At 41.0% G+C, this 72089-nt stretch overlaps 1 protein-coding gene across 2 annotated transcripts; it reads left to right on the top strand.

Annotated features, from left to right (window-relative positions):
- The first annotated feature begins 34851 nt into the window (after window positions 1-34851).
- LOC124865034 (TLC domain-containing protein 4-B-like) lies at window positions 34852-71269 on the top strand. Of its 2 annotated transcripts, XM_047360027.1 has the most exons (7): window positions 34852-35538; window positions 41923-42075; window positions 54087-54176; window positions 62933-62991; window positions 64047-64141; window positions 64219-64292; window positions 65105-71269. In XM_047360027.1, the coding sequence occupies exons 2-7, from the start codon at window positions 41930-41932 to the stop codon at window positions 65451-65453; spliced, it is 813 nt and encodes a 270-aa protein (XP_047215983.1). In that variant the 5' UTR covers window positions 34852-35538; window positions 41923-41929; the 3' UTR covers window positions 65454-71269. The 2 variants fall into 2 exon arrangements, with proteins under 2 accessions (XP_047215983.1, XP_047215984.1); XM_047360028.1 differs by lacking the exon at window positions 41923-42075.
- Window positions 71270-72089: the final 820 nt, after the last annotated feature.

The following is a 72089-nucleotide window of genomic DNA, read 5'->3' as shown; positions in this document are numbered from 1 at the left end:
CTCACTGGCTATTTTCCAAACTTATCCCACCTTTATACATGACTAAAACAAGACTTTACTGGCCTTTAACCCCCTTCAACATTTAGTCTCACTTTTACTAGTTGAAATTTTCATTTTATCATAGTTTTAGTCATTCAGAATTTTTTGTTACTTTTAGTGTATTTGTCAGCAGGAAAAAATGGTTGTGGATGAAAGGCACCATGAAAATCCATTGTTGACAAAGCTAACATTGGGACTGTGTGATGTTGTGAGGATACACCAAAATTGAGCAACAAGCACTTCAGGTGGGTTTGGGATGAAACAAATGAAGAATGTTTAGATAAGCAGACATGCCCAATGTGAAGTATGTGTGATGCTGTGGGTCTGTTTCTCTTCCAAAGGTTCTGGTAACTTTGGATGTATTCACATTGCTGGTCCAATCCAGGGATCATTCCAGGCATCGGTGAAGTGAGAAAGTTCACACCTTCATTTGGCACAGTGCGCCATTACACAGAGATTTTTAGATTGGACTAATTAATGTCGTGCAGTTGCAACAAAATTGTTTGTGGGCGGCATCACTCCAGTATTGCACTGATCGAGAAGAAAAAAAGTACGAAGATGAAAGTCCGTCTCATCAGGGTTTCTGTTGTTACTTCTGTGCTTAAATGTAGATATGTGCCTGCACTACTGTACTACTCTACGTAGCCCCACGAGACATTTACAAACCCTTACATCTTCAGATTCCCGCTCTCATTATGTTTTTGTTCTTCTAGTCAAATAAGTTGTTCTTACATCACATCGCATGGTACACTGGGAACACCACAGGTTTACACTACAAGCGAACCATGCCGAGACTGGCAGTTGTAACAGTGCCCGGGTACGTTCTCTGGTCAGTTCCAGGGTCCGGGATCGGTTCGCACCGGCATCTAGAAACCAGACTCTGGCATGGTACAAGTGTTTCACAGATTTGGTGTGAATATTCTGTTTTTTACAATCGATGGCATCATGAAGTCTACACATTATTAATAAAAATCTGGTCCACTCTACCAGAGAACTTAAAATGGGTCATCATTGGTTCTATCAATAGGATAATGTTCAAAAGTAAGTTAAATATACACCTAAAGGGTTTGAAGAGAAGACCCAGAACTGTGGATGATCTAGAGAGTTTGTGCAAAGAGAAAAGATCCCTCTCTGTGTAAGCTTCAAACTTGTGAAATGAAATGAGAAACATGACTTCTGTCGTATTTACAGAAGATAGTTTTACAAAGCATTAAAAGCAGGGGTAGTAATATTTGTGCCACCAGTGACTTTTTTAAATTATTATTTTCAAACATGGGATTGTGTTACCATTGAATAAATTACTCAATTTAAATGTTCGATTTCTTTTTTTGTGTGTGTCTAACTGTGTTGCTTCAACAAAATAGTTTATTTGTACACATCTTTACCTGGTAGCCAACATATATGTGGAACTTTACATACAGTAAATCCGGGTGCTTTAAAGCTGCAAAGCTTTTGTATTTGGTGCAAATGGTGACAGGTGGAAATTTCATGACGACATAAATTTATATAAACTTAACTTTATATAAACTTTTATAAGCCTGACTCAAATTCCCATCAGTGAAAAGGGTTAATGAAATTTAAATATCTTTGCAGTGGTACAGTGTGGGGTTGTCTCATTGTCAAATTTCCCTCATTTCAGTCTTCTTTGCAAAGCACTGGATCATATTAGTGTTATTGTAATGGGGGTGTAACAAGATTATTCAAATCCCTCTATTTCACAGTGGGTGAATGTGATGCTGGGGCTCATCCAAAAAGGCCCTTTGACAGAAACTGTGTCTGTGTGCTAAACCCTGGAAATTCCCATCCTAGAGGATTCTCCAGGCCACTCCCCGGAGACTCCGCTCACATCAGCGCCGTTTCCTGCCTGTCGCCGTGCATGTGTCAGCCTGTGCATGAGTGTGAGAGCAATGTCTCTGCCGCTTCTTCCACGCAGCAATTAAAGGTCCCATTGATTTCTCTGCCTACACCGATTACCTGCTTCACTAGTCTGGTTTTCCTGCAGTATCTGATTAATACTGAGAATATACACAGGAAGCTGGGAAAACGACACAAACACTTTATACTTTCAACTGTTTCCAGAGGGAACATACTGAAAATACTGGAGTGTGCCAAACTATTTGTTTTTGAGCTCCTAATATTTGATGGCCTACAGAAATATCTGAGCTATTAAATTATAGTTAATGTACATTTTAATAAAAAATTTTATTAGTCTGGAAAAAATACAGTGATTTAAAACATAATTTCTACTCACTGAACCTTTTCATATTCTGTCACATTACAACCCCATACATCAATGCATATTGTATGTGATAGAGCAACACAAAACAGAGTAGAGGTATGAAGTGGAATAATAATAATACATGATTTAAATATTTTTTATAGTGAAAAACCTGAAAATTTGGAGTGCATTTGTATTCGGCCCCCTTGAGTCAATACTTTGGGAACCACATTTTGCTCCAATTACAATTGCAGGTTTATTGTGGTATGTACCTTCTAGAGATTGACGTTTTTGTCCATTCTTTATTGTGAAATGGCTCAAGCTTGCATGGTTGGAGGGCAGCTGTAAACATCAATCTTCAAGTCTACAGAACAGTAACTGATTTAGGTTGGGACTTCCACTAAAACATTTTAACACATGAATAATCTTCATTCATAACCAAGCAGTTGTAGCTCTGGCTTTATGCTCAGGAGTGTTGTACTGCTGGAAGCTGAACCTCTACTCCAGTTTCAAATCTTTTACAGCCTCCAACAAGTTTTCTTTAAAATGGTCATGTATTTAGCTCTATCCATCTCCCCATCTACTCCAGCTTCCCTTCTGAAGACGGCATTCCCACTAATGTACTCAAGTTCAGTTTTGTCCTCCTTTGACCAGAGCACATTCTTTCTCATGTTTGCTGTGTCCCTACATGTTTTTAGCACATATCAAATTGGACTTCATATGAGTTTGTACAATGACTTTCTTTTTGCCACTCTTGCATAAAGGCCTGATTTGTGGAGCGCATGACTTACAGGTTTTCCGTCAGCAGAGTCTCCCACATGAGCTGTGGTTCTCTGCAGCTCCTTCAAAGTAACCATTGCCATCTTGGCTGCTACTGTGATTGGTGCTCCTCTTGACCGTCCTGTCAGTTTAGGTGGATGTCCACATATTCGTTAATAGGTTTGTAGTTGTCCCATACTGATTCTATTTTCAGATGTTCTATAATCTAACCCTGCTGTAAAATTCTCCATAACTTTGTCCCTGACCTGTCAGCTGTGTTCCATGAACAGATTAATTTATCTTGACATCAGATTAGACAAAGGTGGACTCTGTTTACTAAATAGGAGATTAGCTATATTGGGTTTTATTAATAGGAATCGGAGAGAAGGGGGTTGAATATAAATACCTGCAACACTTTTCATTCTTTTTTGTTAAACAAACATGACATATGTATTGTTTTCCTTCCACTTAACAGCAAGGCCCCGTATTAGTGTATCACATCAAGTTCCAACAAAATACATTGATGTTTGTGCTGTAATTTCACAAAATGTGTTTCAAGAGGTGTGGATACTTTTGCAAGACTGAGTTTAAGTGTCGGTAGGAGAATTTGGTACTACCAGAATGAATTCGTTTTGCAAAAGTGAGGTGGTTGTATTTTCTATTGATCAAGAGTTTTCAGATTTCTTATTAAATATCAAAGTAAGCCTTTATCCACAGAAAAACTATACCATATAAGCTTGCATCAAATTTCACCTTTATCCTATGAACAGATCTAATCAAGTTCACCCAGAGTTTTAAATTTTATGGTGGCAAAACAGATAAAATCAACAGAGCTCAATCCTTGTGGGAGTTATTGTGTGAAAACCACACAATGGGTTGAATGGCTCTCATTTCATTCAGATAAATATTTACATTATACAAAATACGCTTGCTGACAAAAATAGTTATTCAAAATGAATACCTTCAGTTGAATGTGATTTGATACACATGCAGATCAGCAAAGGATTATTTGATTTGCAAGCAACTGGCCTAGAAAAGGCACCAGAAGGCAGGAGTGATTGTATCATGAGTCGAGCAATAGTGTTATTTGCAGTTTCTGGAGCATCTGACAGCCAGTCAAAATAGCGAGAATATATTCGCAGACACTGAGGATGCCTTGTAGATACATTTGGCAGCAATACCAGCATTTTAACAGAGTCTAATAGAAGTTGGATTGTTGATTTGTACGAGGCTGGGCTGCAATTGCAACTGTGGGGTTTATAGTTTTCACAGTGGTACAATGCTGTTCCTCAACATGTTATAAGGAGCAAGCCCCACATGCCAGGCAATGGCAGTGGTGGCATTACTCGACTTGTGATGTCATCACTAATGCCATCTGGTGACTGTGCTAAAAATGCTGAAGACAGTGGACCCCTTACTACCTATTTACCTCCAATGCCGATATGTTGCCCTAATTTAGGACACATAAAAACAGGTTGCTCGTGAGGTATGTAAAAAAAAAAAGCTGTTTCTGTCCAACCATTATACATGTCAGTGTGTATAGTTTGTTAATCTCTGGGACTTAAGTGGAACCATGTGCTTTGGTCAGATAAGACAAAAATGTAAAAGCATTTCATCCCTAGTGTGAAGTACGATGGAAGATCAATTGTGCTATGGGTCTTTGGAACCCACAGCACCATGGGTTTGAAATACCAGGAGATTTTGAGTAAAAAGCTGGTGAAATCAACCAGTAAAGTAAAAATCGGTTGCCACTGGGTCTTTCAATGGGACAGTGATCTAAAATAATGTCCAAATCAGCATTGATATGGTTAAATTTCACCAGATGCATGGGGCATGAAACAAAGGATGGATACATGGAAAAGCACCTCCTCCGCATTGTTAAATATTCAGATAGATATCTGATGTTTTTCCTCCAAGGGTTTAGGGAATGCATTTATTCATTCAAATGTGTGAATATTGTAGTGACCTTTTTGATCAGTGAGAGCAGTAAAGCGCCATATAAGGGCTGTCCGTTTACCGTGAATGCTAGCTCCTTGCAAATCGATTCCTTCTCAAACCATCTTAAGGAAAATATTGGATTCAGCCAAAGATGTGTCATACAATGAGCAGCATGAGTAAAACTATCTGGGCATTCCAGAAACGTCTTTAGGTTGCTGATCCTGCATTGCTCAAGATGAATAAATTTGGGAAGCCAAAATGAAATGAATTCATCTCCTTGATAAAAATGATTTTTTAAATTTCAATCAAACAGCATGCTGTACCTCATGCTGACTGTTAGTACGAGGCTGCTTCTGCTGCTTCCTTCTTGCCACCCCTCAGTGGAATGTAGCAACCTACACTCCAAAATTGGCATCTATTCATGAAGACTATCACACATTCTTACAGTAACAAGATCTCTATTGGCAACCAATGCTACCTACAAAGAGTCTTCTCGTATGTTCGGCACAGAGGTGCGTGGAGATAAGAACCAAACGTTAGGAAAACTCACCACTCCAATCCATAAATTGATTGTTGTAATAGGTGGACTATTCCGAATCTAAATCTGCCTCTCATTTATTTTAACTCTGCGTCCACACACACAGATTCTGTTTTAAGTGAACAGCCTACACTGTATATATAAAGTGCTGTATAATCAGTAAGACTGCCTACACCCCCAACACTCAAATCAACTTTACTTCTTCATTTTTAATTCCCATAGGGCTGATGATGGTGAGCGTGATTAATCTTTTGCTTCAACCCTCTAACAGAGCGCCACCTGTCAACAGGAAAGCAATGAAATGACCAACGGCATGTTTCCTACACGATTGAGCTAAAAACAGTGTGACCCTGGTCAGCTAATGCCACATTTTGTCACATTACAGCCACAACCTTCAAGGTATTTTTTTGGGATTGTATGTGACACACTAAAAGAAAATAAAACCTAATGGGGAAGCTGAAAACAAATGATACATAGTTTTAGAAATTGTTTACAAATCATAATTGGAAAGATGTGAAGTGCTTTGTTCAGTTTTATTAATCTAAATAAAATGCAGCACAGCTTAATACCTTCAGAAATAGAATTAGCTTTTGAGTCATTTAATATCAGCATACATGCAGTTGTTCTTTGAAGACCTCAGAGGTTTGTTAGAGAACATTAGTGAACAAGCAGAATCATGAAAACCAAGGAACAAAACCAAAAACCAGAAATAAACCCACCAAAACATATCTGTCCACCTGAAATGATTGGCATTAATAAGAGAAGGAGCCAAGAGATCCATGGTAACTCTAGAGGAGCTACAAAAACCAAAGCTCAGGTGTGAGAATCTGTTAGTGATCAATAATTCAACAGAAGAGTGGAAAAAAATGAAGAAATTGTTGAAAAAAAAGCCACATAAAGTTGTTTTATCAGTTTGGCACAAACCACAGTAAATATGTGGACAAAGGTTCTCTGGTCAGATAAGACCAAAATTGAAAAATGTTATGTGTGAACTCCCCTTCCTCATTGTGAAACATGGTGGTGGCAGCATCATGCTGTGAGGACGTTGTTTTAAGCAGGGGCCTAAATCCAATAAAGAATCTTTGGCAAACAAGATTGCTGTTGACATTAAATCCGTATATCATTTTCCTTCTGCAGCATAACTTTGCATTACTTTGTGCTGGTCTATCACATAAAATCCCAAAAAGTTTGTGGTTGTGACAACCTGTGAAAAGGGGGTCTGAATACTTTTGCAAGGCACTGCATGTTCCCCTTCTCTACCAACCACAACAGCGAAGCAAACAGAGACAACAGATTCTGAATAAATAAGAGTGTTTTGGATGTGGCCACGCAGTGATAGCGGTAATTTCCTCCTCGATGGGTCACTCCATTACAATTACCCTGTAGTATTTATTCAGACAAACAAAGAGTCCTGGTTCGTGCAGGAGGGGGGTCAGGCTGCGGGCCATTGACAGATAGATGGAAGTAGACAGAGGAGATATTGTGGATAAATTAGGATGGGAGGGAGAGCAGGGGACCGAGGGACAGAGGGAGGAAATAACAGTGCAATAAGAGCCCTCTCATTAGGGCCTGTCTTTATCACCGTACAGCTCCTATGAGATGTGGCAGATGAGAGGAGGGAACAGAAGGCCAGGAGGAGAGCACAGCTCAGATTAGGATCCTTATTGCTATGATAATCACTGTTTGTCATCCGCCGCGCACGTTTCACACCTCTGGTAAATGCAGATGGTCTACTTAGTTAGCGCCCATGTCGTGTCAGACATGTGTGTGTGCGAGCTTAAAACGGTAACAGTGTGTGCGCACGACGGAGCTGGAGAAAGTGTGTGTGAAGCAGTAATAACTCAGAGCGTGCTTGCAGATGTGTGTGTGCTTCAAGTGCGCACGTGAAGGCAAGGCATGGACACATTTAGAATGAACAAATAGATAAAGATAGAATTAAATAAATAAGTAACAATCACATGCATTGCTCAGGGTGCCTGGCAACCGGATCTCTCCGTTGCCTTGGAAACAGTTGCTACAGAATGTGAGGTGATTGGCAACCGTGACAACAAGGAGGGAATAACATTTGACCCCGCTCGCTGACAACAAGGAGGTGTGTTGGAGGGGTGGGGGGGCAAGAGAGTCGGAGTGAATAGATGGAGGTTAGGATCAGATAGGACTGCACTGAAGCTGCTTAGCTCTTACTCCTTCCTTAACACACACGTACAGACACACACACACAAAACCTCTTCCCCCTGGCTCACAAACACACACTCAATGACACTGTAACACCCTGAATTCATGCACACACACACACACACACACACCGTGCCAACCCTAACTCACACTCTGCCACCCACCATCATAGCACACAGTTGTCTTCAGGACTTAACACATTACATTTTAAGTCTACACTTCCCCTGTCACATGTAGAATCTGAGCAGGGTGTGTTTGACTTGGCGCGACGGCATTCACAAAGACGGCTCAGCTATGTGAATGTTGTTCAACACCTTCCATACATTTCAAGCATAAATATAACCCTCCCACATAATACAGTTCAGACACGTATTGGACTTTGTTTTGCTCCTGAAGCTACACAGAAGGCAGTGTGAAACCACATCGCCAAAAGGAAAACCTCTCTCCTCCCTGTTGTGTATCTCCACTTCCTCCTCCTCTTCCTTCTATTCCACTGCGCTTTCCATCTTTCCATCCCGCTCTTTGCCTGGCTAAACTAATAAGGGTGTGATTAATGGTCTGCTAATTGCTGTAATCTCAGTTAATTAGAGTGGAGATTCTTCAGTGGTGGAGTGCTTTGGGAGAGATGCATGTTGCACTGATCTGGAGGTTCAGAACTGGCAACACTCCACAGCTCAGACAAAGAGACGCAATCGCATGCTCAGGAAACACCGTAGTACTATCACACTCCATGGGCTTTTTACCCATTGAGGCATGCAAAGAAGTGATGGATTTTGAAGCGGATAACATCAGGGATAAAGGTGTTACACATGAATAAACAACAGCACTCAATCTCTACTTATGTTTTGGCAACAAATCCTCAGACAAAGCCATTCCCACCACAAATATTCTAAATAGAAAGTGTTCCCTTAAAGATATTAAAAACAACTGTTATAAAATGTAGAGAACTGATTGTGAATATTAACACACTAAAGCTTTCACACAATGCATTTGTAGAACAGAATGCATGAAAAAGTATTTCATTAAATAAAATTCATAACAACACACAAACATGACATCTAACTACCCCTGATGAAGATGGAGATTAAAGGCTCAGGTATTCTCTGTTGCTGATTAAGATTTAGCATTATGAAATTGTCTGTTACTCCAGAAAGGCCAAAAATGGTTGATGAACATAATTTGGATTTTTGGGTTGGAGGTCTGGAGAGAGGAAGTCCTGAGGATCGGGTGCCAGAACACCCTTATCATAGCCAAGTAGAGACACTGTTTACTTTCCCAGAACCAGGATGGGCTTCAGTCAGCTCTCTCAGGTCATCAACCTCTGCTCACGCAGTTGCTGTCTGCCCAGGGGAGGTTTCTCTGAGGCTGGAAGGCTGTTGGATAGGTGATAGTTCCTCTCATTGGAATTCAGAGCCAAATTATAAGCAAATTTCTTGCAATTCAACCAAATCTTACACAAGTGAATCAGTTTTGTTTGTTGACTTGATAGGGCATGGCTTTTTGGAACCAAGTGTCTCAGCTGGTCAGAGGTACAGCTTTGTGTCCGTCTCTCTGCCTCTCTCAACCGTTTCTTCCCATCTCTTCCTTATAACTATTGACTGAGCTCTCGCCAGCACACAGAAGGCAGTGGTTTTGACATGTCTACACTGATATACATGTTATCAGCCAAGGCCAAAAAAAATTGTTATCCTTTTAAAGCTATTTGTCTACACCTTTTAGAGGGAGAGAATCTAAGCTTCTGAATCTTTCTTGGAAGAGCAGCGTGCTGAGGGTCTGACACTTGCGCTACAAAGGGAGAAAGACAAGATTACATTTCATTCAATGAGTTTTAACTTGACACAAAAAGATCATTACCTTTAAGAACATTTCAATTTAAAAACATTTTAACATACATATAAACACTGTGTTGCATTGCAATTTCAAGAGGACAATCTGTGGAATTAAAAAATAGTTTTAATCTAATATCTGGAATAGGCAATTTCAATAGTCTTGGTCAAAATAATGAAAAATATACACTCACTGGCCACTTTATTAGTTACACCTTGCTAGTACCGGGTTGGACCCCTTTTGCCTTCAGAACTGTCTTAATCCTTCGTGGCATAGATTCAACAAGGTACTGGAAACATTCCTCAGAGAGTTTGGTCCATATTGACATGATAGCATCACACAGATGCTGCAGATTTGTCGGCTGTACATCCATGATGTTAATCTCCTGTTCCACCACATCCCAAAGGTGCTCTATTGGACTGAGATCTGGTGACTGTGGAGGCCATTTGAGTTCAGTGAACTCATTGTCATGTTCAAGAAACCAGTCTGAGAGGATTTGTGCTTTATGACATGCTGCATTATCCTGCTGGAAGTAACCATCAGAAGATGGGTACACTGTGGTCATAAAGGGATGGACATGGTCAGCAACAATACTCAGGTAGGCTGTGGCTTTGACACGATGCTCAGTTGGTACTAAGAGGCCCAAAGTGTGCCAAGAAAACATCCCCCACACCATTACACCACCACCACCAGCCTGAACCGTTGATACAAGGCAGGATGGATCCATGCTTTCATGTTGTTGATGCCAAATTCTGACCCTACCATCCGAATGTTGCAGCAAACGTCGAGACTCATCAGATCAGGCAAAGTTTTTCCAATGTTCTATTGTCCAATTTTGGTGAGACTGTGCGAATTGTAGCCTCAGTTTCCTGTTCTTAGCTAACAGGAGTGGCACCCAATGTGGTCTTCTGCTGCTGTAGCCCATCTGCCTCAAGATTCGATGTGTTGTTCAGATTCATTTGAATAGTCTCATTAATATGAACAAATATACTGCTCAAAAAAAATAAAGGGAACACTTAAGCAACACAATATAACTCCAAGTAAATCTAACTTCTGTGAAATCAAACCACTTAGGAAGCAACACTAATTGACAATTCATTTCACAGCTGTTGTACAAATAAAATAGACAACAGGAGGAAATCTTTGGTGATTAGCAAGACACACTCAATAAAGGAGTGGTTCTGCAGGTGGGGACCACAGACCACTTCTCAGTACCTATGCTTTCTGGCTGATGTTTTGGTCACTTTTGAATGATGATGGCACTTTCACACTCGTGGTAGCATGAGACGGACTCTACAGCCCACACAAGTGGCTCAGGTAGTGCAGCTCATCCAGGATGGCACATCAATGCGAGCTGTGGCAAGAAGGTTTGCTGTGTCTGTCAGCATAGTCTCCATAGCCTGAAGGTGCTACCAGGAGACAGGCCAGTACACCAGGAGACGTGGAGGAGGCCGTAGGAGGGCAATAACCCAGCATTAGAACCGCTACCTCCGCCTTTGTGCAAGGAGGAACAGGAGGAGCACTGCCAGAGCCCTGAAAAATGACCTCCAGCAGGCCACAAATGTGCATGTGTCACAAACTGTTAGAAACTGACTCCATGAGGATGGTATGAGGGCCCGACGTCCACAAATGGGGGTTGTGCACACAGCCCAAGACCGTGCAGGACGCTTGGCATTTGCCAGAGAACACCAGGATTGACACTGGCATCCTGTGCTCTTCACAGATGAAAGCAGGTTCACACTGAGCACATGTGACAGACATGATGGAGTCTGGAGACACCGTGGAGAGCGATCTGCTGCCTGCAACATCCTTCAGCATGACCGGTTTGGCAGTGGGTCAGTAATGGTGTGGGGTGGCATTTCTTTGGAGGTGGCCCTCCATGTGCTCGCCAGAGGTAGCTTGACTGCCATTAGGTACCGAGATGAGATCCTCAGACCCCTTGTGAGACCATATGCTGGTGCGGTTGGCCCTGGGTTCCTCCTAATGCAGGACAATGCTAGACCTCATGTGGCTTGAGTGTGTCAGCAGTTCCTGCAAGATGAAGACATTGAAGCTATGGACTGGCCCGCCCGTTCTCCAGACCTGAATCTGATTGAGCACATCTGGGACATCATGTCTTGCTCCACCAATGTCACATTGCACCACAGACTGTCCAGGAGTAGGCGGATACTTTGGTCCAGGTCTGGGAGGACCATCCGCCATCTCATCAGGAGCATGTCCAGGTGTTGTAGGGAGGTCATACAGACACATGGAGGCCACACACAATACTGAGCCTCATTTTGACTTGTTTTAAGGACATTACATCAAAGTTGGATCAGCATGTAGTGCGTTTTTCCACTTTACTTTTGTGTGTGACTCCAAATCCAGGCCTCCATTGGTTAATAAATTTGATTTCCATTGATGATTTTTGTGTGATTTTATTGTCAGCACATTCAACTTTGAGAATATTTCATTCATTCAGATCTAGGATGTATTTGAGTGTTCCCTTTATTTTTTTGAGCAGTGTAGCTTGATATAACATGCAGTCTTCTTACTCAACTGGTTGAGTATGCGCAGCAGCATATTCTGTCCTACGGCTTCCTCTGTGTAAGGAAACACATCCTGTCGCTTTAGAAAAAAGAAGAATAACCCAACTTATAAAAGCCTGGATCACAGCATTCACTGATTCACTGAATCAGAGCTGAAATCAGCTGTTTGTACTATATCTGGCAGCTATCAGAACCTTAGCTAAAGAACTGGATGCTCCCCCAGACAATTTATTCACAAACAATTGCATTTGTGTGGTTTGGTAAATCAGCCCCTTGGATGACTTTGATGCAAAAGTCAACTGACTATGCAAACAACTCCATCTCACAACAGTGTGTTTCATAGACAGAAACATTAATCAAAACTGTGCAGTTTCTCAATTAAATAAAACAAACAATAATTCAGACACATTAAGCTTCCTTTTGGTCTTGGTTTCTCCTTTGTCTGAAAACTCAGTGATGAAATAGACATTCAATGTGTCAGAATCAAATGTGCTCTTTCCGAGTCTCACTGTACGGCAATTAACTTTTTTGTCAGGTTTGTGGTTTGTTGAGGACCCAAGTGGCAACAGGACAGAGGCAGATTCATGATAGAGATCATATTTTAATGAAACTGAAGGACGTACAAAACTGGAGGTGAGCACAGAGAAAACAGGGAGACAGCAACAATAGAATCCAGCAGTAAACAATGACCAAAAGTGAACTTAAACATTGAGGGAAGGGTGGAGAATTACATTGAATAATAGTGTTGCCCTGCGATGGACTGGCGACCTGCCCAGGATGTACCCCGCCTCTCGCCCATAGACTGCTGGAGATAGGCACCAGCTCCCCCGTGACCCACTATGGAATAAGCGGTAGAAAATGACTGACTGAATAGCGTTTTAATCAGCAGGCAATATGGAGCAGCGGAGGCAGAAGGTAAGCAGGGGACTAACTAACAGAGATCTGACAGAAATAAATCCATTAGCAAAAGAACAGCACACACTACGAAATGAGACACAAAGGATTGAACTAATATTGAAACAACAATAATGAAGATAGAGAAATTAACTTAAATAAACTATGAGAAAACACAGACACAAATGAAAACCAAAACCCAAATGCCAAACAGATCATAGCGGTTTACAACACCGATCTGGCCAAACTCCTTATAACTCAAGAGTTTTTAGGAGTCAAAAACACATGGTTAGAATGAAAACCACAAGGATTGTAAGCTTTATATATTGTAATATTCATAGGAGGACATTCCTGTTATGGCACCTGGAATGTGCTCTGTACAAAAAAATAACCTAGTAACCCATATGTTGCCTTCAACAATGTGGATGTGAATTACTGGGTGTATAAATGTCTTATATGTTAGAGTAATATGGAGGGGTGGGAGCGTTTTCAAAAGTTTTGGGAACACTTTAGCTGTTTGTTGCAGTGCCTTTGATAAATATTCACACCCCATGAGCTTTTTGTGACATTCCAATCACACACTTTAATGTTTTTAGAAGGATTATATGCAATAGAGCAACACAAGGTGGTGCATAAATGTATGATGCAGGAAATTCATACCAGGGGTTTTAAAAAAATGTTTTACAAATAAAAATCTGAAATGTGTGGAGACTATTTATATTTGCTACCTATTACTACCCTCTTCGCTCAGACCAAAAGTATTATTCTTTTGGCCTCCATAACTACAAGGGTTGGACAATGAAACTGAAACATCTGGTTTTAGACCACAATCATTTATTAGTATGGTGTAGGGCCTCCTTTTGCAGCCAATACAGCATCAATTCGTCTTGGGAATGACATATGCAAGTCCTGCACAGTGGTCAGAAGGATTTTAAGCCATTCTTCTTGCAGGATAGTGGCCAGGTCACTATGTGATACTGGTGGAGGAAAACGTTTCCTGACTCGCTCCTCCAAAACACCCCAAAGTGGCTCAATAATATTTAGATCTGGTGACTGTGCAGACCATGGGAGATGTTCAACTTCACTTTCATGTTCATCAAACCAATCTTTCACCAGTCTTGCTGTGTGTATTGGTGCATTGTCATCCTGATACACGGCACCGCCTTCAGGATACAATGTTTGAACCATTGGATGCACATGGTCCTCAAGAATGGTTCGGTAGCCCTTGGCAGTGACTTGCCCATCTAGTACAAGTATTGGGCCAAGGGAATGCCATGATATGGCAGCCCAAACCATCACTGATCCACCCCATGCTTCACTCTGGACATGCAACAGTCTGGGTGGTACGCTTCTTTGGGGCTTCTCCACACCGTAACTCTGCCGGATGTGGGGAAAACAGTAAAGGTGGACTCATCAGAGAACAATACATGTTTCACATTGTCCACAGCCCAAGATTTGTGCTCCTTGCACCATTGAAACCAACGTTTGGCATTGGCATGAGTGACCAAAGGTTTGGCTATAGCTGCCTGGCCGTGTATATTGACCCTGTGGAGCTCCCGACGGACAGTTCTGGTGGAAACAGGAGAGTTGAGGTGCACATTTAATTTTTTTTTTGGATACAATCCAGGTTAGCACCTGAACATCCCTTTCAGACAGCTTCCTCTTGCATCCACAGTTAATCCTGTTGGGTGTGGTTCATCCTTCTTGGTGGTATGCTGACATTACCCTGGATACATCACAAAGACTTGCTGACTTGGTCACAGATGCACCAGCAAGACGTGCACCAACAATTTGTCCTCTTTTGAACTCTGGTATGTCACCTATAATGTGTGCATTTCAATATTTTGAGCAAAACTGTGCTCTTACCCTGCTAATTGAACCTTCACACTCTGCTCTTACTGGTGCAATGTGCAATCAATGAAGACTGGCTACCAGGCTGGTCCAATTTAGCCATGAAACCTCCCACACTAAAATGACAGGTGTTTCAGTTTCATTGTCCAACCCCTGTATGTGTAGCAGAAAACTACAACTGCAGATGACCCTGAACACATCATTGCCACGGATAAACCTCTGGACGGGTGGGAGGGACGTTGTTTTTCCTTTAGCATGGACAGGGAAGCTGTTCTTGCTAAAGTTAATGCAAAGATGGATGTAGCAAAATACTCTGCTTTCCTAGAAGAAATTCTGTTAGGGTCATAATGTTTCGAACAGATTTGACCCACATGCAGAAAGCAATTCAGGAGACAGAGTTTAATGGTAAGGAGTTTATTTACCGTATGTTGAAATGTGCAGGAAACTGGAACCAGGATACCAACTGTAAAATAAACAGAACAGTAAGCAAGGGGAAACTCTGGACCTATATTCTTAAATGATAATTCTGTCTTAATGATTTGAACGAGAGATCCGCCAGAGAGGGGTGGAGAGACCAGGAAGTTGTTTACCCGTGGGACTGGACACTGTGAATACAGGTGTGCCAGGATGATAGATGGTCCAAGAGTTTCTGTAGTTGGTGCAATGGAAGAAGGAGGGTGGACAGGGTTCGCAGAAGGAGATCCACGGAACGAAGGAATCAGGAGACTGCCAGCTGGTTTGATCCAATGAGGTAACAGGAGGCTTGAGTCTTGGTTCATGGAGCTGGATAGTTTCTTTCCAGAAGACAGTAATCCAGGCAGAGTTCAATGCTGAAGGCAAAGTCAGGTTCAGGTAACCTGCAAGGCAACAAATCCAAAATTGCAAGGTCAAGGCAAAGGTAATGTGGCTTGAGCTGTACCACAAAGGGCAACACTCTGGCAGTGAGTTGCTGGCAGCCTCCTCCTTAAATAGTCCTCAGCAGATCATCAAGAAGATAGAGAACACCTGTCACCTCTCCTCCGGTTCCAACACCATCTAGAGGCTAAGAACAGTAACAGCACCAAACAGACAGACATGGCACAGATCCTTAATTGTAAAAAGCTTCACTTTCCTTTTCACAATTATGCACTAATTTGTGTCTTTCTATTAAATAATATGTCCAGTAAAACGTGTTTTTACGTGGCAAAGTGTGAAATATGAATCCTCTTCTGCAAACCTTCTTCACAGCTAACCAAGAAACAGCTGTGTAATATTCAATATGCAGTTGCTTATCTCAGGTTGTATTTTGCATGCTTTGATATAATTGCTTGACATCTTAAACTGAATAAGATTTCTGTACAACAACAATATTTTGAAAAAGCGGTCTAAAATGTGAGCAGGTTTACTAAATTTCAGCAGGGTCATGCTTAAAATGCCCCCACATGAGGCAAAGTCTTTGACCTGTAAAAAGTATCTGGCTGCAGAGCCTGGTGTGTCTTTCTGGGTGTTTTTAACTAAGAGGTGTGAAGACTGGAGCCTCTGCCCCAAGGACATACATGTGCCCAGTGTCACATATGCCCACCACTGCTGACACTCAGATACTCACTTTGCATGCAGACACAAACGCGTACACGCTCGGCAGAGAAGACCCGGGGCTCACACATCCATGGGTAAGCGGCGACATTGCACATGCAGTCAACGTCTCGGCTCCAACTATGAGGTGGGCCTCAGGTAAGCCAGAGTGACAGCTAGGTGTCTGCATGACGCTGTCCAGACGCGTGAGGGGAGCCGGACGGCTGAACCGCCTCGCAGATGTGGCAGGGGCCTTAAAGAAGCACACACACACACACACACACATAGACACACACTCATACACCAGATGTGGCAGCAGGAGTCATAACACAGAAGGACCCAGCTGTTCCCGTGTCAAGAAGAAGGACCAGCTCTTCTCGGCTGATGGCGCTCGTCAAATTTCCGGGGACGGGGAACAAGTGGGGTTAACGCATCCTGACAATAGCTGCCAGTGAAGGTACAGAATGACAGGTGAAGCTTAGCGTGTGTGTGGTCCAGCCTTTCTGAGCATCTTGTTTACTCTTAAGAAGCCTTTCTCCTGCATTTTTCTTCCATCTTGCTGTAGTTGGTTTCATTGTGTGGGTGTGGAAAGGAATGAATTGCACATGGCACCACACTAACTTATGGCACCCCCCTCCCCTTCCCCCCTTTCTGACGCCTCCACACACACCCCCACACACATACAGGGACCTGGTACATTCTGTTCAGCTTCGTTTCAGGCCTAATGCTTTACATTAGTACCACGACAAATACACAATCTACCACAAAGCTTACTAAGGAGACGGCTACTGTTCTGCAGGATTTAAAGTTCTCTGTCGTCGTTGTTGTTTCCTCCTGGTAATAAATGCCGGCCATTGCTTTGAGTATTGCCGTGATGTAACAGCTACTGAATGAAAAAGAAAGCTACCTCGCTCTGGGCCCTCTTAAGTGCAGTAACTTGAAGATTGCATCTTGTCCGCCATCTTGTGTTCATTATTAGCATAACAAAAAGCTGCAGCAGTTGTGGATAAATTATTTATTTCATTTGTGGCCTTTTGTTGGTATTTTAAAAGCCAAATGCTTTTAAGTCATTACAAGTTGTGTTTATTTACACATAGTGAAAACTTTGCACACCATTTTGTTTATTTTGAATAATTTAGTGGGTCTTGTGATTTTATTTGATCAAACCAATATGTGTTTTTTGGAAACTAAGGTTATTAATAGCATATAGTAAGTAGCAAGTGCAGAAAGTGCCTGAAATGCACTGCCTTGCAAAAGTATTTCCACCTCTATAACGCTACAGCCAGGAAACTGTAGTTTCATTGTATTTTATTGTTTTTTATGTTAGACAAAAATGGTAGCTTTATTTTGGAAGCAGAAGGAAAATTTATGGATTTTCAAAGCTTTTGTGAAATATTCTAAAGAAGCGTGAGACGCATTTAGAAACATCTGCTGCAATTACAATTGCAATTCTTTTGTGTTTTGTTTCTACCAACATTTCCAGGTGCTGCCACAGGTTCTCAATTGGATTTAGGTCTAGACTTGGATTGGGCCATTCTGACTCATGAATATGCTCTGATTTAAACAGCCGTAGCTCTGGCTGTATGTTTATAGTTGTTTTCCTTCCAGAAGATGAATCTTCACCCCAGTCTCAAGTCTTTTGCAGCCTCAACAGGGTTTGGGCTATGCCTTGTATTTAGCCCAACACATCTTCCAATAAATTGAGTAACTTCAGTGTCCTTGCTGAACAAATGCATCCCTACAGCATGATGCTGCCATTATTTTGTTTCACCATGGGGTGATGTATTGAGGGTTGTGTGCAGTGTTGATTTATAGTCACACATTCCAATTTTCATAAAGACCAAAGTGATCTATTTTGGGCTCATCAGACCAGCTCAACTTCTTCGACATGTTTGCTGTGTTCCCTACATGGTTTGTGACAAACTACAAAGAAGACTTATTTTCTTTTGCTGATTTTCTGTAAACGTTGTGGAGTAGGTGACTAACACTTGTCCTGTTGACAGATCCTTCCTGTTGAGTTGGTGGGTTGGTTACACTGTATAGCACACACATGGCAGACATTTCAGATTTGTTTTTGAAAAAAACATCATTCCACTTTACAATTATGGACAATTTTGGTTGGTCAGTATCATAAAATCTTATCAAAACACATTGAGGTTTACGGCTGTTATGTGGCAAAATTCTGAAACATTTAAGAAATTTAAACATTTTAACAGGATACAGTATATTTAGAAAGATGTGGTTATCATTAACCTCAAAAAAGAAACTGTTTGGTGTAGTATCTGTTCTCTGTCCATTATGCTTCTGCTAATCCACAGAGGTAACCTTTCCGCGAGGGATGCCCAGACATCCATACATCTCCACAGTGACACCATCCAGCTCCTCATGGGGCATCCCATAGTGTTTCCATGTCAGAAAGGATTAATCTCTCCACTGGGTTCTGGGTCTGCAGTGGAAATTATCCCAACAGCCTGAGGGAGCGTATCCCAAATCAGATGTCCACAGCTCCACCCGCTAATTAATTTCTATGTGGAGGAACAGAGACTGCACTCTGGGCTTTACCTGGACAAGGAGCTCTTCAACTCATCTCCAAGGCAGAGGTATCCACTCATAACTGGGATCTTAACCTTTTCATAATGTCCCAGATTTTATGAGAATTCCTGAGGGTTGCAATGTAGATGGAGCTGTAAATAGTCTTCACAACAGACCAAAGCAATGCATCACTTCAGATGAAGGCCCGGTCCATCAGTCCATCTCCTGTTCCATGCCTTGTGAACAAGACACCCAGAGACCTGAACTCCTCAGAGTGATTAGCATCAGAATCTCACTCCTGATGCCCAAAAGGCAGATAGCTTTTTGGACATCAGAAGCACACACACACACTGGGACTGTACAGTCACCAGAAAAAGTTTGGACACCCTGTTAAAGTTTGCTTGTTTTATTCACATATTTGGATTTAAAGAGGTTTCAAAAGAAAATAAGCTATTTCAATGTATGGAAAATATTCTACAAGTGGAAGACATTCAAAACAGTTGCAAACATCCCGGGGTCTGGCTTTCCCAATCTCACCCTGAAAGAAGACAGCAAGATACTAAAAGAAGTCTCCAAAACCATGTCATGACAGGAACTGCAGCAGGAAAGTGCATTCCAGGAAGAGACGGCAGAAGTTTAGCTTTTTAATGGGAGGTCTTTAAGGAGGAAACCTTTATTCTCCAAGAAAAACATGAAGGCCAGACTGACATTAGCCAGGGAGAACAGTGACAAAGGCCTGAATTTCTGGTATAATGTTCCTTGGACAGATGAGCCTAAATGTGAATTATGTGGACAACACACAGAAAACTAAAAAGAAAAACCTCATGTTGCATGTAAAGCATTGAGGGGAAGCATAATGGTTTGGGGATCCTTTACTGCAGCAAGACCTACAATGGTAATAAATCAACCAATAACCTGATGATAATTAAGAAAGTCCCAACCAACTCACTGAGATATTGCAGGGTGGTTTGAAACAGAATGTACCTGCAAGAATAACCCTCAAACATCTCACAATGTTGATCAATGTCAGAGACTGCTAGATGGCTACAAGAAGCTTCTATTTGAAGATATTTTAGTGAGAGGAGGTTACACTAGCTGTTAGGGGATGGGCTGTCCTAGCTCTCTCCTGTGCTAGAAAACATTTTTGTTTATATCTTTTGTTTTTAGATAATAAAAAAAAGCTTAAATACTGCTGTGTACGTGCAGTGGAATCACTTCCTTTTTCCATACAAAACAAGATTAGACAGCAATATGTGAACATTTCTAAACTATTTGTTCATATATGACATCTATTACATGATTTTTTATCAGAACCCAAATCTGTTATTTTATTGCAATGTGTTGTTAAAAGTGTCTAGGTCTAATATACACTAAAATATCCATAATTCTTGGAACAATTTTTTGACAAAGTGTTTCTGAATTTCTGATTTTAGTTTAGTTTAGTTTAGTTTAGTTTAGTTTAGTTTAGGCTTTTTGCTTCCTCTAAGACTAGGTAAAACCGAACTTTGATTGGCCAATTGTTCTCAGTCCAGGAACACATACGTCCCTGCAGAAAGAATAGTAAATTAGACTAAACAGTTAAAATGCTGTTCTATGTGCCTTATTTCAAATTTTTATTGCATTTAGATTTGAATATTGACTGAGCTATTTAAACAAATGAATATTCTTTACATAAATAATATATATATAAATTTATAAATAAAACTGAATTGAACTTACACTAAACCATTCAGTAAAATCTCTGGCTGTAGTTTTTGGGTCATTGTGATGCTGAAAGGTGAACCTCCACACCATAGTCTCAAGTCTTTTGCAGCCTCTCCCAAGTTTTCCTCCAGGATTGCCCTGTAATTAGCTTAATCCACCTTCCCATCATCCCTGATCACCTGCCCTGTCCCTGCAGGCAACAATCATCCCCACAGCATGATTCGGTCACCCCCAATGTTCACAGTTGTGTCAGATTTCCACCACGTACCTTGTTCATGGAAGCAAGTATGCCTAAAATTTTAAATTTTGTCCCTTCTGTTCAGACCACCTTCTTCTACACATTTGCTGCATGTGCTACATAGCTTGTAAAAACAAAGTGATCTTATGGCTTCCTTTTAATAATGGCTTTCTTCTCACGACCTTTCCATAAAGGCCATATTTGTGGAGTACATGGCTAGCAGTTGTCGTGTCAACAGATTTTCCCACCTGAGCTATGGATCTCTGCAGCTGCTCCAGAGCTCTTGGCTACTTTTCTGATTAATGCTCTCCTCGCCCACTCTGACAGTCTGACAGATGATCCTGTCTTGATAGGTTTGCAGTTTTGACATTATCTTTCCATTTTCAGATGATGGATTAAACAGAGCTCTGTGAGATGGTTAAAGCATGGAATATTGTTTCATAACCTTACCCAGCTTTAAACTTCTCCACAACTTTCTCCCTGACCTGTCTGCTGTGTTCCTTGATGTTTATGATGCTTTCTGTTCAGCAAAGTTCTCTAACAAATCTCTGTGGTCTTCACAGATCAGTTGCATTTATTCTGACATTAAAGTAGACACAGATGGATTCTACTTACTGATTTGGTGACTACTGAAGGCATTTAGTTACTTTGAATGTTAGGTTTTAGTGTGAAAGGGATAAATGAATATCCACAATTAGATGCTTTTTTAGATTTTTATTTAGAAAAACGTTGATCATTTTGCTTCCCTTAACCATGCTGGTTTTTTGTTAGTCAATCGCATGAAATTCCATTAAAAATTACATTTTGTGGCTGAAACCTGTCAGAATATGAGAAAGTTCCAGAGCCAGGAATTATTTTTGCCAGCCACTGTAATTAAATGGCATGGAAAAGCTTGTGAGGGGGTTCTTACATCCTTTAAGCTGTTTAGACTGCTCTTCCATGTTGACCCTCCTGCACAGCAGAAACAGAGTAATTAGACTAAAGACTCCGTTAAACTGTACTGTATATTTATTTGTTTGAATAATACGCCGTCCTTGTCTTCCTACCTGCAACAAAGTAATAATTAGTCTCCTCCTGGGATAATTAAATATTTTGGGGCTTGTCAAGTTCAAACATTGCTCAGAGAGCTCAAGGGAGGTTTGCAATTATTGCAACCAATTGAAGACGGCAGCGTAATGATTTATTCTGCCAAGTGTTTTCTTGGGATTACAACAAATTTTTGTTTCATAATTGTTTTCTGAAAGTACAATTCTATTGTCCCATTATAAAATGCAAACCATGGAGAAAAACCTCATTAATATTCTGTGAACATAAATTACTAAACACTGAGTTACAGTTAACACATATGTCCACACTTTAAACAGTAAAAAAGTGCATATTCATGTACCATACTTGGTTTTCTTTTGTGTTTATATTTTGATCATTTTCCATTATTTATTATGTTCTTTAGGTTTTGCCGTTTTCAGTTCATTTGAGTGCTCATTACTGCTTTATTAGATCCGTTGTGCTTTACATCTGTCTTACATCTGTTTGTCTTTCCACCTTGGTTTGCAGATCTTTGTGTTTCTGTTCAACTCCATCCATATTATTTAGTTTCCATGCTTTCTCTCTGCTACAGCTTCCCTATATTTTTTCTGATTAGCTCTTCTGGTGGTATTGTCATTTTCCTCCTCTGCCCCAATATAAAAGCTCACCTGTTGCCATTGCTCATCCCTGGATTCTTCCATTTACTGTATGTTCTTGTCCCATGCCCTGGTTCCTTCAGAACAGCATTGTAATTTCTGTTAATTGTATTTATAAAAACATCTCTTCTCTTCATCCCTCTGGTTCTGCTGGCATTTGGGTACTTCTTAAAACCAAAAATTACTTTCTCAGGTTCTTTTACTCTTTCTGTATGAAGCAGATAGTTCTATTCTGTATATTCATCCATGACAATGAAAATTCTCTGTTAATCTTCCTCCCTTTTTCTCAGCTATCATTTTATGCATGCATTCAGATCATTATCTTTCGAGGTCTTTTCTTGATTTCTCTCTGTGTTTTATAGGGTGTCTTAGAAAAGATCCAATCGAAGCTCTGTATTTCCCCGACCTCAGGGCAAAGACCCGGACATTTCCTGTGGGTCTGGGTTTCTGTCTTATTACTGGGACTGCTTGAGTGGAAAACTGTGTTATCTGTTCTGCTTTTCTTTCAGTCTGTTTCCATTTAGGTCCCTTAACATTAGAGGATGGGACCTGAAAACATAAGTAGAAGCTTCAAAATGCAGGATAAAATCTCATTAGCAGAATAATGAGAGTCATTAACAATTACAACAAGATACTTGCATACACTCTATTTATTATTACTTTTCCACATTAAATCTGACTAAATGCTTCCAGTTTTAAGTTGGTTAGGATTACCAAAATTATTTCTATTTTCTAAATGCCAGAAAAATGAGAGAAAGAATTTTTAAACAAAATGTAGTTTTTGCTTTCTTCAAATCCAGAGGCTTTCGTACATTTCCTTAGAATTGTCTATAAACTGCATGACTTTGGTAAAATATTTGGTGTTTTCTTCCATATGCGGCTCACAATAGTTTGCAGGCATTTTGGCCCATTCTTACTGACAGAAATGGTGTAATTGAATAAATTGTTTGTAAGCCAACTTGCTCTCGTACACCTTTTCAGTTCCGCTCATGATTTTTTTAGGAGACTTGTTGTTAAGCCACTTTTGCAACTGATTGGATTTCAGTTATTGACACTGAAATTTCTAGCAAACTGTAAGAAATCGTTTTATTAGCATCCATGTTTTTTGTGTTTAATAGTTATTACAGGAATGGCTAATTCATTTCAGCTAAAAGGAGAAGATGAGAACGAAATGCAGATCTCTACATACGTACTTGTGACCTCTCTGACTTGCATGGGGGTCAACAATTGTGTATAAAACACATCACCAGAGGTTTTAACCCGCCTAAAGATGTCCTGAAAGGAGGATATATGGGCACATCTGCTCCTAAACTAGATGTTTGCTCAAACAGGATCCAAGGTTGTGACGATGAAAGGAGTTGTTTTTTGCCAAGGAATGTGGGGAGTCTGGGTTATCTCAGGAAGCACTGGGTGTGCTTGGTATTGGGGGTTTCTGTTATCAGTTCCTGCCCCAACCCAGAGACGAGGGGTTTTCTCCAACAAAACAAAATAATGAACTGCTTCCATGAGGGACCCTAGAAATTAACATGTCACCAAAATAATGAAGGTCACATGCCTCGTTAGTGATCCTCATTAAGGCGTCTGAACCGCTCTTTGTCTGACCCATCACCCAGGTCCTGTTTGCCATGGGACACCCTACCAGGGGCATTCAGGCCCCAGACAACAGAGCCTCTATGATCATTTGAGCACTCAAACCGATCCACCACGTTAAGTTGGTGGTTCAAGGAGGAGCAGTGTGGTTTTCGTCCTGTCTGTGGAACACTGGACTAGCTCTACAGCCTCTACAGGGTGCTCGACGGTTCATGGGAGTTTGCCCAACCGGTCCACATGTGTTTTGTGGACCTGAAGAAGGCATTCGACTGTGTCCCTCATGGTGCCCTGTGGGGAGCACACAGAGTACGGAGTCTGGGGCCCTTTATTAGAAGGCCGTCCGGTCTCTGTACAAGTGGAGCAGGAGTTTGGTCGGCATGGTGCATGTTGGACTCCGGCAGGGCTGACCTTTGTACCGGTCTTGTTAATAACTTTCATGGACAAAATGTCTAGGCACAGCCAAGAACCAGAGGGGCTCTGGTTTGGGAATCAGTGGATTTGAGCTCTACTTTTTGCAGATGATGTGGTCCTGCTGGCACCCTCTAGCCAAGACCTACAGCATGCTCTGGGGCGGTTCGCAGTGTGAAGCGGCAGGGAGGATGATCAGCTCCCCCATGTCCAAGGCCATGGTTCTCAACCAGAAAAGGGTGGCTTGCTCTCTTCAGGTTGGAGAGGAGTTCCTGCCTCAAGTGAAGAAGTTAAACTATCTTAGGGTCTTGTTCACGACTGAGGGGAGAATGGTGTGGGTGATTGACAGACGGATCGGTGCAGCTGCCACAGTAATGAGAACAATGTGCTGGTCCGTTGTGATGAAGAGAGAGCTTAGCTAAAAAGAGAAGCTCTCGATTTACTGGTCAGTCTGTTCCTACTCTCACCTATGGGCATGAACTTTGGGTCATAACCAAAAGAACGAGATCCCGGATACAAGCGGCTGAAATGAGCTTCCTCCGTAGGGTGGCCAGGAACTCCCTTAGAGATAGGGTGAGGAGCTCGGCCATCCGGGAGGGGCTCGGAGTAGAGCCGCTGCTCCTCCACATCGAGAGGAGTCAGTTGAGGTGGCTTGTGCATCTATACCGGATGCCTCCTGGACGCCTTCCTTGGGAGGTGTTCCAGGCACATCCCACCGGTAGGAGGCCCAGGGGACGGCCCAGGACACGCTGGAGGGACTATGTCTCTCGGCTGGCCTGGGAATGCCTTGGGCTCCCCCCGGAGGAGCTGGAGGAGGTGTCTGGGGAGAGGGATGTCTGGGTGTCTCTACTGAGTCTGCTGCAACCTGGATGAAGCGGAAGACAACAAAAAGGACGAGTGTGAGTATTATATGATGCAATGCCATATACCACAATGTCATACAATACAATGTGATACAAAGCTATGATAGGATGCGTTGCTATGCTATGTATGTCATATGCCACTGTACAATTAGGCATTAAAGCAGTTTTACACTATACTAACATAATCCAGATACATAGAAAATTCACAGTAAAAAAGACATAAACACAAAAACCAAAACTGCAATATTGTCTGGTACAATATGATACAGTGGAAAACAATGTGATGCCCTTCAATACATTATATGCTGCAATGCAATGTGACATAAGATATTTTATCATTTATTTGGGAAAATTTTTTCAGGCCGCAGTTAGGCCACACAATTTTGCATAACACATTAATAAACCACATTTAACATTTGTCACTAAAACGATAAATAAATATGATATTAAAATACAATGTGAAATGAGATGATCTGAGATGATACAGTAGGAAATGACGCGTTCCAAAACAATTCATTGCAATTTGCTACAATAAAATATGCTATGTGATGTGAAACAATGCAATACATTTTATTGATGCTTCTCAGGGGAGTTTTGTTTTGGGATAAATGTTGTTCCAATAGCTGCCGTTTTCATCAATAAAAAGTAATTCATATACATAAATTGCACAATATATTATGATGCATTATAAATATTTAAAAATATACAAAAAACATTAAGAGACTATATTGATTCATTGTATTAAAACTTTTAACAAAGTAATTGCAAAAGTGATTCAGTTGGGGTGTGCCAAAACTTGTTTGACTACATATAGCCTATAAACATCCTGGAAGGAGAAGGTCCTGTAATTCATCGCTCCTGTTTTGTCTTGAACAAGTGCTTGTCTCACCATAAAGGTTTGAACTGCCACTCACCTGCCCAGCCCTCTTTAAGGTTTGCACAGTGTCCTGCTCTGCTGTGTGTATGCGTCTCCTGAAGGGCTATTATTTGTCTTGTACCTTGCACCGTCATGCCAGCTCCTTTCATTCTTCCAGACCAAATACAATTTTGCAGACTTCATCCTTGTATTCGCAAGCTCCGGCCAGGGAACTCAGCCATAAATCTAGACTGCCCTGCTGTCACTGCTCCATCGCCCTGTCTTTTATCTTGATGAGGAAAACAGTCTGCCCTGCTGTGAGCTGAACTAGGCTGATAATTGCTCATAATATGATAAACTATGTCACTTTCATTCTCATTATTAGCGTCTTACGGGTTAATTAAAGGAATTCATCAGGGACAGGATATTTCCCAGCCGGACTTTATAAACAAAGGATTAGTTTAGCAAGATTGTGTAAATTAATTACATCAATTAGATAATCAAACCTTAACACACCTCTATGGTGGTAACGCTGGCGGTGGGGGTTATGAGCTCAGTTGAGAAGCTGAATCCGTAAAAAGCTAATAATGTCCAATCAGCCTCAGGAACAGAAACATAAAAAGTCCAATTTGGGCTATTTTTATTTGTTGGCACGGCAAAAAAGGCTCTGACCTACAACAACAAGGACATTTTTTTTATTCAGCGATAATAGGTCACTAAACTCTTTAAATCAGCATTACCTAAGCTGCCTTTTACAACCGTTTTATACAACTGTTTACACTCTCGAACACCAACTGTTCATGCATGCCAGGCCCTTCAAGCAAGGCTGTGCAGGTTTAAAGCAGTGAAGCAACACATTTTCACTGTCTGTCACCTGATATCTGTCCCTCCTCCCAAAACCTGGATCTGCATCAAATATGTCAGACACACCAAGCATAACAACTTCACAGTTTGTTTTAAAAGTTTCCAAAAGGCCAGGTGTATGCTTACAAAGCCAAGGCCAGAAATGATGCATTGCAGACATATTCATACTCCTTGAAGCTGTTATTGTTCAAAACACAAATTACATTTGCACAGAATTGAAAAGTGAAAGAGAAACGAAACATGTTCGGCAAATACAAATCTGAAAACTTTGTTGTCAATTTGTATTCAACCCTCTTTGGTCAATACTTTCATTCCTGTCTAATGCATTTTGTTGGCTCCACTTGGTTTCCATTCCATGATTTGCCTTCATCCTTTTTCTATAACCAGCTTCAAAGCAAAGCATCCCCACAGCATGATACTTCCACCACTATGTCTTATTGTCAGGATGATGTGCTTACATGGATCTGCAGTGGTCCTCCTTTCCTGTAAAAAAAAGTATTTTTTAGCATATAGGTCAAAAAGTTCAACTTTGGTATCATCTGACCTAAACACCTTCTTGCTGCGTCCCCTACATCCCTTCTGACAGTTTAACCACAGCTGCTTCTGACTTTCTTCTTGACATCTTTCCAAAAGTGCATTCAAAATGTAAGTGTGGAGGAAAACACACCATTTCCACAGTGAAACATGGTGGTGACAACACTATGGTGTGGCAATACTTTTCTTCAGGAGGGACAGGAGAGCTGGGAGGATAGATGGAGCTTCATTACTTTTTAATGTTGCATGTGCATATGATTTGCAAAAGAATATGGATGGAGCTAAATACAAGGAAATCCTGGAGGACACAATGTCCAAGGTTGCTAAATGTTTGAGACCACAGAAGAGATTCACCTTCCATCTGGGCAATGACCCTAAACGCACACCCAGAATTACCTATCATCAAAATAAGTTTTGATGATAGGTGACACTAGATCTGGACATTTGACGTAGAAGCCCAGATGTTTTTGAACTGTCACTGATCTTTTGAAGGAAGATATTTGAAAATACCTATTTATAAAAAAAAAAAACTGTATTAAGCCTCTAAGATACCATTATAATCCAAAATATACTCAAAAAACAAGCAGGTTTGTTTGCCTTTCATTTGTTTTTCACACAATCCTTGACCTCTTCACAAAACCTGGCACTATGGACTGTGTGTAAGATGTGCACACGTGGCCAATTATTGTTCTCAAAGTGTTCAGTAGTTACTTGGTTATTAAATGTATTTTTTCCCCTCAGTTAAAAGGTGAAGCTAAAATTAGTTGAGGAGAAAAGGTTTCCTCCGGTTGCTGCAGTAACAGCAGAGCAGCTGCTTCCTCCACAGAATCGAGTCCAAGGGATTTTTTCCAGCTCCTCTGAACCGTTTCATCATTTATGAACACTAAAGAGGAGCTTTTATAATAGAGTAGATATCTAACAAAATATGAACAAATTAAAAAAGGTGAACCACACAAAAAAGGAAATTTGTTAATTTTTTTACAACCTCTATTCTAATTACATTCTATCTCCCTCCCTTCCTCTGGTCTAATTATAATTTTGGAAACTAATTAAACTTTATTGTCTTGTGAAGTGTCTTGAGATGACATTTCTTTGAATTAGCTCTATATATTTATAAAAGTAATTTAATTAAGCTGAACTCAGTCGTACTTCACCATATTTGTGTGTCAGAATGACCCAGTCAAAGTCTAGACCAACATCAAATTGAGAATCTGTGGCAGGACTTAAAAATTGATGTTTACAGACCCTGTTCGTCCAATCTGACTTGGCGTGAGTCATTTCGCAAGGGTTAGAGGTCCTGACTACAAAGGCACACCCCACTTTTCAGATTTTTATTTGTAAGAAATGTTAAAAACCATGCATCATTTTCCTTCACAGGTATGAACTAATCTGTTTGGACAGTCAGATTAAAAGCCTGCACTAAGTGGAAGAGATTGGTGGATAAACTGTGCGCTACTAAAGATTGCACATGATGTATGGAAACCATCAGTATGTATTAAAAATTATATTAGTTCAATTTGTTATTTTTATCAGTCTCGAGTCTTTTAAATATCTTTCTATCTGAAGTCTATCTGTCTGAATCATAAATTCTCTTTTTCAGGGAGCCTACATTGCACGAAACAAAAGGACTGAAATGCATTATAACAATATATTTATCCTGAGAATCACAGAATCAATAATTAACTATTAGTTAACTGAAGAACTGGAGAATTAAGTTTCTCGTATTTTTTAGCTGATGAAGATTCTGCCTTCTAAAAAGGGTTCCGTCTCTCTCTCTCTCTCTCTGTCTGCATATAATTTGGATTTTAGAAACATGACTTAACTGTTGTGGGAGGGAAGAAAAAGAAATGATGAATTCACCAGAGGAAGGCCTGGAGATCGGATGTCAGAAAGCTTAACTAATGACCCGATAGGAAGTACTTCCATTTTGGGTCAGTCGCTGTTTACTTTCGGAACCAGCTTCTGCTTCTGATCCAGGTTTCCATCATGTGTCCCAGCCTGGTCTTTCTGTCTCTCAGATTGCCAGCAGTGGCTCACGGAGGTGATGTCTGCCCAAGGAGTTTACTTGGAGGCTGTTGGATATTTGGCTGATCCTCTCGTTGGAATTCAGAACTGTAAGCAGTACTTTCTATCTCTGACTCAGCTACTATTTTTTTTTTTTCAAAACCATCTTGTTTACCTTTTAGTATATCTTAATCCAAGATCTAAGACCTGCAGTGAGATATCCTCAGCAAAAGGGGGGGAGCATGGTGAGAACATGTAAACTCCATGTAGAAAGACCCTAGGCTGGGAGTCGTACCAAAGACCTTCTTGCTGCAAGGCAACAGTGCTAGCAATTGTCCCACCTGCAGCCCTTAATCTAACATAATATGATAATATGTAGTTATTTCTTACCTTAATCAAAATATTGTTCTGATATTTTCTGCCCACAACTATCACCATCTACAACAACTCTTTAAATAAACTTGTATAATATGTTACAAAATTTTACTTCCCTTTGGCTTTATTAAGTTAGTTTTGAAATAAACTGAATAGTGTAAGGATAAACATGTTCAAGGTCAGTTTTAACGCTACAATGCCAATAGAATACATTGAAGTTTGTGGATGGAACACTAATATATGTGAAAGTTCAAGGGAAAAAAAAGTTCAAGGAGAATAAAAACGTTTGCAAGATACCACTTGACCACTTCCATTGATCTGCAATTTCTCCCTGATCTAAAAACTAAAAAACATTACCTTCACATATAGGCAAATTAACATGAACACAAAAGGATGCATTAGGAACAAATTATAGCCAAGTGAATTAATTTAACTTCACCCATCAGTGTTTAACTGCACCTTTTTCCTCACAACTTCCTTCTTTTACTGTGCTGCTTCCTTGATTGACATGTGATCTGCACTTGTCGGCAGCTGATGTTTACTAAGCGAGCCTGGCTATTGTTGGAGATCGGATTAGATTGATTTTGTCTTGACTCACTCTTCCAGTTGACACAAAAATCTTTCATGCCCCTCTTCTAAAAGCATTTCCACACTCTCACTGAGTCAGACAGTCCCCACGCCCCTTTCTTTTGCTCCCTGAACAAAGAAATGCGAAATAAAAATATTCATGCTTTAGCAAACTTGCAACACGAATAAAGGTTATATTTTTTGGTCATGGGTAGGCTATAATCAAGTCTCCAAATTGCTGAGATTCCACCTTCAGATAGCTTTTGAAAACTCACTAAAGATTGTTGTTGATCCTTCCAGTCTGACTCCGTCTTTCTTTGTCAGAAGAAGCATTTACTCCAGAAGCAACATAAAAAGCCGGATTACAGCTGGCAAATTCAGGGGCAAAAATCTTAATTTTTGGAGGCATGCCCTGCAGTCTGAGGAAACTAAAATTTAGGTATTTGGCAATAATGAACATTGTTACATTTAAAGGAAAAAGGGGAAAGCTTTAAAGTCTATGAACACAATCCCAACTGTGACATACAGTGGTGGCAGCATAATGTTGTGGGGGTTGTTTTGCTGCAAGAAGGACCGGTGCACTTCACAAAGTTGATGACATAATGAGGAAAATGTGTCCATATGCAGATATCAGTCAGTCAGTCAGTCAGTCAGTCATTTTCTTCCGCTTATTCCATAGTGGGTCGCAGGGGAGCTGGTGCCTATCTCCAGCAGTCTATGGGCGAGAGGCAGGGTACACCCCGGACCATATGCAGACGTATTGAAGCAAAATTTCGGTCAGAACATTAAAGCCTGGAAACAAATGGGTCTTTCAAATAGACAATGAACCTGAGCATACTGCCATTTTAGTTACAAAGGGTTAGGATTAGGCTTAATGATAGCAAAGTCAGTGTTTTTGGGTGGCCATCAAAAAATCCTGACAGAAAATTTGTGAGCAGAGCTGAAAAGATGTGTGAGCAAGGCAGCCTACAAATCTGACTCAGTTATAGCATTTCTGTTAGTGGGAATGGCCCAAACTTCCCCTTACAGGGCCAAAGCAAACTATGGTAAGAGGCTTGTGGAAGGATAGCCAGAATGTTAGACACAAGTCATAATGTATGTAAAACCTCTGAACTTGAAGGAAGTTTTAAATAAATCTGTTTATTATTATGTTCCGGCATTTAGCAAATAAAATAATTTTGCTAGCCCTGACTAACCTGAAACAGGAAAAACTGATTCTGAATTAAGGTCAGACAGTGAGAAAGTGTATTCTTTTGTAGCTCTCTTTCAGTAATTCAGTAAAATATTTGTGTGTGTAAAAGTATTATTTGAGTGTGTGTCAATATGGAGATTTAATTGATACCAATAAGAACATTTTAGTTACCAGCAGAAAGCCGTTGACAGTTCATACTCAGTTACATTGCTGGAATTTGGTTTAGATACGAGCTGAGATAGGGTTGGTGTCATGATGGTTACAGTCAGTCAGAGTAAGGAGGAAGAGAAGCCATCATGCTGCGTAATGGTGGTTATTTTAGAGATAATCATAAAATAGACTGAGCATGGCTGCACAGTAGAACCAGACTGACAGCTTCAAAACAGGGTTGTCAAAGTGTGAAATTACTCAAATGACTTCCAAGTATATGGGTTAGGTTATTTGAAAAGCAACAGACTGCAAAATAATAAAGACATCTTATTTGAAAACTGTGACATTTGCTTTGCTGTCTTTTCAGTACATCTACTGACAATGACATGAACTGATTTGTTTGCCATCATTACTGTTGTTGAATGTTACTCACAAATGATTGCAACTATTAGTCATGCATTCTGCAAATGTTACCTTTATAGCCACAGTAAGGGGTTCTGAGAAAACCGTGGACTTAGCCTGAATATTTGAACAAGCACACCTTACAGGTTCCTCCCCCTTGCTCTCTGCTGTGCTTTAGCCCTCCCTTCACAGTTCCTTCCCCAGAGGAGCCTGCCGTGAATGCACAGGCTAGTGAGCAGGCCACCAATGATGCCGATTATGCTTTACATTGACTATGACCTACCATACTTTGACAACAAACTTGGTCCTCAAATCATTAGCACCGCGCCATTAGCACAGCTGCAGCACACCGGCAATCTTGTAGGGGAAGGGTGTGAGCAGCGGGTACACAAGCGTGATTGACACTGCTAAGACATTACTCCTGGCTATGATAGGTTGTTTCTGACCAGAAGCGGGGCATTTCTGCAAATGGCAGCTGGACCACTGGGAGGAGCCAGAGGGGCTTGATTTTTTTCTCATACTGTCATTACATAGTGACACTTTTAGCAAATGTGCAAAACATTAATTTTTACAAAAGTTACCTAAGCCCAACCCCCAGCACAGGAGGCAGAATTTAACTCTTGTTTTCTTCTACTTTCTTTACTGCAAGTTCCATTAGTTAAACATACACATATGTTGTATCCACAGAAATAGTAGAATCTTGGCTAAAATCTGATTTAAACCATTTCTACATACACCAAAAACAGTTCAAACTAAAGGCAGTTAAATCTGAAAATAAACAAATTCACAAAATGATGTAACTGCAAAACTTGGTCGTGGCTGTTCACCACACAGCTTCTACACACACAACCAGCATGTAATGCTGTAAGCAGAGAGCTCACAGATTACAAAAGATACATTTAGTCGCAATCCACCCAGATTTTATTCAACCAGCAATAAAGAAAGGCCAAAATTTTCACTCCATTTAAGAAAACAGAATTATTAACATAATGATTGTTTAGATAGAGTATGTCAATTCTCAGAAAAATTCATTTAGATTTGTGCATGTTATTTTGAGCTCAAACTTCACAAAACCCATTTGAGCATAAGAGGTTAAGGACCAGTCCTGTTTGCAATGGGACAGAGCAATCATGTAGAAGAAGGTGTTCTGGTCTAATAAACATTTTTCTTTATGGCTTACATGCAAAAGGCTGTGTGTGGTGAAAAGCTAATACTGTATGTGACCCTGAGCACACCATCCCTACTGTGGTGGTGGCAGCGTCATGATGTGGGGATTCTTTTCTTGAGTAGGGGCAGGGAAGCTAGCTAGATGGAACTAAATACAGGACAACTGTAGAGGCTGCAAAAGGCTTAGGACTGGGTTGGAGGTTCACCTTCTAGCAGGACAACAACCCTCAACATACAGCTACAGCTGCATTGGATAAATGTATATTAAAGCTTATCCATGTGTTATAATGGCCAAGTCAAAATCCAGACCTAAATGCAACTGTAAAGCTATAGCAAGAGTTGAAAATTGATGCTGACGGACACTCTCAGTCCAATCTGACTTGTTTTGAGCAATTTTCCAAAGAAACGTGACTAAAACCTTTGTTCACTGGTGGTGCAAAACTCGTAAAGACGTACCCAAACTGCTTTCAGGTGTAACAGCTGTGTTTTTTTCTTTCATTTCCCTTGTAAAATATTTGGAATACAATGCAATATTTTCTTGATCATGTGGTACTTTGTCTTTCATATTAAGTTAAAATAAACAAATTTTGGGGTCTTAATGAGACAAAATGGGAAACATTTATGAAAACTTTTTAAAGTCACAATATCCATACCCAACATTAGAGTTATTTAGCTCATACTACCTGCCCATAAACTCTCAGTAGCTTCCTAGTCTCTGCAGAAGAAAAGAATCCCCAAAGCATGATGCTGTCACTACTGTGTTTCACAGTGGGGATGGTATATTCAGGGTGTTAGTTTTCCACCACATGTAGTGCTTTGCATGCAGGCTAAAAAGTTCAAATTTGGTCCTATCTCACCTGAGCACCTTCTTCAAAGTGCATACAGTGTGTACTTTTCTGATATTTTTTATTTAAAAAATTCATGCCTTGTATCCTTTTTCTTCTACTTTGTGTAAACCTGTCATGAAATAACAATAAAAAGACTAATGTTTCTAGGTGTAATGTGACAAACTGTGAAAAGTAGTCGGACTGCACAAAAAACAAATTTGTAAAAACTGGGCAGAATTATGTTATACTTAGCAATATGTAACCTGCAAAGCCGTGCTGTTTGTCTGACGTTCAGATTGTTGTACACAGACCTGTCCCAAGGCATAAGAGAACAAAGCTGCTGCTTGGGGCAACAAACCATCAGGGGACTCCCATAAATGCTTGAATTTTGACACAGATCTAAGATTTACATTTTTTATATTTGTTTGCGATAATGATAATACTAATAAATATGATTTGCATTGGTCAAATAAAATATTTTACATGTTAAAAATAAGATTTAAAAGAACTGGCAAGTTGACTTTATTAAAGTGCAAAAAATACTCTTCATTGTGTGGTTGTTGTGTTAACATAATTACAATCTGATGCTACGAGTTTAATAGTTTCTTTGTTTTTGAGCTTGGTGTGTTCACAAATACATCCCCGCAAATAATAACCAATTATGCGTGAATGCTTTTAAACTTAGCCAATTAAACTTGGCCTCCTCTCCCAGATTCCACCAAATCTGTATTGAAACGCTGTAAGTGGTGGAGATGTTAACAGGAAGAAGGGCCCCGAACCAAATTCTGCTTTAGGCCCGACAGAACCTTAGGCCAGCGCTCATAAATCAGAAAGCTTAGCCTTTGTTTGTCGTGGGTGTAGTCTGTGTCCACGGGGGGCGTGTGCACACGGAGGCGGGTACGTGTCGACGTCACCGCTCGCTTGATTTCTGTCAGACCCAAAATAAAACCACTGAAAAACTTTTCTATCGGGACTCTAAGGTGAAAACACATGTAGGCGACGACATGAGGCGATATGAGAAGCCATTGCCCTGTTTGTAGCGGCTGTAAAAACACGGCGCTGTCTGCGCGGCGGGAGAGGCTGTTGTTCTGTTTCTCCACTTGTCCTGGGGGTCTCGCTGGGAGAGCCAGTGGGCTGCTTTCAGTTTAGCCGAGCCGCTAGCTAACGTCAAGTTGAAGGAAAGTGGACAGAAGACGCCCACAACAACAACACCGGTGCTTGAACGGGGTTTATCCGCCTACGGTGCCCTATGCGACGGCTAGCAGGTAAAACCGAGCTCATACCTCCTCTTCCACCGCTAAGGACCAGTGCATGCTGTCTGTGTTTTAGATACTTTAGACTTTTTTTTGTCCCTCTTTTTGTTGCCAGCTCTAACAACAGCGGTCTCTTCCAGCTGCAACTTTACTCCCGGTATCCGGTGCCAGCAGCGGCTCTGCCTGTTACAACTCGTTTACCACCTGCCGCCGGAGCTGCCGAGAAAAACAAAATTAAACACACGGGCTGCGTTTCTTGTTGCTGATACGATCCTCGCGAAATCTCGCCATTTTCTTCACTGTCTGCAACGCTTCGTTGTTCATTTGCATCCACGCCGCACAGCACACTGCATTTCTTAGCGGATATAATCTCATCTTTCGTGTTTATCCTGTTTACCTTGAACTGCTCACGTTTCCGAGGTGGATGATGTGCAAGCCTCCAAATCGTAGAGGAGGGTGGAGGAGGTATTGTTATAGGGTCTCTGAGCAAGGTGCAGTCACTGACCGGCTGTGATGTATCAGTATTCATGTCAGGATCCATCATGCTGGAGGAGACCGGGGTGATCGGGCTTGTGGGGAGAGGGGGGGGGGGGGGGGGGTGTTGTGTAAGTCCAAGCCCAGTGGTTTGGTGTAGCAATGCGGTAGACTGGGGTTGGTTTGGATTTCCAAACGAACAGAGGGGGGGCGGTAGGGTGTGAGGGAAATTGAAGCTCTGTTATTTATGTTTGGTCGATATGTCAGGGGGGTCACGGTTTGATGACAGCAGCAGGATGGTCCTCCGGAAGAAGTTCAGGGGTGGATGGCAGCTCGGTCTCTCCTGTTCGGGGCCGTGAGCCGCAGTGAGGAGGCTCCACTGGCCGCCTCGTCTCTTCCCACGGGGCGGGATGAACCTGCATGCCAGGTGAAGGATGGCGATGAATAATTCAGGCGCATGCTGCATATATGATCAGCGCAGGGATGTGAAGAACTGCTTCTGGGTGCAATGATGGACTCTGCGGTTTTAGATAAATGGAGATTTAAAAAGGCTGAATGATTTAGGATGTTTCTCGGTGGGGTCTTTAACTATTCAGATCCGCACTGCCTTTTTATAAGTATGTATCCCATTTTAAACTTGTGTTTACACCGTGTTGTCCAGTGGGATTTATTTGTTATTATCTTTGATTCTTCTACAGACTCATATTTCTGCAGTTTTTATTACATTCTTGACGTTCAAGTAAGAAATCGTCACCCTAAACTGCGTGGAGTAGTATTGAAACTTGCTTCTGATTTTCAGTGTGTGGTGCTGGCCATTTCACAGCTTTTCCTCATCTTTACTAACTTAGACCAGCTCTACTGTCCTTATTAAATACGTTTGTTAAATTAATAGTCCTACAATAAATCCAAGCATAGTTTGAGAGTGCTGGGACCTTTTTTGCAGAGTTAACCAACGGACCGCAGGTTTGAAGTTTTCTGGAGGTCCACAGTTAAGGACAATTTCTTACTTTTCCGAACTTTTGAAGACCGTATAGGAACCCTGTGTATGATAGACCAACACAGAGTCGTGCATGATTGCCAAATTAAAGAAATATTAGTTTTAACAAATAAAAATTTAAAAATTGTGGCATGCATCCATAGCCCCCATTACTAATACCTCGAAATAAAATCCAGTGGAGCCGGCTGCCATGGGAAGTCATCTAAACAAAGTCCAGCAGTGTGCAATATAACCTCAGCATAAAACCAAGCTGTTGTGTTTCTGGCCTCAGAGGTTTGTTGGAGAACATTAGAGAACAAACAGCATCAAGAAGACAGAGGAACACAGGGAGAAAGATGTTTTAAGCAGGGTGACTGGAATGGAACGTCCATACAGAGTTGACGATTCACAATATTCGTTCACAAGAGCATTAGAAGACAAAATTTGAAACAATATTATTTAGACAACTTAAAATTAAATTCCTATTGTTTATTCTCTCTTCTAAAATGAAGGTTTTACAAATCAAAGATCAGTGGAGAATAAATCAGTCCAGTTTTGGCTACTGCATACACAGGGAATGTCATGCTTGTGTCGATCTGTAAGGGGTTGCTAGACCAGACAACATTAAACATGCTCCTTTCTGGGTTTTCACAAACAAAATTAAGGTTTAAATTTGTCATAGTTTCTTTCTACTAGGGAGTACTCAAATTTCTGCTACACAAACAATCTAAAAGTGCTTCTTCAGTTCCTTAGTGTTGTCAGCCAGGCTGATGAAAAGCCTAAATCAGTCAGCTCTGTCAACAAAACAGGACAATCCAAGGTCTACTTCACCTCTTACTTTAAAATAAGAGCTTTAAATGTAGATTTAGGGTGTCAAGTTTAAGCACCCAGCCACACATCCAGGTTTTATATCCACAGGATAATCCCTCTGCACCGTACAAAGTCCCATGCTAATACTGACTGGATTGCTGTTTAAATAGCACAAGCTCTAAAGGGTTAGGTGGTGAAACCGGCATATCACGTTTTGGACATCTCCTGAGACACTGTTCAATGGAGTCTGAAAAACCTGAAGTAGCATGGCACAGCTGCAAGCCTCCTAAACCATGACCGTTCACCGTTCATCTCCCAGGCTGGGCAAGGAAAGCAATAATAAGAGAAGCAGCCAAGAGGCCCACCGTGACTCTTGAGGAGCTGCAGAGATCCACGACTCAGGTTGGAGAATCTGTTGACATGATAACTGTTAGTCGTACACTCCACAGAAGTCAGAAGAAGTCCAGTTTACAATTTGAGGACACAGTGAACATGTGGAAGAAGATGCTCTGGTCACATGAGACCGAACTTCACTTCCTGTGGCAGAAAACCATGTTTCCTTTTCCTTCCACTTGACAAATATGCACTACTTTGTGTCAGTCTACCACATAAAATCCCAGTAACATACATGGAAGTCTGGGGTTATAACGTGGCAAAATGTGAAAAAGTTTCAGGCATATTATTATTACTTCTGCAAATCACTACATGTGTGTGTACATTACATACCCGAAGTGTCATGTGCAGCTCAGCGGTTAACCCCCTTAGTTGGCTTTGCAAACTGAATAATTCCACATATCAGCACTGGATCTGGTTCCCGCTGCCGTGTCCGCCAACTCACTGTAACTTTTGTCTTGCACAATATAATCTGTCAGCAGTAATTAGTTTTTGCATAACTCGCATAATTTGGTGGATTTAATCAAAAGTTCAGGGTGTAGCAGGCGAGAGTCCAGACGAGCACTGACGCAGGATGTCACAACAGCTGATAAATGGGTCGCAGGTGAAATCTCACTGTGAGACTCCACCTGAGGTAACCTGTAGTTTCCTGCGAGCCTCACAGCCTTCTCTGTCGCCTGTTTGTTTCTTTGTTGCGTTGGATGCGAGTTTTACTTTACAGCGTCAGAACAGAAAGCAGGCAGAAAAACATTCAGACAATGAGGATTTTGTTTGATAAATGTCAGAAAGATATGAAAAAGCTGCGAGCAGTGCTAGTTAGTTAGTGTTAGGGCAGCTGTGTATGTTTTGTTTTAGGGGAGCAGAGCTGAGAAGAAGTCCACTTGATGCGTCTGTTGAATCGATAGTTTTGTTCTTGAACATAGAAAACTGTAGAAAACCGATGAGGACGGTGTCAGTGTTAGGGACCGGAGGATCATTTTCTCCTCTGTTATCATTTCAAAAACATTGAAGTTCACAGGAACAGGCTCTGTTTTTGTTTCTTAATGTCTTCCTTTCAGTGCCTCTTCAGTGCTTATCCTTGTTTTGCAGAAACAAACTTCCAGTTTGTTGACCTGAGTGACAGTAAGCTGGTGTAAGTTTGTGGCTTCAGTTTATAGTGAGACAATTCACCAGGTTTCAGTTTCATGTAGGGTGATCAGATGCACGGTAACTTATTGCAAATAGCCATTTCACCTTAAATATTTACCTTGATATTTTTCTGATCTTGTGCAGCCCTAATATTATTTATTGACACTGCCTTAGATTCAACAGTGGAAAAAATGTTTAAAAAGCAAAACTAACAATTCCAACCATTTTGTCATTTTTAAAAGCATAATGGAATTAGGTTTATGGTGATCACAGTAAATCAGGATTTCAATCATTCCCCCTGGGAATGATCAACGGCGCGACCCTTGTCCATTGAGAGCCAGCAGTGAAATCATCCAGGCCCTAGCAAGCAGATGATCAACCCCAAGGACTGATGACACAAGAATGGGTCACTATCAGTCTAGATGTGTCCCAAACATTGATATTCAGAAGGCCAGAGCAAGTAGTAAAGGTTCCAAAGAAGGTCATTTAACACTATAAAACTCTTTTTGTTAGTTTGGTGTGTTTGGCTCATAAAAGCTCCTGAAAGGTGTGAGATGTTTTTACTTGTTCTTCTATAAAATGTAGAAACATGCTGAAGCCACACAGGGACACTGTGGCTGTAAAGAACGACTGTTCTCATTTGGATTACAAGTTTGTTTTTAAAGTATAATTAAATGGTTTGAAAGAACCAAGTGGGGACGTTCTGCCGTGTAATGTAATGAGATGGATTACCTGCACCATTTCAGCCCAAATCTTCATTAAATCTGACATTTGCAAATATTCTGGGGACAGCCAATCTGGAAAACCCTCCTGATCAGATGCCGTTGTAGCTGATAGAGCTAGCACAAGCTAGAAACAACAGCACCGTCAACGCACAAGACGGGGAATTAAAGCCTTTTTCCAACCACAACAGAGCAAGCTCAACTCTAATTCCACATTCATTGTTGAAGATATGTACTCTTAGTGTGTTTCAGAGATTGTTGGCCTTTGGTACATTGGCGTACATGCATTAGAGCCGAGGTGAAACGTATTTCACTGCAAGAGGTGTACATGGGTATCTAATACATCAGGTTAAAGTTGGCTAATCAATGAGAAATGGCTTGTTGTCTTCACCACATTATTGCAAAAAGATTTAACAGACGGCACTGAATCCTGTCACTTTTATTTTGCAGTAATGTGTTGTTGCAGCCCATGTTTCTTGACATATTTTACACACTAAACTGTCTTGTCTGGGAGAAACAATCGTCTACAGCTGTTCCAACTGTACAAATAAAATTTTGGTATTTTATTTGTATTGAAACTCCACTTTAAAACGTCTTTGTCAGCAGAAAGCCGCCAAAGCACGAAAACTTGTACAGTTCTTTACATACCACTTGATGTTTTTCACATTTTGTCAAATTATAGCCACAAACCGGAGTGTATGTATGCAGACCAACACAAAGCAGCGTTGGTGAATATAAATCTATTGCTTTCAGAACCACCTTTCACTGCAATCACAGCTGCTAGTGTTTTGGAGTGTGCCTCAGCCAGCTTTGTATAATTAAAGACGGAAATGTTCACCTGTTCCTCTGCAAAATAAACCTCGGGTTTGGTCAGATTGGATGGACATCTGTTAACGCTTGTCACAGATTATGAATTGAATTAAAGGATGGACTATGGGTAATTCTAAGACACATAAATGTACATTAATGTAAACCCGGGTTTAGATTCAATATTTTCAATACTTTACTAATTTTAATTTTCTGAAACACTCTGTAAGCCATAATCATCAAAGTTACAAGAAATAAAGGCTTGAAATATTTAATCTTGTGTGTAATGTACCTATATAATATGAGTTTCACTTTCTGAAATGAGTGACAAAAAGTATTGTAAAAAGTTTCACAATGTTTATTAACACAGTTTCGCCTTGGTCAGTCACATTAAAATCCCACGTGAAAACTCCGTACCATGACAAAATGTCCGAGGTGTATGAACACATTTGCAAGCCACTGTAATGCCCAGATGATTTAAAGCAAACCGGAGGAATAATGAGCAGCATTGTTGAGTTAAACTGCAGCCTGAACTCCTGTGCCTTATGAGCTGAACCAGCTGCTTCATCTTGAAAATCCTCTTTTCTTTCTATGCAGAGTCCTTGTTTTCTTCTCAGGGATTTTTGGTGTGTCATAAACAAGTCGCTGTAATCCGCTTGCAAAATATGCATAATAAAGACCTTTTATTCCAAATTCAGCTCCTGGTCCGTCAGCTGTATTCAGACAACGTCATTTTCCATCAGTTTCTGTCAGTTTTGTCCTCCTGTTGTCCTCAACTGTGTTTCTCATTTTTCTTTAGTCTTTAATGCATGGCTCAGCTAAAGCTCTCCTGTCAATTGCTCTGGACAGCGTGTCTTCTCGGGTTCTATATTTTTGCGTCTGACTCTTTCCTTTTCCTGTTTGCTTTGTGGACTTGATGATCACACAGGGTGCAGCCTCACCCTCCCACCACCCCTGTCACATCAGTTTCTCTACTGTTGCTGCCCAGGATGAGTGACAGAGTTCGACCCGACCTGTCCATGTGGATCACTCACTCCGTGTCCCTGTCCCTCACCCGTCCCTTCCTGCCCCTCCTGTCGTGTTTAGGTGAGTGATGGAGACGAGAGAGTTGAGCGTGGTGGCTGGCAGCTTCGTGGGCTTCCAGCTTCTCTTCTCGGTGGTCAGTCCCCGGCTCTCCTTAGCCGTCACGCCGGATTACAAGCGTCTACCTCCCACCAAACTCACCGAATGGAACTCCAGGTGGGTGGGGACAGATCTACTAACATTTCACCATAACACATTTTTTCTACCTATTTATGTCTGTCCACAGTGGCATAACAAAACAAATGTTGCTGGCATAAAATTAAATATATATATTTTATTTTCCCCTTGTTGAGATCGTTTGAAATACAAGTAGGAACCTGTGAAAAGATGCCTAACCGTCTGACAATAAATCACACTAAATATTTCCTGTTTCAAGTCATTTGGCCAAAATAATTTCTATTTGCTAAATGCCAGAATCAAACAGTTGCCTTTTTAACTGCATGGCTTTGGTCAAACGGTTTGCTGTATCCTTCCACAAGCTTCACACTATACTTTGCACAAATTTTCTCTGATTCCTCCTGACAGAACTGCTGTAACTGAGCCAGGTTTATAGGCCATGTTGCTCACTCACACCTTAAAGCTCCACACACTAATCTTCTAGAGGACTAAGATCAGGGCTTTGTGGTGGCTGTTTGTCTTCAAGTCACCTTTTAACAATTTGGTGAGGGTCTATGTCCATTTGGAAGACCCATTAGTGACCAAACTTTGATTGATATGATGTTGCTTGAATATTTCTATAATTTGCTTTCCTTATGACGCCCTCTGTTTTGTTAAGTGCACCTGTCCCTGCTGCAGCAAACGCGATGCTCCCACCTCACAGCTCTTCATGGTTGACATGGTTTTCTTTAATCTTTCAAGCTTTCCAATTTTCCAACATGACAGTGGTCATTGGAGCCAAACAGTTAAAACTTTGCTTCTTCAGACCCCAAGGCATGTCTCCCAAAATGAAAGTCTTTGTCACTGTGCATTTAGAAACTGCAATATATTTCTTCATGTTGCTTTTGCAGTGATGACTTCTTCAGCTCATGTCGGCACATGAATAGTTTTACTATAGATAATGGCAAACTCTTGCCAGCTTGAGTCAGCATCTTTACAAGATCTTCTGGGTGTGATTTGTACATTTCTCACCATAAGAAATTCATCTGTGGGACACAGAACCCATCTCCTTCCTGAATGGTATGATGGCTAGTCATTCCGATGCCGTTCATGCTTTTACTCAGTTGTTTGGAAAGATGAACGTGGTACCTTGATGGCATCTGGAAAATGTACCCAAGGATGAACCAAATGTTCCCATTTGGGCTTTTCCAAATAGTTTAAATCCATGATAAAAGTAATTAGAAAATTCTCTGTATAAATAATTCTTGCATTTAGCATATATAAATAGTTTTGGTAATCCTAACGGACCTAAAACAGGAAACATTTAATCTACACTAAATGAATGTCAGACAGTATGGGGGGAAAGGTTATGTGTCTTATACAGTGTATGTACAGTGTCTCTCAAAAGTTAGTACACTCTTCCTATTTTTGTGAATATTTTATTATATCTATTGATGGGCCAACACTGAAGATATGACACTTTGATACCATGTTAAGTAATCAGCGTACAGCTTATATAAAAGTACACATTTGCTGTCCCCTTAAAATAACTCGACACACAGCCATTAACATCCAAACTGCTAGCAACAAAAGTGAATTCACACCTTAGTGAAAATGTCCAAAGTGTTGTGTGTAGCCACGATTATTTTCCAGCACTGCCTTAACTCTCTTAGGTATGGAGTTTACTAGAGTTTCACAGGTTGCCACTAGAATCCTCTTCCACTCCTAAAGGGACGTCATGGAGCGGGTGGATGTTTGAAGACCTTGTCCTCCTCCATCTTCCGTTGAAGGATGTCACACAGATGCTCAATAGGGTTTAGTTCTGGAGTCATGCTTGGCCAGTCCAGCACCTTCATCCTCAGTTTCTGTAACAAGGCAGTGATCATCTTGGAGTTTGTTTGGGGTCGTTATCATGTTGGAATACAGCCCTGCGGCCCAGTTTCCAAAGGGAGGGGATCATGCTCTGCCTCAGTATGTCACAGTACATGTTGGCATTCATAGTTTCCTCAATAAAATGTAGCTCCCAAGAGCCGGCGGCACTCATACGGCCCCATACCATGTCACTCCCACCTCCACTGTAGGCAAAACAGACTTGTCTTTGTACTCCTCACCTGGTTGCCACCAAACACACTTAACACCATTTGAATCAAATACATTAACTTGGTCTCACCAGACCACAGGACATGGTTCCAGTAATCCATGTCCTTAGTCTGCTTGCCTTCAACAAACAGTTTGCTGAAGATGAGCAGTGAGAGCTATAACACCAAATTTAACACATCGGCTCCCAAATTCACACCTGAGACACGAGTCTCATGACACCGGAGAGAAAAAATGGCTGATTGGGTACAACTTGGACATTTTCACTTAGGGCTGTACTGACTTGTTGCCAGAAGTTTAGACATTAATGGCTGTGTGTTGAGTTATTTTGAGGGGACAGCAAATGTACTCTGTATTGCAAGTGGTACACTGACTACTTGACTAAGTGTCATATCTTCAGTGTTGTCCCATTGGAAGGTACAATTAAATGTTTACAAAAATAAGAAGGGTGTACTCACTTCCCAAACAGTCCAATTTGTCTTTCCTGTATGTGGCGGTAGCAGCAGTAAAAGTGTCAGGTAGCTGACATGCAGTGTGCAGCAACTGGGAGGGAATGGGAGGGGCACCACTCTGTTACGCTGCAGCATAGAGCAGCACGATGCTGGTCAGCTCTCTGAAATAAGGCTCTTACAGGCTTCCTTTGCTTTCCAGAAATACATATTTAGTTAAGCTAATTTATCTTATTGAGGCCGAGGTCAGACAGAAATGTGTCTATTAAGTCCTATCATAGAAGTAAAGTTATTTACTCTGAATACCTTGAAGGCGCTGACAGTTCTTCACTTATGTTGTCCAATCAAACTGCTGCTTCGGCTTTTAAACATTTCTCCAGACAAAGAGTTTATATACTGCAGTCGCGAGGGCAAAACATTTCTCCCAAGCCCTGGCTGTATAGCATTACAGTGAAAGGACATCCTCACCAAACTGACCCCTGAGTGTTTTTGATATTGAAGCTCATATGAGCTGGGTCCCATCATACTTGAAGCAAACTCATCATCCCACACATGTGCAGCTGGGATGCGAGCTGCTGGTGCACCACAAAGGCGTATAGAGTTTCAAGCAGAAACCTCAGGGGTTGGGTTCAGAGGGCAATCATTTGTTGTGCAACAGCTTTCACTGACCCTGTTGTATGTGTCCTCTTTTCTTGTTTGTTTGCTGTCAGCCTGCTCTCAGAGATGACCCTTTCACTCAACCAGCTACAGCTGGCATGTTTGACCGTAAGAGAGAGAACAGAGTGCATTGGCCAAGAAGTCTGAAACAAGTTGGAGGCAAAGCTTCTTCTAATGGGTTCACTTCTGAGTACTTCACCATTGCATAAGACCCAGCTCTGACTGTATCAGTGTAGGTTATGCAACCATGACTTTAGAGCAAGGAGACAAGTGTAAAAGTATTTCCAAACAGGAGAGGCATAATGTTAAAAAAAATAATAATAATTTCCACCTTTTTATAGTGCCTTACAAAAGTATTCACACCTCTTCCTTTTTTCACATTTTTATTACGATACAACCACAGGCTTCGCTGTATTTAATCGGGATTTTGTGATAGATCAGGGCTTATTAGTATTCAGCCCCCTTTACTCAGGCCCAGGAAAAAGAGCAATAATCAGAGAAGCAGCTAAAAGGCCCACCTCCTTATCCATCATCCCTCTGCAGAGGTCCCCAACTCAGGTGGAAGAATATTTTGATAGGACAGCTGTTTGTCATGCGCTCCACAAATCTGGGCTTTCTGGAACAATGGCAGAATGGAAAACCAAAAGGCAGAAAACTTTCACTGGTTCATCGCACTGAAAACCGCACAAAAAAATGGTAGTGGCAGCATAATGCTGTGGGATCCTTTCCTTCAGCAGACTCAGAACTGGTCACAGTTGATGGGAAAATGGATGGAGCTAAATACAGGGCAAAACTGGAAGAAAAATGTTAGGTATTATTAAGTCAACTCAGAGGCAAGGACAATACAGAGTCAGTTTTACTTGCAGCAAGGGTAGCTCACTTTGCAGTGCAGACTACAAAGTTTTGACACCTTATCTCTTTACCTATATGCACAGTTTAACAGACAGTTCAGACAGGGTGTGTGTGTGTGTGTGTGTGTGTGTGTGTGTGTGTGTGTGTGTGTGTGTGTGTGTGTGTGTGTGTGTGTGTGTGTGTGTGTGTGTGTGTGTGTGTGAGAGAGAGAGAGAGAGAAGAGGCTGGTTCTCACAGAATGTGATTCAGCCTCTGGTGTGTATGTACAAATAGATAACGGAGATTCCACACACACAGGGAGGACTGCATGCCAGAGCATGATACAAAGCAGAGTGCAGCTGCACTACAGCACAAAGTTTTTACATGAGTGATAAGTTTTCGCACCCATCCAACAGTCCCTCCTTTTTATCACGAGTAAAAACATTTAATATAAAAACAAATAAGAAAAACAGATTATATTTTGTGGGAAATACTCATACGGTCCCGCCGCCCTCAGCGACCATTAAAAGTCAAATGTTGATTAATACTTGAAAACATAAAAATAAAAGAACAATACATGATGGAAACAGTGAAACATAATAAAGGAATTTAAAAATCTGCCCTGTTTATGTCATCATTGTACTTTTTCTTATTTCACTTAAACAACAACTTCTTTCGATTTTCTGCTGTAAGGTAATTTTATGAAATACAATGTATGAGTACACTCAGGCTTTCGATGTGATTTATTTACAACATGTCATCATAATTGTCCCCTTCATTTTCGTGCATTTCTACCTGGTTCAGTGTTGCATATGCCACCGTAACTGACTGAGTTACTATTCTTTGTACCATGCATTTGCAACATGGGATAATACATATTGACAGGAGACACAGAAGGCCCATGCATGCTATTACTGCAACTAGGAGAACCTTAAACAAATTTATCCATCCCCCTGTGAGCATCCAATCTAACCAAGAAGAGGTAGGATCTGGGTGGTCATGTGCCATGACATTTTGCAGATTCCGTATGTTGTTTAATGCTCCCGTTATGTTTGCAGAGTGTATATTATCTGGGATATATGTGCAACAGGTGTTCTTCAATAGAACACAAACGCCCCCCGTTGATGCTGTTAGAATATCCAAAGCCATGCGGTTCTGAATTATCATGGCTCGCATAGCGCTCATTTCTGTGTTTTGACCCTCTTCTACTATTATGGAGTCATTTAGAAACAGTCCAAATCGATAACTTAAAGTTTCCACGTGCAGCATTAATTTGCCCACACCCAACCAGGGTAGGAGAGATAATAATGTTTTATCATCTTTAGGCCAAAAATTAAATTCATCTGGGACATTTGTTCCCCAGATCGGATCATCAGAATCAGAATCAGAATCAGAATCAGAAAAGCTTTATTGCCAAGTACGTTTTTGGACATACAAGGAATTTGTTTTGGCGTAGTCGGTGCAATACAATACAAATTAAACAGTACAAACATATCTACAATATAATATAAATATAAGTGCACAGTTTTAAGTGAGTGAGAGTAAATATAGAGCAGTATAAGATGCAAGAGCAATACAACAGTGCAGGTGATCATTGTGCAAGTAAGCAGGAGTCCAAGCTGAGCGTTAATGTAACGCATAGAGTTACAGGCATGCGGTTTAATATCTATCTCTCTTTTTGACCTCCTATGTGTTATAACTATAGTCTGCTTACTAAGTACCACAGTGTGATCTGATGTAAAAACTGGGGCACATACACCATACCAGCTGGGTGGAAGTACATAATAAGCGTTATTACCACATAACCATGCCACCCCTTCTATCCTGTATGTGTCGTTTTGCATGAAGGTTGTAATCTGAAATGTTGTTTTACAATTTGTACTTGTACCCAAGTAGAGTTGTTCCCTTTGTTTTTGTTGTAACACCGGGCATGCTGCTTTATGTCTTTTAAATATGCATTGAAAGGGGAAACTTTTTCTCCTTCTGTAATATTGAAAGCTCTCCAGAAATCGGGACAGGTACAATTATGATGGTTGCACGTATAATTTAAACTCTGGTTTGCTGCTGGAAACTGACCTGGTAAGATAAATTGATCGCGACGTGCATATCCTAGTGCTCCAAAGGAGGAGGCGCAATTTGCCTGTGAATCATTCATAGCTTTGACATATATGGTGGGGCCTTGGGAATGCACGGGCATTATGGAACACACATAACAAGCAGTTTTATTTTTAGTTTTAGCTGTGTCATACACATAACGATACCAGTAATTTTGCAGAAATGGGTGTGCGTCATGTCCTTCCGTCAGTGGTCTGAGATGGGTCCCGTCTGTTGTCCACCTTTTCTGCGGTGTCCTCTCTCCTGGATCCTGTAGTGATAGAAGAATAAGTACTGCTGCCAGTATAAAGCTCAGGCTTATCAGTCCTGTCCACATGTTACAGAGAGTCATTTTATAAGTGGGCGCAGATCAGCTGTTTTCTTCACCGGTTTGAGACACTGGGCCCTATGGGTCCTCCAGCCCTTTTGTAGCCGGGCTTCCTCTGCTACCCCGTCGGTTGATCTGGCTCCTGTAATGGTAATGCTGGCTTACAGTGGCTTTTATGGATCCAGGAAGACCTCTCTGCTATTTTCAGAGCTGTGGGCGTTGTCAGGAGTACTTGAAACGGCCCTTCCCACCGAGGAGTGCTCCAATCCTTCCTGTGGAGTGTCTTAATCAGGACCAGGTCTCCAGGCCTCAGGTCGTTCTATGGGACAGGAACAGAGGTTATCGGCAGACCACTGGACATTTGTGTTTCTTTTGTCTGCAACATTTTATTCATCCACTCAGCTAATGAAGTTTCCTGTTGTGCTTTCTCTATTTCATTCATGTCAGAAGGCAGAGGGAACGGTCTGCCATGTACTATTTCAAATGGAGTGAGGCCAGTTTGATTTGGAGTTATTCCCATCCATAGTTTGACCAGAGACAGACAGTCTGGTGAGGCTAATGTAACTGTGGTTTTCAGTAAGTTCTTTAAGTTAATAAATGCTTTTTCCCCCTCTTCTGTCCAAATAATTTTGTTCATTAATATAATGTTTGTTCCATAAATCATAGATTGTAATGGTTGCACTATGGCTGCATAGTCGGGCAGCCACTCTACAGAAATTACAAAGTCCTAAAAAGGACATCATTTGCTGCTTTGTTTTTGGTTTTGGGGCTTCCTGTATGGCTGTTTTTCTGCTATTCAGCAGGGAGTGGCCGTTTTGTGATAAGGTGTGCCCTAAATAAACCACTTCTGTCTGACAAAACTGTATTTTTGTTTTAGGCCTTGTGGCCTGTTTGATGTAGATGTTTCAACACGGTTATTGTGGCCTCTTCACAGTGTTTTTCTGTGTCTGATGCCACTAAAATGTCATCCACATATAACAGAACTTGACTGTGTTCTGGTATTATGCAGGTGCTCATTGAGTATCTTAATGCCTGTGTATATACATGTGGGCTTTCACTAAAACCTTGTGGAAGCCTAGTACAGGTGTATTGTTTTCCTTTAAACTGAAAACCAAACAAATGCTGTGACTCTTCATGCAGTGGTACTGTGAAAAAAGCATTGCTAAGTTCTACTACTGAGAAATACTTTTTATCTGGGGTCAGTGAATGCAGCAATGTGTGTGGATTTGAAACATCAGGAGCTGCATGCTCTACGATATCATTTATTTGTCGGAGGTCTTGGACCATTCTCCACTTTCCTGTGCTGGCTTTCTGCACTGGAAAAATAGGTGTGTTACATGTAGCTTCAGATGCTTCTCTTAATATCCCTGACTTCAACATATCTTATATTACTGGCTTAATACCTTCTTCAGCTTCTGGCTTTAAGGGGTATTGGCGGACTAATGGCCTTTTTTCAGATATTAGTTTAACCTTGTATGGTGGGAACCCCTTTATAAGCCCTACATCAGTTGATGATTGGGACCACAGTTCAGGTGGGACAGCAGATAGGGCAGGATGCATGTTGCTCTCTTTGCTCTCAGCTAAGCCCTGTATTTGTCCCTCTGCCTCATCTAAATGTGTCCTTGGATGGACTTTGACTATCCACTCCAGAATGAGCTTCCAGATTCCTGTGTTAGGATCTACTTTCGACAGTGTCAGTGCTGTTCCTGCAGAGGTTTAAAGCCTCTGTTTTTCCAAATTCTTATTATTCTTTTTTATCATATTTTATAAAGTAAGTCCTTATTACATTTAAAAATGAGATCAATATTTTTGGTAGTTGCTATTATTTTAAATAATGATTGGTTTAGTTCTTATTAAAAATAAAAAATAAAAACTCACTCACTGATGAACACAAAAAATGAAGGGCATATTATATCTTATAATCTTAGTTTATCTTACCCAGTTTTATAGATACAACATACAGTTTCAGTCAGCTTTGTATTTAGTTCAAGTAACTAAAGTTTGTTTCAATTAACTCAAGTTTTCTCTATTTCAGTCCAGTCCAGTAAATTTGTTAAGGTTCATTTAATCTTATGTTAAGTTTAAGTCTAATTCATTCATTTTTAACCTGACTGGAAAAAGTCTAAACATCTGTTAAAATCTTTTTGTTTTGCCATAGAGAACTGACCTAATATTATTATGGTACTGTTGAGGACTCTAATTTTTACATAACATGAAAGACATTTATTTCACAAAAACAGAAAGTCAAATACAGACATTTGGCCACATGAAAGTTTAAATACCCTGTTTGTAAAATAATTATGAAAAATTGAAGACGGATCTATGAACTTTCTTATGGTTATCAGTATTTTCAATACAGGTAGAACCTTTGCTATCTTTATATGATTTTTCGGAAAAGATTCTGGAAACCTTATTAAGATATGTTTGGCAATGATCATCAGAACATCAGACCATTATTAGCGCTTTTAAGGTCCCTCAAAGATGCATTACAATGAAATCAGTAATTCCCATTCACACACTACTTACTTATTTCTCTGTCAGAGTAATTTTATTTGCAAAAACTTGAAGATAATTTGACTTCTATTATTCTTAAAATTCACATCGTTTCCTCATAACCCCTTTTGTTTCCACTAGGTCTGTTTTGGACGCTTAAATTCCTTTTTTATTCACCAAGAATCAATAAAGTGGTCTTAGTGGGGTCCACCTTAAAGGTGTTATCTGTTGGGTGTCATGTTATCATTGTCAGGTCAGTGAGGTTCATAAGTCATAACTCAGTCAGAACATAATGTTTCATAGATCCAGCCAATGATTAGTCAGCAAAACTTCCAACTATAGGAGAAAAATTGATTGTTAATGAATGAGCTGCATTTCCTAGGAACACTGTCTTCCTCCTGGATGAGCATCACCTGTTGAAAAACTTTCATCATTGTTTGTTTCACATATTCACAAGACAATAACCCACTGGCCAAGTGTGAATTCACACACCTGGACTTTCAGCCACTCCGGCTAATGGAGGCTGTGCAGCAGTGCTTCGCTCGACGTCAAGAACAATACAGAGTCAGTTTTACTTGCAGCAAGGGTAGCTCACTTTGCAGTGCAGACTACAAAGTTTTGACACCTTATCTCTTTACCTATATGCACAGTTTAACAGACAGTTCAGACAGGGTGTGTGTGTGTGTGTGTGTGTGTGAGAGAGAGAGAAGAGGCTGGTTCTCACAGAATGTGATTCAGCCTCTGGTGTGTATGTACAAATAGATAACGGAGATCCCATACACACAGGGAGGACTGCATGCCAGAGCATGATACAAAGCAGAGTGCAGCTGCACTACAGCACAAAGTTTTTACATGAGTGATAAGTTTTCGCACCCATCCAACAAAAAAAAACTTTCACAGGATGAAAGCATCTACAGTAGAGTGGCTTAGATCAAAGCCTATCCATGTGTTCAAATGGCCCAGTCAAAGTCCAGACCTACAGGTCCTTCTCAAAATATTAGCATATTGTGATAAAGTTCATTATTTTCCATAATGTCATGATGAAAATTTAACATTCATATATTTTCGATTCATTGCACACTAACTGAAATATTTCAGGTCTTTTATTGTCTTAATACGGATGATTGTGGCATACAGCTCATGAAAAACCAAAATTCCCATCTCACAAAATTAGCATATTTCATCCGACCAATAAAAGAAATGTGTTTTTAATACAAAAAACGTCAACCTTCAAATAATCATGTACGGTTATGCACTCAATACTTGGTCGGGAATCCTTTTGCAGAAATGACTGCTTCAATGCGGCGTGGCATGGAGGCAATCAGCCTGTGGCACTGCTGAGGTCTTATGGAGGCCCAGGATGCTTCGATAGCGGCCTTTAGCTCATCCAGAGTGTTGGGTCTTGAGTCTCTCAACGTTCTCTTCACAATATCCCACAGATTCTCTATGGGGTTCAGGTCAGGAGAGTTGGCAGGCCAATTGAGCACAGTGATACCATGGTCAGTAAACCATTTACCAGTGGTTTTGGCACTGTGAGCAGGTGCCAGGTCGTGCTGAAAAATGAAATCTTCATCTCCATAAAGCTTTTCAGCAGATGGAAGCATGAAGTGCTCCAAAATCTCCTGAGAGCTAGCTGCATTGACCCTGCCCTTGATAAAACACAGTGGACCAACACCAGCAGCTGACACGGCACCCCAGACCATCACTGACTCTGGGTACTTGACACTGGACTTCTGGCATTTTGGCATTTCCTTCTCCCCAGTCTTCCTCCAGACTCTGGCACCTTGATTTCCGAATGACATGCAGAATTTGCTTTCATCCAAAAAAAGTACTTTGGACCACTGAGCAACAGTCCAGTGCTGCTTCTCTGTAGCCCAGGTCAGGCGTTTCTGCCGCTGTTTCTGGTTCAAAAGTGGCTTGACCTGGGGAATGCGGCACCTGTAGCCCATTTCCTGCACACGCCTGTGCACGGTGGCTCTGGATGTTTCTACTCCAGACTCAGTCCACTGCTTCTGCAGGTCCCCCGAGGTCTGGAATCGGCCCTTCTCCACAATCTTCCTCAGGGTCCGGTCACCTCTTCTCATTGTGCAGCATTTTCTGCCACACTTTTTCCTTCCCACAGACTTCCCACTGAGGTGCCTTGATACAACACTCTGGGAACAGCCTATTCGTTCAGAAATTTCTTTCTGTGTCTTACCCTCTTGCTTGAGGGTGTCAATAGTGGCCTTCTGGACAGCAGTCAGGTCGGCAGTCTTACCCATGATTGGGGTTTTGAGTGATGAACCAGGCTGGGAGTTTTAAAGGCCTCAGGAATGTTTTGCAGGTGTTTAGAGTTAACTCGTTGATTCAGATGATGAGGTTCATAGCTCGTTTAGAGACCCTTTTAATGATATGCTAATTTTGTGAGATAGGAATTTTGGGTTTTCTTGAGCTGTATGCCAAAATCATCCGTATTAAGACAATAAAAGACCTGAAATATTTCAGTTAGTGTGCAATGAATCTAAAATATATGAATGTTAAATTTTCATCATGACATTATGGAAAATAATGAACATTATCACAATATGCTAATATTTTGAGAAGGACCTGTAAGTCCAATTTAAAATCTGTACCAAGCCTTGAAATTTTATGTTCACGCATGTTTTCTATCTAAACATAATTTTACTTGCTCTAAACAATTATGCACCTCTTTGTGTTGGTCCATCACATAAAAATGACAAAATGTAAAAACATTTGAAAAGGCATTGTACGTTGATGCTGGTTCCCTCCCTCCTCCGTTTCAGACTCTTAGACCCATACGGTAAGTTGTTTGAGCTACTTTGGGTCAGCACCGGCAACCTGTGGACTGTCACAGAGACTGCACTGTGATAGTGTAAGAATTGTGATCCTGGTAAAAGGGAGATAAATGCTGCTGCCTCCCAGGGGTACTTCTTCAGTGGCCCAGATAACTACTCCAAAGGTCAGAGGAGAGGATCTTTTCAGGCCAAATCTAACACACACATATAATTGGATGTTTCTGCAGGCATGAATGAGCATTTATCAAGTCAAACTAATGGTTCCTTATTATCTGGACGTTTATGTTTACTCTCTGTGGTCCTGAATGTGTGTTTGTTAATTCCCAGGTTGGTGTCTACTGTGCACGCCTTGATTGTGGGGCTGTTCTGTTTGTACATCCTGTGGTTTGACAATGATGTCAACACCAACCCCATCTGGTAAGAATTATTTTTACTTCATCTCAAACATTATATAAAAACTGCAACCAATGCATACGCTCTTGGAGAAAAAAAGGGAACCGTTTCTTTCGTTTTCACGTATCAGACTGGCAGGGATAAGGAAGGGAGGTGAAAATCAGCTGAGGATAGTCAGCGTTGAAATTTAATACCTTTTGCACTGACAAAAATGGCGATTCTACCTTCAAAAAGAAAGAAGGAAGGGAAGAGAGCAGATCTGACATGCCAGAGGAGTCTCCAGTGGCTTGTAGATTCAGTGGATTTGGTCTTTGATTCCCGTCTTGCTTGTGTCCCCTGTGTGTTTCTTCAGTTTTTCTCTGTCTGTTTCACTTCCTCCGGCTGTACTTTAGACTCAAACCCAACCAGAAGGACTCCTTTTCATTTCCGTAGAGCAGCAGCCTCCTACCCCCCTCCTCTCTGCCTCCCCCAGCTCTGATTAGCATCCTCCTGCTTTCAGCTGTCCATCGTACCCCACATTACTGGCTGTCGAATAAACGCGGCTCACCTCCCTTGCGTTCATTGTCTCCATTAAGTCTGGCCAGCTTTGCTGATGGAGCAGAATACAGAAAGTGGGGGGGGGGGTAAAGAAGCTGGAGAGTAAGGAGAAATAATAGAGGCACCCCTCCCCTTCTCCTTCTAGCAGATTTTCTGTTCAGGTGCTCAGTTTTTCAGCCCTCCAGTCCTGGACTCTTTGTTTTTGCAACAGCAATTTCTGGTGCAAAATTCTGTTTTCTTTGTGTCACTAATTTGTTTTGTCCTTAATTTCTTACACCGCCTAGCAAAAGTACTCATACCCCATACGCCACATAAACTTAGATGTATGTTATTGGGAGTTTATGTGATTATGGACATTGAAACCATTCAGATGTTGCTCTGCTGGACCCTCCATATAACTCCAACAATCTTCCCTTTGTCTCTGACCTCCTTCCCTGTCCGTACAGGAAACAAAAGCATTCCCACAGCATGATTCTGCCGCCATCATGTTTTTAAAGTGGTGATTGTGTGTTCAGTGTCAGTTTGCCTTTGAGTTTTGGTGTCATGTTTAGTGTGTCCCTAGGTGGCAACAGGACGTCCTATGACTTCCTTTCAACAATTAAATTCAAGTGCACCAAATTGTAATTAGAGGCATAAGAGTAAAGGGGACTGTGTACAGATGCACACCAAACTTTTCAGATTCTTACTTACGAAAATTAATAAATCAATTTTGACAGTTATTTGTTTTTTTGTTTTAATGTTGATGAAAATGTCAGTAATTATTTACAATGTGGAAAAATCTTTATTGGCATTACAACATCAAACCCTTAATATATTTGCTGACTATCTTTTTGCATGTTTCCACTGGTATTTTGACAATTTGCTATTGGTGATGAATCCTGAGGTTATACACTCTCATTACCATCACCCTAATCTTTATCTCCCTCCATAGATTCTCTGTCAAATTAAAGTTGACACTCCTGTTGAGCTGCTCTGAAACATATTAATATTACTTTCACTTAGAAGAAAGATATTTACTTTAAACCTAAATCTGCCAAGGGTATGAATAACTTTGGGCTTAACTGTAAATGCTTTTGCAAGGCACTGTATATAGTTTATTTTTTCACTCTGGTTTTCTGAGCTTGTCCTCTTCACCCACTAGAACTAACCCGGTCCACAGCATGACTGTAATAGCTTTAATGCTAACCTCCTGGTAACTCTGTGTGTGCATTAATTCTCCAGTCAGCCTGATTGTGTCACAGCTTTATTAAGGCGTGTCAGACAGCAGCACTGTTCTCTGCTGGCTGGAATCCAAACTGCTTCAGAGGCCAGAAGTAAACTGCTAGATACACACATTGTTTTATTTGGAGCAGAGTTCAGCTCATGCTCTTATCATAATCCACTCTGTTAACATGTAGCACGTCTGACGGCCTCGCCTCGGCTGCGTTTCTGGATTGGCTTATCTGTACTTCAGCTGAGCGTGTGTGTGTGGTTGTTGACAATGGAGATGAAGTTTCAGGATTAAGACACTGGACCACATGCAAGAGTGGCCCATGCTGATCTGAACTTTACTTGCTCATGTTTACTATAGTGAGGATCATACCAGTTTGTAAATAGCAAATGTTTTTGCTGTGTACATTTCTTTTAAAATAAAATAAAAAAAGACAGAAAACATTCTGAATAAGCTGACAGAGCTTTTGAAAGTTGGAAATCCTCCAGAGGCTCAGTTATTGAAACCTAACCCCATATATATCTATGAATTGAATTGAGCTGTTGTGTGTGTTGCTTAGCAGCAGTTAAACTGATGTCTTTGTCAACATCGACGGCAGCTGCCAAAGTAGGTGAACCCCCTCCGTAGATTATTTAAACCTATTGTCATATCTAGCAGTTTACATTTACCACTCTGTCTGCAGAAACAGCCCCCATAAATATTCTAACCGCTGGATAGAAAGGTGTTGGAGCCCAAAATAGTTTTCTTCAGCCAGATTTTGGTGACTTGCCTCTCAAAGCACGAGTTCCTAACGTCGCTCCCCACAGGTGGTGGGTTCATATGGAGAAAGCTTCCTTTAGCTTAAATAGGCTGAAGCCAGCTAAGCCCCAGGAGCCAAGGATCAACCACCAAGTACTAGTTCCCCACCGATAGGCCAGGCTCCAGAAGAGTGCACTGGTCTCCCTGATCTGGGTGAGGTTCGCCAATTGCCATGGTCATTCTGCATCATGGTCTTTGAATCGCTCTTAGTTTGACCACTTCTCTGAGTCCAATTTGCCATGGGAGACCCCATCAGGGTCTGAACCACTAGACAAAATTGCTTTTAGAATGAAAGCTATTTTCTATAAAGCTACATGCTCGAACTCCACCACATTAAGGTAGTGATTCTGGAAGGGAAAACCAGAAAAGGTTGGACTGCTCCCCCCAGTATTTGCCTCATGTGGAGGATCTTAAGTACCTTGTCTGTGTGCTGCTCTGCTATGTCAAGATTAAAAAAGAGCTGAGCCAAAAAGTAAAGCTCTTGATATACCAACTGCATTCCAACAATCTGCTATGGTCAGAAAATATGAGATACAGATGTAACAGACCAAAATGATCTTCCTCTATTGGGCTGTTGGGCTCAACCATAGAGGTATGGTTTGGAGGCATGTGGGGGAAGTTAGTAGCAGAGACGCTGATCCTCTAGATCAAAAGGAGTAATTTAGGGTAGTTCTGGATTCGGATGAGAATGCCTCCTGGGCACCTCCATTTTAAGTTGATTTATTTTTGTCCCACCAAGTGCAGACCCCCGAGAAGACATATTGTATATCCCTTCTGGCATAGGAAGAGCTTGGGATCTTCCAGAGTGAGCAGGCGAGTATAACCCCGGTTTACCCCCTACAACCTTATCTCGGATACATCATCTTTCTGAAAACGACATAGAAATCTAATTAAAATTATGTAGAGGTGTTATGAAGACCACATGGTGCAACTGCCGGGTGTCAGCACACATTCAACCCACTGTAAATGTTGTTGCCCTTAAACATTTTGAACAAAGAAACAAACCGAGGGTAATGCGTACGTGGAAAAAATTTTTCCTCTTACAGCTCCGGTGCTTTAGTGTGGCCCACGTTATAAACACTGTAAAAAGGCCTCTGGCAGAAGTCGTGTCTCTAAATAAGGCAAATCCAGCTCTTGTTAAACAAGGTCTTAGGAGGCTTGTGTAAAAAGTATTCCTAGTTGGACGGGGCAGCTACAGTTGCTCCACCAAGATCATTGCCGTTGTCTTTCTGCCTTGCCTTTGCATTAACAAACGGGCAAATACACCAGACAAGATTACTGTTAATACCTGAGCTCTTCACATGGCCGGGACCATCAACTGGCAGCTGGTTACCTTCCTAAATGTTATGGAAACAGCAGGGGAGTATCATTGTTTAATTTCTTCAACAATGATGGAATGGCTATTTTAGCTTGTCAGCCAGAACTTCTGCTTTTACTCTCTGTTGGTAAGATAGTTTCCTATCAGAGACGTAACTGGTTGTACTGAAGAACACGTGAACCATGTGATTAACGCTATAAACCTACAAGTAATCCAGAAAAGTATGGTTTACTTCTAGAACTGTTGCTTCCTGTTTAGGCAGTACATTTACTTTATTTATCCGTAGTTGCCTGCAAAAATGACTCAAAAACTAGCAGAAAATGCCTTTAAATTTGAGCGTGGAAATGTCTAGAATTCTGAAATGGGGGAAATATGTCAGAACCCTACAGGTTGCATCTATGATTAACCTCCAAATAGCAAATGTATGGTTGGAACATAAGCTTGTTCATGACCCTCCAAATCTAAAAGGTATCCATATCTCCTTGAAGGCAAAATTCCAGTCAGTTATTCATATATTGAATTAGGAATGAGGGTTTACTGTACATTTGATTACCTGAAGCTGAATCATACTGATGTGATTGTGGACCTTTGATCCTTTCACCACCATTCGGGTTGGGTTCTGATTAACCTGATATTTGTTTGAGGCCTTTCTGTGTGAGTGCAGCTGTAAGGCGATACAGCAGATTGTTTGGCAAGAGGAGCTCAGGGTTTAATAAACATTAATGAGATACAAGGAAAACTAAATGATTCAAAATCTGCTTCCAAGCGGGCGCAGAACTGCATATTAAGTCATGAGGAAAGGGACTTGCTCAAGAACTAAACCTTTCATCGCAGCTATTCAAAACCTGTTTTCTTGCATTGAATGTTAATGGTACTGCCACCTCCTGACCGACCAGCGTAAACACATAAAAAAACATCTTAAAACCCCGATCATTGTTTGTAGTGCTTCACAAAATATTGAAATGCAATGCAATCGTGTCACTAGTCTGGACTGGTGCTCGGGCAGTCTGCCTATCTCCACCCCGGAATGAAGGGGACCACCTCCTAGGTCCGGGGCTGGTTGCCCCTCTGGGGTATCGGTACCTGGACCTGCTATTAAAAATAATCCCAAAGCAGTTTCTAATAAAGTTTTTTTATATACTATATATTATAGCATTATAGCGTTAGCTGTAATGCTCTGCTTGTGAAAGTAAATCTGTTGGGCTTCTTCTTGGCACTCAGACAACAATTTTGAGTGCTACTCTGCTGGACAGGACACGTTAAAAGAAAAAAATCGTGCAGTCGTCATGTATCATGTGTATTATAGATGTCATGCAATCAATAATACACTGCTCAAAAAAATAAAGGCAACACTTAAACAACACAATATAGAACAAAGTATTCAATGAGAATATTTCATTCATTTAGATCTAGGATGTGTTATTTGAGTGTTCCCTTTATTTTTTTGAGCAGTGTTTATTTAGCCAGTTGGATGGATTCTAATTGCCCTAGCGCCCACACTTAATGTTTATTGTTCAGTAGGCAACATGTTAAAGCTCATGGAGAGTAATGGGAACATTGTGTTATGCAAAAGAAAAAAAAAGGATCTGGAAGGTGTGGGTTAATTGCTATAATTATCGCAGTTTTCGGCAATAGAATCATAATTAAAAGTCGACCTGATATCGTGCAGCTTTAGTTAGCCACCAGGCTAAATGTCAATAACCTTGTTTGTATCTTTTCATTCTGTAATGCTGGAGTGCAGAACATGTCTACTAGACCTGCTGGTAGGGTTGTAGAGCCAATATCTAGGACTAATGAGTATGATGCTAGTGACAGGGCCTCTGAATGTGTCAGAAGGTAAAGACCCGGGATATGCAAGATGGATTGAAGATGGTTGAGCTGAGGGCACTGCAGGTGCTAAAGGTTCTGGGGATTTCAAACCTGATAGAGCTCATGGATAAAGGAAAACAAAATATGTGAAATCTGGAAGCTGAAACAGAACCTGTATTGTAACTGATTTTAACTAGGTTTGTAAATCACTGACAACTCCTAATTTATTATGGTTTAGTGCCATGAAAAATATATGTTGTTTCTGTAGAAATTGCACATTTCACCAGGGAGGGTCTGAAGAGTTGAGAACAATGAACTGAATAAGTGATTAATGGGACAGAATGAGACGTCATAGGAGACGCTAAGGAACCAGAGACAAGGCAAAGTTTAGTCATTGCTCTGAACAATGGTAGAAAATGGTCCAATTTGTTGCCACATTCATATAAAAACAGAATTTTCCTGTCAGTTGAAGATCTGGGGCTTAAATTCACTGAAGATATCTGGAAGAGAGTCCTTGACAAAGTACATCATTCTTTTTCTGCTAGACATGGATTGATCCAGCTGAAAATGTTGCACTGTGCTCATCTGACCAAGGTCAGGCTCTCCAGGATGTTGCAGGATGTGGATCCGACCTGTGACGGATGTTATCAAGCAGCAGCAACTCACATCCATATGTTTGGGTCCCGTCCAGTGTTAATGACCTATTGGCAGAATATTTCCGTCTCCTTGAGTGAGGCCACAGGAAAAAGACTTATGCCTGACACTATCACTGCTTTGTTTGGGGTAACTGAGTTAAAGCTGTTCATAGCCTTTGTTAGTTTGAGATGGAGGTCATCCGCACCTCCATCACACGGTTACTGGGTTAGGGATGCCCTTTACTTTGCCAAATTGGATGTGTTTAACTGTAAATAGCTGGGCAGTCATTGGACTCAGCCAGTTTCCAGGAAATGTATTTGCATTAGTTATTTTTCTCTCTTCTGGTGAATTCAATTCAATTCAGTTTTATTTATATAGCGCCAATTCACAACACATGTTGTCTCAAGGCACTTCACAACAGTCAGGTACATACATTCCTATTAATACTAACAATTGAACAGTGCAGTCGTTGTTAGCTTTTTATTCAAATTGGATAAAAAGTTTTTCTATCTAAGAAAACCCAGCAGATTCCATCCAGTCAGTAACTTGCAGCATTCCCTCCTCCTGGATGAGCATGTAGAGACAGTGGACAGTCACCGGCGTTGACTTTGCAGCAATCCCTCATACTGAGCATGCATGTAGCGACAGTGGAGAGGAAAAACTCCCTTTGAACAGGAAGAAACCTCCAGCAGAACCAGGCTCAGTGTGAGCGGCCATCTGCCACGACCGACTGGGGGTTTGAGAGAACAGAGCAGAGACACAAAGAGAACAAAGAAGCACTGATCCAGGAGTACTTTCTACGGGAAGGAAAAGTAAATGTTAATGGATGTAGCTCCTTTAGTCGTTTCACCTAGAAAGAAAGAACAGATAAACTCTGAGCCAGTTTTCAAGGTTAGAGTCTGAAAGAGAGCACATATAATTAGTTACAGTAAAGCTCAGTCAATTGCCATGTCTAGGAGAGAGAAAGGGTTAAACACTGAAAGACAGGGCTATGTGGATCATCGGTAGAGGGTGAGCATTAAGTTGTTGCCAGCAGAAGCTCGGACGATTCCCCTCTCCAGAAAGGTGTCACAGGTACACACAGAGCCAGGCCAGGTGTAGCTTCTAGGAAGAGAAAAGAGAGAACAAGGTTAAAAGCTGAAATAACAGCAAATAATGCAAAATTGGAGAGTAGTGTGAGAATGTAGCGAAGAGGGTGAAAGTGGTCGTTATGTCCTCCAGCAGCCTAAGCCTATAGCAGCATAACTACACAGATAGTTTCAGTTCAGATTATTTAGTTAAACGGCGCTTATTTATAACAATGTTGTCTCAAGGAACCCCACAAAGGGTCCCACTGCTGGTCATTTTTATACTAAAAACCACAAGGATTGGGATACCTCTCTCTGTCAGACTGATCATAACCATCGGAAAAGAGAAGGGGTCATACAGGTAGCAGAAATGGAGGGTGTGTTTGTATTTCAAACATAACTGAGCCGGTTTAGGCTAAACCTGACTCCCCCTTACTCCAACCAACAGGGAGGGGGTATGTCTTATGTTTTTTTGGGCGGTGTATGTAAAAGGAAGTGTGTTTGTGTTTGTCTTTTTGTTCTAAATTCAATAAAGAGATTGATGGGAGAAAAAACAACTTGTTTTGTATTATTTTCTATTTCTCACTCCTGTAGTGCTAATGAATTTTTGTCACCATATTTCAAGGTCTAAACACTGTGTACTCCAGCTGAGCGGATGTTTGAAGTCATTTGAAAACTAAAAGTTAAATAAAGAATTTCAGAATTTCTTTCCCTTCCTAAAGTTGGCTGAAAACACTAAGGAAGAAAATCCTGGGTGACCTTCTCATTATTGTTGACAGCGGTTGTCGACTGAGTTTAGGTCAAGGTCTGTGATGAGTTGAGGAGTCATCGCCATGTTCCTACAGGACAACTGAGCACACTGGTGTTGTAGTGTTAATGTTTGTACTGTATGTGTGCTGTGGGAGGTCCTGTTACAGGGTCCGCCGTCAGCCAGGCGTGTGCCACGCGATACCTGTGACTGATACCACGATCCCATGTAAATTGGAGGAAAGACTTCTCCATTGTTATTGTGAATAGATGTTCTATGTAGAGACACCTACAGTAACCGTCTCCAGAGCAGAATCACAGGCCAAAGAGAATGTCTCTTCTAATCCCAAACTCATTACTCTTTATTGCCAGCTTGTCAGCATGTTGGTTTTAATTTAGATTTGACTAGACGCTGATATATGAGGATGAAGGCCACAGCAGCCTTGAATGAGCATGAATGATAATGATTCTGTTACACATTGTTAATCAGTCTGCAGATTTGTACCATACGTTCTTGTCGGGAGTAGATCCTTGATCTGAGCACCAATGAAGCTGCCTTGGAAAGCGGGCCCCTTCCCCTACTGGCTTGCTAACATTGATTGCAATAATGTCACAGTTGTCCTGCAAGTACCTTTACACTTTGTTTGCTGTTCCACAGGGGTGACCCTAACCTGGTCAAACTAAATGTAGCCATAACCTGTGGTTACCTCCTTTATGGTAAGCTGTCTTTAGACCTCTGTCGATCATTTACTTTTGCACACAACCCAATAAGACGTAACAGTCATATCTTTTTTGCTTCCTTAGCTACAGATGCTACAAGAGCTAAAGTATTTATCGAACCTTTTGACTTTTTGTCACATTTCAACCTGAATTTTAAAAAAAAAAGAAAAGTGTTTTATTGATGTTTTATGTAATAGACCAACACAAAGTACTGCGTGACTGGGGATTGGAAGGAGAATGATAAATGGTTTTCTCTCTTTTTTTACAAATAAAAATTGACCTCTTTAATTTGATACAACCAAATAAAATCCAGGGCACCCAAATTAACATCAGAAGTTACCTATTTCATAAATGGCGTCCAGCTGTGGGGGTGAAACACTGAACACACTATTCCCACAGTGAAACACGAAGGTGGCAGCATCATGCTCTGGACGCTTTTCTTCAGCAGGGACAGGGAAGCAGGTCTGAGTAGATGGAAAGATGGATGGAGCTAAATGCAGGGTGGTCCTGGAAGTCCTGTTTTTTATTCGTAAGATGTTAAAATAAAAACAGGCCTAATTTTCCTTCCAATTCATACCTTTTGTTTGTCTCTTGCTTAAATTCCCGACAAAATACATGAAAGTTTGTGGTTGTAATGTGACAAAATGTAAAACTGTGCTCAATACCTTTGTTATTCCCAGAGAAGTTGCCTGTCATGAAATGCCAGTTAAAAAGCCAAACATGTATTGAGCTGTTTCCGCAGTAGCATGTTGATGTGCAGCTGTTATAAAGGGAAATGAGCTCAGATGTATTCCCAGCAGATATACCTTAATGAAACCAAGCTGTTTCTTTACATTTCCTTAATTACAGAAGTGCTCTATTTTTGCATTCATTGGATCCTAGCATGAAGTCATTCTCTGTCATGTAAATGCTTAGATTTTTACTCTTTAGACCATGCTTAGATTTCTGAACATATTTTTCTAACTCTAAATATCCTGAGATGAAATAAATGAGCTGAAACGTAACCCTACTTGTTCCTCTTTGACCTCAAAACCCCCACTCCTCCTCCTCAGATCTTGTTCTGCTAGCATGTAACTGGAGCACAATGGGAGACAGTTTTTTTGTCTGCCACCACTTGGCGGCGCTGTATGCCTATGGATATGTGTTGGTGAGTATCTTATATTCAGGTGGAGAGATATCTGTTTCTGTGATTCTCTAACAAATGAATCTATCTTGTTTTCGCAGACACGTGGAGTGCTTCCATATTTTGCCAATTTCCGTCTCATTTCAGAGCTGTCCACGCCATTTGTGAACCAAAGGTGAGGTGGCCACATGTCAGCAAATCCAAAGTATTCATGCCCCTGGAACTTTTCCTACATGTGTTTTGTAATGTCAAAACCACAAATTTCAGTGCATTATGTTATGATTGTATGTGCGTGTAATTGTAACAGTACAAAATCATAAAACGGATGGAAAATAATACATTTTCTTTCAAATAAAAACTGAAAATTGAGGCGTGCTTTTATATCCAACTACCCTGAGTCAATACTTTGCAGAACCACCATTTGTTGCAGTTATTGCTGTAAGTCTTATTATACATCTCCAACAGCTTACATTTCTGACCATTCTTCATTACAAAACAGCCATCCTTTTCCCATTGTTCGAATAATGGATTAAGCAGAGCTCCATGAGACGTTCAAAGCTTGGGATATTGTTTTAGAGCCTCACTCAGCTTTAAACTTCTCCACAACATTCCTCCTGAGCTGTCTGCTGTTCCTTGATCTTCATGAAGCGGTTTATTCTCTACTCTTCTCTAACAAACATCTGAGACCTTCAGGGAGGCCTTCTTGTTGGGTGACTTCTGAGGTTTTATTTAGGGGTCGCAGAGTAAATTTGGCTGAATACAGATGCAGAGCCCACTTTTCAGATCTTTATTTGTAAAATCCAATTTATATCATGTATTATTATTCTTCTTCTTTGCAATTATTAACTACATTAGATGGGTGATTCACATGAAATCCCAGTAATATCCCAGTAGTTGGTGTCTGTCATCTGTAATATGATAAAATGCAAAAATGATCAAGGAGTAGACCTATCTCTCTCTGACATAACTGCCTTCTCCATCTCCCAGGTGGTTCTATGAGGTATTAAAGTACCCCCGCTCGCATCGGATGGTGGTGCTGAATGGCGTTGCCATGGCAGTGGTGTTCTTCGCCGTCCGCATTGCCGTCATGCCATCCTACTGGGCGAGCGTTTTCGCCACATTTGGTACTCCGGAGTTCGAGCGGCTAGGCCTGGGAGCCCAGGTGGCCTGGATCAAGTCCTGCATCGCCCTGGATGTCTTGAACACAATCTGGATGTACAAGATCGCCCGCGGGTGCTACAAAGTCCTGACAGGGAGAGGAGGGCGAATGGTTAAGGACAACTCAGATGGATCATTTACTTCAGACAAGAAGCACACGAACAACCACACGGACTAACGTCGGCTGAAGAAGATTCAACCCCAGATAGAAGCAGGTATGGAGGCCTATCTGTCGCCGCAGCATTGGCATCCCACCCACCCTCAGTCTCTGAGTCCTCAGGTTCTGACCCCAGCTGGGGGATGAGGAGAGTGCTCCTTGACTCACTCAAGCACCAGCGAGCCCGACCTCACCGTTTTTCAGTTACTCTATTGCTGGGAGGTAGCTTTCTTTGGTTGCAGACAACAGATTAGAGGTCACAAGCATACTTTTAGCACCATCTGTCACTCCTGTCTCTCATCTCGTCCCAGCCTCCTCTCACCCTCATGTTCAGCCAAAGTCCAATCCTCTGAAGTGCCTGTGGAAAAACAGGAAAGCAATAATAGTGGAGGTGTAGGATCACAGAGTCTAACAAATCTGAGGTTCCTTCCCTCACCTCCATCCCTCCCTTAAATGAGCAACTGGGAGCTTGATTTTTCCAGACCATTTTCCGTCCACAGTGGAGGAGATGTGGCCTACACAGCAGAGGAATCTCATAGCCCCATCATGTTTGTCAACCTATAGGGCTTTTGTCTTAAATCCATCAAACCTCAGAACAAGAGACAGAAAAACACCAGGATGCCTCTCCCAGTTTTACCTGCTGTGGCCTCCTTATAATAAGTAGCACCTCTCTATGTCACCTGTCTTGCTTCTCCATCTGCTTTCTAATTTAAAACACATGCAGGTGGAAGAAAAACACACTCTCCAACATTTTTCTTTGTCTTTTTGTTGATGCTATGCCAGCATCATTAGCTGTGACAGTAATACAACATCCATTACCACCCTCTGCCTCAGCTGGAATGTTTTCGTTCTACCTCTCCCCCTGCCTTACAAAGACTTTGTAAATACTCATCATTTAATCAGAGGCTTTTTTTTTTTTTTTTTACACTAAGGAGAGAGTTATCCGTCAAGGTGTTATCCGTCATAATATCTGAGTCTCCGAGGGACTTCCTGTTCTCCTGGTATCAGAGATTAAACCGTCCAGTACCACCCAGCAACACCGCTTTCCTCACCGGCGAATCTCCCTGCCGCTTCTGCTTCCTTTTATCTAACGTTTTCTCAACAACTCCGAGAACAAACGCTTCTCACGCAAATCTGCTCGCTGCACAGGCAGTGCCTAGGAAATGTGTTCAGACCCCTTTAACCTTTACACACTTTTTACATTACAGCCACAAACTTTTGATGTCTTTTATTGGGGCTTTATGTGATCGATCAACACAAAGTCAAGCAAAATTGCAAAAAGCACATTTCCAGCTGCAAGTCTTTTGATGTGTGTGTCTCTACCAGGTTTGCACAACCAGAGTCTTTTGCAGGATTACCCTCTTTCTTCCCCTACACTCAGACCAACTTCTCTGCACCCCACCCCCCCCCCCCGTCATTTGACCAGGGCGCCTTCTTGTACTTGTTTGCAATGTCCCTGACTAGGTTTTGTTCCACACTGTAAGCAGGACGTTTTGTGTCTTTGCTACTCTTTCATAAAGGCCAACTTTGTAGAGTACATGACTAACAGTGTCCTTACCACAGATCGCACCTGAGCTGTGGACCTCTGCAGCTCCTCCAGAATTACCATGGACGTCTTAGCTAAAGGCTATCTCTTGGTGGATTTGCATCTGTGCTATACTCTTTCCACTACCAGATGATGGATTGAACCAAGATCTTTGAGATGTTCAAAGCTTGGATATAGTATTGTAATCTAACCCTGCTTTAAATTTCTCCACTGCTTCTTCTTCCCAGAAATATTACACACAGGTGGTTTCTAGAGGCTTTTCTCTAGAAACCTTTAGAGTAATCGGTTAAAAATTCAGCTTTTCAGATTTTTTTCCCTTCACTCCACATTTATGAGCCACTTTGTGTTGGTCTATCAAATAAATAAATTTTGTAGTGTGAGGAACCTTAAAAACGGGGGTGTCTGAATACTTTTACAAGACATTATAAGTGTTGTGCCACCTGCTACAGCTGAAATCTGGTGCCCTTTGAAGTTGTTGGAAAAGTGCCGATTACTTGGCAGAATGTCAGCAATAGAGTGCCTTGCAATATGCCTTTCGTTATTTGGCCCCATGCTCTCTGTCCATGCGTCAGATTGATTTGGACCGGTGTGCTGTCGGAAGCAGCGTGGTAACCTGCATGCCCAGTTTTCCAGTATAAACTCTAGATCCTCATTGTAGAGCATGGTATGACTGACATATTTCTGTGATGCCTTGATGAACTGTCAAAATAGATGAACACCATCTAATTATTGATTGCATTAATCTAACCGGGGGGTGGGGGGGTTTGTCTTTCAAACTGGTCCCCCCCTTCCCAACACTGCATACTCAAAGCATGAACTTCTTGTATTTTTGATTATTTCTCCTTGCTGTGCATGTTTTTACAGTATTTACACACTCAGTATCTATGCAGGTGCCTTCTGCATAGTGGTGAACTCTAACTGTTAACACATCTTCGATCTGCCAGTTGCCAGTATTTGTTTTTTTTACAGACAGAGATCTTTCTTTGTGAAAGGTGTGCCGAGAGCAGACTAATAACCACACATGGCAGACAGAAACATGGGATCTCACAGATTTAGCTTCTCAAACAGAAGACAGGGATCAACATCATCACTCTTGGTCTGAGCCAAGGTTCCCTATATTAGCACAAACATTAACCAAATGTACCCAAAAGCAGAATAATTGAATGTTTCTTCACGCATTAGTTTGGTAGAATAGTTCATGAAGTGAACACAAGAGGGAGCAACGAGATCAGAAGTCAAGCCTGTAACAGATGAGGAGCAGGGATCCAGTGGTTTCACCTCCATTAAATACAGATTTTTCTAAGTATCGTTCTCAAACAATGGTCCACCTGGATTTAACTTTTTTCACTGTTAAGTCAGAATTCCAAGAGGGAAAATATGATGTTTCTCACTGACCCAAACCTCCAAATCCATTATGGCTGCCTTCTGTGTAAAACTTAGTTGCAGTAAAAAAAAAACTGTTTATTTGCACTTCTGACCGTTTGTATCTTGTTAAATTAGTAACATAGTGGCATCCTATTGTGATAATGTTGCTGCAATGTGAAAATACTAAATACAGAGAAATGTAATATTAGAGCTGCACAGATCAGTGACTTTTTTTTTGTGGCAAATTTCCAATCACCTTTGATTTTTTTCCTGTTCATTTTAAACCTCTGCTCTGCTGTTTTCAAATTTAACAAATTTCTCTAAAACATAAAATACAAAAATTACCGTTTTCAACTTTTTTAATGCTATTAGGGTAAATTAAAAACATTACTATGTTCACATTAAAATGTTCATAGTAGAAGACTAAAGTGATTTGACCAACAGGCCGAATAAAAAGACATTGAAATCATTCAGGTTATGGAACATAAGTGTCTATAAATAAAGTCCAACTAAAATGAATAGCTTCTTCTCTCCTTCACATCTCGTGCTATTTTCTTTCATTTTATTTTATTTTTTGCACTGCTGAAAATGTGCACCATCATTACGTATTTACATTACAATTACAGGCTGTGTCACACCGTGTTTGCAAGGGAGAAGGTTGGAGTTGTAACGTTCTGCAGCTACACAGGATTTTATTAATATTTCAGACTTAAATGATTACAGGGTTGCAACTTTAAACTGTCTTTAGCATCTTATGTTTACAATTAACACAGAAAGCATTAATAACAGCAGTCATTGTGGATTTATTAGACCTCTGCCTTCACTGTGAGACTTCCATAAGATTTTCTAATCCAACATGTTCCATGACGGACTCAACAAGACTACTCAAAAGGATCAAATAGAGCAACCTTTGCTGTAATGTGTTCAGCTTCCTGTATTCTGCTGATGTCTGTCTCCCTGTTGCAGCAGCCTCAATGAATAGCCAGATCCAATAAAAACTAGTTTCCCTTCTTATGTGTGATGCATCCACTGTTAAATAAAACCGTCACCTCTACCTGTCACTCGCCGACTTCTCAGTTGGTCACTAATTGGTATTGGCTTGTAATGATGATAGTATTTAGCCTGGTCACTGACCACATGAATCTTGAAACTGGGACTGATATTAACAGATCAAAAAGGCAGCATATGTAGCCAGCAGCACTTGTTCCAGGTCCACTACTGTGTGCCTCAGTTTGTTCTGAGACTTCGCAAAATCTTCTCTGTGCTTCTTGTTTGGGAATTCTCTGATTTGAATTTGAATAAAATGTTGCTCTATTTCTTCTTATTCTTATTTAGCTTGTAACGTATTGATACCAAGCTCTGTTCTGAGTGAAAAGCAGCCCAGATAGCACAGTTGGAGAACCACAGCGCTGCACTCATGTCTGTAACTTCATACAGCTGCTGTTTTGGACCCAGCTTGGTTGACATTTACATTATTTGGTGTCTTTTGGCCCTCAAACAAGACTTGATAGAATCTTACATTCAGTCATCCAGTCACAGCACTGCTCACCTCCATGCATGGATACTTTGAGATGTTCTGGTTGTATTTTCACTGTGGAAATATAAAGCACACTTCCCATCCCTGGGATGTCCCTTATTTCTGTCTGCCACTACAGAGACGGGGCTACAGTTTTTTTGTGCCTTTACACAAACGGTGGATGTTACAGTCAGAGTTGGATAAGCATGATTAGCTCCTTGTGTATATGCTGTGTGTATATTTTTCTAACCCGCCTGCACAATGATTAACCAGTTGAGTATTGTAACCCAAAGCTAATCCCTCATAGGGAGCCTTTTTTTGGTGAAAGTTTATCAGGGGCCAGGGGTGGGGTGGGGGATCTTTTACCAATCAGAATGCTGGGATGTGTTATTTAGTGGCATTAAGGTGATCTCATTCATATTTAAGATAATGATGGCAATCTAGCCTCGCTATTCACGTCACTGATGGAATGGCTTTTGTCTCATTTCTTTGGCCTCTGAAGCTCAAAGCTGAGATAAATCAGTCGACATGGAACTGAATTTAGGAGACCTCACGGTGACTGGCTGAGATGATGATACGCTTCTGGTGCTGCTTCGTCCGATTATGTTTGGATCTCCTTTTAGTTTAGACAGAAACTGCTCTTTGATGCAGGACTCACGCACAAAGCGAGAGGAGTAAATCGTATTGGAAGAGACTTCTTTTTGGCCCATATTTTATTCTTCAATCTTACCTCTGGCTGTGTACGAAAAATGAATGTGACAGCAGAATTAATGATGAGCTTGACTATGATATGTTATCTGTACTATCAGGTTGGAACAACTCAGCCTCAGATCAGTGAGGAGACAACAGCTCGTTAAAGAATGAATTACAGTATTTAAATTCAGTATATATCTGAAAATGCATAAGAATCGTGTAAAATCTTGTACTGATCAAATGATCTCTTATGGGCAACGTATTACAAAGTTGATACTTTTGAGGCAACTATAATTTTTTTCTTTATTTTCTGATGTCAAATGTGATGAACTGTATACAATGAAAGTTAATTTAAAATCTCAAGCACAGCAGCATTTGTTTGATAGTGGAGACTGAATGTAAAACGTAATAATCAAATGTCTTGCCTGGATTTTTATTTTCCAGTGGTTAACTCTTTGCAGTGTGGCTTTCCTTCCTCTTCAGTTTGTCTTTTAATGCAATGTTGGTATGATCTTGTTACTTTTCTTTCCTTTTCTTGATTTTAATGTGAAGCAGCCTACACTACAAAGGCCCTGTGGGTCACTGTCTGAGTTTTACCACATGATTACGACATTTGTTCTCTACTATGACCACTACTAATTATCATGTAATTGTAGTGATAAATGCTGAGAATTACTTGAAAGTGTTGTTCTTCAATAAAGTTGAACACTAAAAATAGATGGAAGTCTCTTATTTTTACTCTAGTTTGCACACATAAACGAGAAATTTGCTCTCATTATACAGACATTGTAAATATAAGTATCTAAACTTTGGTGGAAAATAAAGTTTTTCTGTTTTTGTTTTTTTCTTGTGAGAATGTATGCACTGTTTTTACAAAAGAAAAGGTTGAATTAATGCAAATATTCATGGTATCAATCTCGACTCTCTGGGACTGTTAAATGTTCATCAGAGAGACAGTCTGGGGGAAGAAAGAGTCTGTGGTGGCTAGTTTTTGCTAATAGCGCTTTGTACCTAGAGGCAAAAGCTATAATATTATGTGTCCAGGATGTGTGGGGTCTGCAGAGATGCTAGCTGCCCTTTTCTTGACCCTAGACCAGTACAAGTCCTGGATGGAGGGAAGGTCAGTCGTCACGATCCTCGCTGCAGACTTGATTATTTGTTGTAGTCTGGCCTTAATGGAAAAGTCATTGTTGAAAGAAAAGTTCAGTTTGTAACAAGTCATGTAAGTGTTGCATATTTAGGAATGGACTTCCTCTGTTGATTGTCCATCTGCTACCAACTGGCCAATGCAGGAGGATTCTCTGCCACAACATCTAAACTTTAAAGGGATGTTCATGACGTCGGAGTTCTCTTGAGACAGCCGTCACGCGAACGCATACTGAAAGCCTTGAGACCACGGTGAAACACAGTGGTGGCACCATCATGCTTTGGGAATGCTTTCCTTCTGCTGTGATGGAGCTAAATACAGGGCAATCCTGGAAAGAAACCCTTTAAGGGCTGCGAAAGGCTTGTGCGTGTGGCAGAGTTTCGCCTAGCA

Source organism: Girardinichthys multiradiatus, chromosome Y, assembly GCF_021462225.1.
Source record: "Girardinichthys multiradiatus isolate DD_20200921_A chromosome Y, DD_fGirMul_XY1, whole genome shotgun sequence".
Classification (NCBI taxonomy): Eukaryota; Metazoa; Chordata; class Actinopteri; order Cyprinodontiformes; family Goodeidae; genus Girardinichthys; species Girardinichthys multiradiatus.
Note: the sequence above shows the minus strand (reverse complement) of the source record. Positions and strands in the feature narration are given on the sequence as shown.

Bases quoted from the DNA above. Each gene is read 5' to 3' on its own strand.
- LOC124865034 (XM_047360027.1), top strand. From the start codon at position 41,930: ATGGAGACGAGAGAGTTGAGCGTGGTGGCTGGCAGCTTCGTGGGCTTC. The intron at 54,177-62,932 runs GTAAGAATTATT...GCTGTTCCACAG, and splicing joins GTCAACACCAACCCCATCTG to GGGTGACCCTAACCTGGTCA. The intron at 64,293-65,104 runs GTGAGGTGGCCA...TCCATCTCCCAG, and splicing joins ACGCCATTTGTGAACCAAAG to GTGGTTCTATGAGGTATTAA.